A 72,089-nucleotide genomic window follows, 5' to 3' on the forward strand; every position below is an offset into this window, starting at 1 on the left:
GATGATGATGTGGTTTGGCTTTTCATCCCCACTCAAATCTCATCTCAAATTGTAATCCCCGTGTGATGAGGGAGGGACCAGGTGGGAAGTGATTGCATCACGTGGGCAGTTCCCCCCATGCTGTTCTTGGGATAAGGAGTGAGTTGTTACACAATCTGATGTTTTATGAGGGTTTGGCAGTTACTCTTTCTCTCTCCTGCCACCTTGTGAAGAAGGTCTTTGCTTCCCCTTTGCTTTCTGCCATGACTGTAAGTTTCCCGAGGCCTCCCAAGCCTTGGGAGCCAAATTCACATGTGGAACTGTGAAGCAATTAAATCTCTTTCCTTTATAAATTATCCAGTCTTGGGTAGTATCTTTACAGCAGTGTGAGAACAGACTAATACAGATGAATATAGTTATAGTTACCGGTATTAGAATTATCTCTGGGCCTCTGGGAAACACTTTACGACTCAGTCAAATGTGAGCACAAGAAACATGGACAAGTTTATTAAGGATTCAAATTCATCTGTGTGCTAAGGACTGATGTCTCAATGTGTGCAGGGGAGAACATAACACAGTTTGGAGGAAGGAAGTGCTCCTCCTCGGTGGCCAGCCTGAGCACACCTCCTGCAGCCCAGCATCCTGTATTTGGAATCTGTTTCCACGCCATCCCCTTTGACATAATGAGCCCACAGCCTTATGAAAGCATACCTGTGCTTTCTCGTTATAAACAACTTCAGAGGGAAAGAGTGGGAGCAAAATACAGACATGATTTTTGGCAAAATGGTTGTCAAGTTGATTCACTACATGGCAAAACTCTAAACAAAATCCTTTCCTAAAAATGGGTCAGGAAACAAGAGGCAATCCTTAACCAAAATAAAGAACTGTGGCAAGAGAAAATTAACAATAAAAGATACTTTCTCTTCGTTTCATCCTTTCTAACTTAGCAGGCATATTAAGTAATGTATTTGACTCTCATAATAAAAATCATGACTATTTCAGGAAAATGGAAATAAATTTCATCAAATGAGAATGTTCTGGGCCAGAGGTATGTGATTTTTTTTTTTAAAAAACCCACTAATTTTTTTTCTTTCTTTCTTTTTTTTTTTTTTTATTATACTTTAAGTTCTAGGGTACATGTGCACAATGTGCAGGTTTGTTACATATGTATACATGTGCCATGTTGGTGTGCTGCACCCATCAACTCATCATTTACATTAGGTATATCTCCTAATGCTATCCCTCCCCCCACTCACAATAGGACCTGGTGTGTGATGATCCCCTTCCTGTGTCCAAGTGATCTCATTGTTCAGTTCCCACCTATGAGTGAGAACATGCGGTGTTTGGTTTTCTGTTCTTGTGATAGTTTGCTGAGAATGATGGTTTCCAGCTGCATCCATGTCCCTACAAAGGACACGAACTCATCCTTTTTTATGGCTGCATAGTATTCCATGGTGTATATGTGCCACATTTTCTTAATCCAGTCTGTCACTGATGGACATTTGGGTTGATTCCAAGTCTTTGCTATTGTGAATAGTGCCGCAATATGTGTGCATGTGTCTTTATAGCAGCATGACTTATAATCCTTTGAAACCCACTAATTTTTAACCAGTAAAACTTCCTTTTGAAGTTATGCCTTTTCAACTTTCTGAAATAAAGGAGTTTAAACTTTTAAAGGGTAACCTACCTGGGTCACACAACCAAAACATTCTGCATTTGGTTTGGTTATCCTCAGAGATGAATTCCTTTTCTCAGCACCATCAAAAACCACAGCAATACCTTTTCCCCTGGCTGTGGTCAAGGGGTGGCAGCTATCCAGGTTTTAACTGGGGTTTTTATTGACTATTACCATTATGGAAAGAATTGCTAATAATGACATGAAATGAGATTTAAACTCATAGCTATGGAACAAGATGCACTACAGAATTTATGCAATGGTACATTCAAAAAGAAAAGGAAGGAGTAAGAAAAAAATTGAAAACCAATCCCTGTTACCCCTGTGGTTGGGGAGATGATGAGATACTGGAAAACACAGCCTCTTGGTGTGACAAAGCCCGGGGACCATGTTCCTGTTCTGTAAGAGAGTGAAATGCAGGTGCAGCTCTCTTCCTGGATCTGAAGTATTATTAGGTCGCTGCAGAGACCTGGGAGGGCTGGGCTTCTGTCTCCTGTGTGGTCCCATGAGGGCAGTCCAGTTAGAGAGCTCTGGAGCGGAACCCGTCAGTGTGGGGACCCGCTGCTGGCCCCTGATGAGCGGGTGCACCACAGCACAGAGCGATGGCTGGGAACCTCGCTTCCTGGGCCACGCTGCAGGAGGTGCACTAGCAAGGGCAGGCCATTCCCTGAAGTCTTGCTTAACCTTTCCTCTGGTCCCAATGCTGTTGCCATCTGCCACCTTCCCTCCCGTCGCTCAGCCTACATCAATGTTGCAACCCCATAAACTGAAATATGGATTTAACCAAGTGGAGCTTAACTCTCTGAGGCTACAACATTGCATTCAAATGCAAATACTACGAGAGGCACACACCTGAAGAAGACGTAGGCACTTACCCTCCAAGAGCAGGTGGCTCCTCTCTGCCATCCCATCTAGTTTGTCTGTTTCCTTACAGCACACATCATGACTTGTAATTATTTTATTTACAAATAGACTTTTTCCCCCCTCTCCTACTAGGAAATAAGCCCTATGTGGCAGGAGTCATATCAGAAATGCTGTATTGATTTGCAACATCTATAGTGCCCACAACGGGGTCTGGCACACATTTAGACACTCCATGGATATTTCTCTTTCTCTCTCTCTCTCTCTCTTTTTTTTTGTGTGACAGAATCTCACTCTGTTACCCAGGCTGGAGTGCAGTGATGCAGTCTTGGCTCACTGCAACCTCTGCCTCCCAGGCTCAAGTGATCCTCCCTCCTTGACCTCCCATATAGCTGAGACCAAAGGTGCACACCACCATGCCCGGCTAATTTTTTTTTATTTTGTAGAGACTGGGTTTCACTATGTTGCCCAGGGTGGTCTTGAACTCCTGGGCTCAAATGATCCACCTGCCTTGGCCTCCCAAAGTGCTGGGACTGCAGGCGTGAGCCACTGCACCCAGCCATGAATATTTGTTGAATGAATGAATGAGCTCACAATGTAGAGGCTGACTGTCCTCACCATCTACCTCCATTAAATGCATTACAAGCTGAAATGGCCCAAGTTTGTTTTGTAGCTGTATTTTTTTGTAGCTGTTTGTTTTGTAGCTGTATTTTTTTGTAGCTGTTTGTTTTGTAGCTGTATTTTTTTGTAGCTGTTTGTTTTGTAGCTGTATTTTTTTGTAGCTGTTTGTTTTGTAGCTGTATTTTTTTGTAGCTGTTTGTTTTGTAGCTGTATTTTTTTGTAGCTGTTTGTTTTGTAGCTGCATTTTTTTGTAGCTGTTTGTTTTGTAGCTGTATTTTTTTGTAGCTGTTTGTTTTGTAGCTGTATTTTTTTGTAGCTGTTTGTTTTGTAGCTGTATTTTTTTGTAGCTGTTTGTTTTGTAGCTGTATTTTTTTGTAGCTGTTTGTTTTGTAGCTGTATTTTTTTGTAGCTGTTTGTTTTGTAGCTGTATTTTTTTGTAGCTGTTTGTTTTGTAGCTGTATTTTTTTGTAGCGGTTTGTTTTGTAGCTGTATATAGTAGAAATTTTGGTTCCCTTTGTTTTCCACAAATCATGCCTCTTCTTTCCCTGCCCTTTAACTTTTCCTTCTCAGTCCTGTATCTGGAGGCAATTTTTAGCTTCCAGGGTGACCATGGGCTAGTGTGGACCTCAAGGGAGCTGCTCTGAAATGACTGCACGGGTCTGGGTTGAGAGAGGAAGTGCTGAGATGAAGTGAAACCATGAAGTGTGAGGGACCCCATGCTGCTGTGCTGTTCAGGACGCCGCCTGCATGCTCATATGTGGCTGGCCACGGACAAGGCTCCCCTTGACTTCTCTTCCTCCAGCAGGAAGGCCAACAGGCTTGTCCTGTGGTTAGCATGGGACTCTTGGTGAGGATGTCAGCACTGTGGCTTGGCTTTGTTCCACAATGTGCTGCCCCCTCTTTGTACCCCATAACTGCTGTTTAAGCCACAATCTTTTCTCATTATTACAATAATTTGCCTTAAAGTCACTGGCTTGTCAGTTACTTGGCTCATACCAGCTGTATTAGTCCATTTTCACACTGCTGATAAAGACATACCTGAGACTGGGTAATTTATAAAGAAAAAGAGATTTAATGGAATCACACAGTTCTATGTGGCTGGGAAGGCCACACAATCATGGTGAAAGGTGAAAGGCACGTCTTACCTGGTGGCAGGCAAGAGAATGAGAGTCAAGTCAAAGGGGAAACCCCGTATAAAACCATCAGATCTGATGAGACTTATTCACTACCATGAGAACAATACGGAAACCACCCCCATGATTCAATTATCTCCCACTGGGTCCCTCCCACAACACATGGGAATTATGGGAGCTACAATTCAAGATGAGATTTGGGTGGGGACAGAGCCAAGTCACATCACCAGCAAATCCCTGCTAGCCTTTGAATCATCCAGCAGGCAGAAAGAAAAATCTACAAGGACGTGAGAGACTCTATTCTGTCTGGGTAGATTCAGAGGGATAAAAAGAATTCCACAGAAAGAAACACAAGAGTTGATTATTTACAGGACCTAACCATTCCTAGATAGAAGGCAAAGGATTTTTGTTATTTAATCTATTTTTCTTTCCTTCAAGAGTTTAAAGGAAAGGAAATCCTGAGTCCTCAATGGTATTTGTTTGGTATCTCATGGGTATCATTTTTTGGATCATTTTTAATATTTAGACATGTTTTCCTATCTGTAAGTGATGCTCCTAATTCCTCATCAGATGTCCATCAGCTAGGGTGCTGTGTAAGGTTATCTATTGTTGCATAAGACACTATGCCTACTTCTGGTGGCTTAACGTCACCTCTTTGTATTTGTTCACGGTCTGCAGTTTGGACTGAGCTCGGCTGCTGGTTCTCCTCCTGGTCTCACCTAGGGTCACTCATGCTGCTACAGTTATCTGGGGAATTGACTGAGGCTAGATCGTTCAGGACAGCCCCACTTACATGTCCAGTGGTTATCTGGGGCTGTTGGCTGGGACACCTCAGTTCTTCATGTGGCTTCTTCTGCAGTGTGACTCCAGACTTTGTTCCATGGTAAGATCCAGGAAGGCAAGCCCTAATGAGGAAGTACTTGTCAAGCTTCCCCCCGCTTCATGTTTGATGTGCCAAGCAACTCACACAGCCAAAATCAAGAGTGAATATACAAAGGGATTATGTAAGGACACAGATACCCATAGGCATGATTCACTGGGGACCATTATTGTAACTGTCTACTTCAGGCATAAAGAGTGGTGTGTTATTCATGGGTTTGGCCTTTCATATGCTTCAACTAACTCATTACATTCTTTCATGATTTTGCTAACCCTTCTGTAATGAGGTGCTGGCCAATCCATGGGAGTATTTCTCAACCCATGCCTTCTAAACATCTATATCTTGGGGTTAGCAAACTTTTTCTGCAAAGGGCCAGATAATAAATATTTTGGGCTTCATGAACTACAGTATCTGTTGCAACTGCTCACCTTTGCTGTTGAAATGTGGAAGCAGTCATAGGTAATATGTAAGTGAATGAGCATGGCTGTGTTCCAACAAAACAATAAGCATGGCTGTGTTCCAATAAAACAAAATAGGCAATGGGTCAGATTCGGTCTGTGAACCATGGTTTGTCAATTCTTGATTATATCACAATTTTATAGACTGTCAAAAATTGTTTATTACACTAAAGTATTGTTACTTCTCAAACTTGAAAATTAAATGTTGTCTTTGTAAAATCTGATTTCATCCAGATCAATGCATAAGATTTTTCACCTAATTGTTTAAAATCATAAACAAGTCCATATAATATTTTCCAAGTATCTTTTAAAGAGTCTTAGAAAAAGCTGTGTTCATAGAATAAAATTTAATTAGTTGGTTCAGTGAGAGTTGGAGAGGCAGTATAAGTGTAGAAAGCACAAACTTTACAGCCAGACTGCCTGACTTTACCACTAACTAGTTGTGTGACCGTAAGCAAGTCACTTAACCTCTCTTTTTAGTTTGATCATTTAAAAATAGGGATGGCAATATTTCCACCTCATAGGATTATTAGGAAGATCAAATGAGTCAGTTCACACAAAATATTTAGAATGGTCCCCAGATCATAGTAAATGTTCAGTTAAAATGGTGAAACAAACATCAAAATGTCATAAAACCCTAACTCCCTTAAGTAATAATTTTTGTTAAGAATGGTTATATTACAGAGTTTCTAGGTTCATAGTGTTGTGGTCTAATCTCATGAACCATTAATTGAAAAATTACCATAAATTAGTTTCGATCTGAAGACTTTCAAGCCTAATGAAATTTGACTAGCAAATCACAAAGTAGTAGTGACGTAGTTAGATTTGGTAGCTTGCCACAGGGGATGTGTATAAACATACGGAGGATTATTAGATACAAGGAAGGGGGATATAGGTGTACAAGACACTTCCAGATTTGTAAGTAAAATCTTAGAAAAATCCTATAATCCCAGCACTTTGGGAGGCTGAGCGGGGTGGATCACCTGAGGTCAGGAGTTCGAGGCCAACCTGGCAAACATGGCAAAACCCTGTCTCTACTAAAAATACAAAAATTAGCCGGGCGTGATGGTGGGTGCCTATAATCCCAGCTACTCAGGAGTCTGAGGCAGGGAGAATCACTTGAATCCAGGAGGTGGAGGTTGCAGTGAGCCAAGATTGCGCCATGGCATACTCCAGCCTGGGTGACAAAAGCAAGCCTCTTGTCTCAAAAAAAAAAAAAAAAAAAAAAAGAAAAATACAAATTCTTTCAAAAAAACTCTAGTAGTATTCTCAAAACCAACATCTGGTGGCTAGGAATTGTCTATGTATTATTTTCCTTTGTGTGACAAGCTGCTGTTACCATGAGTGTTGCCAGACATGGGATCCACTGTTCTATCAAAACAGTGGAAATAAGGCCATCCTTGCTGCTGCAGCTGCTGAATCATAGAAGTTGCTAGAGTGGCCAGACAATGCTTTGTTTTGCTTCGTCACGTATAGCTGTGCCCGAGTATGTGTCACGATGGCTCACAGTGACCCGCACTTGACCCCATGGTCAGCATTTCCTCAGTGAATTGTTGTGACTCTGTGGCATTTGTCTTCACTTCATTGATTTGGGTTTGCAATCATTATCAGTAGTACTTATGAGGCTCCATGGTCAATATTTGGGTCCATGGACACAGGTAGCTTCGTAGCTCCTCTGATAGTCTTTTGTAGGGCAGGTTTACTGAATCAAAGCTGTTTTCACATTTTACTGTATAATGTCATCATTCAGTCATCATTTACGTCATCATTCAGAACAAACACAGTGAAACGTCTACCACGGGCCAGGTGCTATTAAAGCTGCTGTTAAATTCTCTTCTTAATCAGCAATCATATTTTAACAAGCAAAAGCCTTGGAGAAAAATATCCCACGGCTGATGTGTGATGATCTGGCTGGTATCTGGAGAAGATCATTGACCTGACACGGGACCTATTTAGTTGGATAGGATGAGTGGCCACCCAAAAAGAAAAACGGAGGGCAAAAGCCACTCCACTGTGTAGAGAAATTGGGACACACCACTCCAGGGCACCTGGCCCCAAGGCTGCTGTTCCCAAGCCAGTGGCACACCCACTGCAGCGGGGAATCCATCTTCACAGCACACTGTGATGGCAAACAGGGCATTGGGCTAAGAAAGCAGCTTTCGGCCTCCTCAGAGTGGCTCTGCCTGCCTGTCCACAGTGACCTGCATGTAAAAAGCATGAGACCGCAGTTCATGTCATAGGTCCCAAGAAATCTTTGCATGTCTCTCCCAACCCTCCACTTTTTTTTTTTTTTTTTTTTTTTCTGAGACACAGTTTCATTCTGTCGCCCAGGCTGGAGTGCAGTGGTGTGATCTCGGCTCACTGCAACCTCTGCCTTCTGGGTTCCAGCGATTCTTGTGCCTCAGCCTCCCAAGTAGCTGCGACTACAGGCATGTGCCATCACACCCAGCTAATTTTTATATTATTAGTAGAGATGGGGTTTTCCCATGTTGGCCAGGCTGGTCTCAAACTCCTGACCTCAAGTGATCTGCCCACCTTGGCCTCCCAAAGTGCTGGGATTACAGGAATGAGCCACTGTGCCCGGCTTCCACTCTCCACTTTATTTTGGAATTCAAGGAAAGGTAAGGTAAGGGTAAGGCTTGAGTCTCAGGAATCCAACTTTGGGGACATAAGGGGGAAAATCCCCTAAGAATAACTGAGGGTCATTTTCACCAGTGTTACATCTTTGGAACCATTGTTCCGTTTTCCCCTGACTTCTTTTGGCCGGAATATACCTTTGAAATTCATTTTTAAAGATTGTCCTGGGTGTCTGGAGCTTCAGCACTTGGCCAGTTTTGCTACATTTCACGTGTTAAAGGCTTCCATTTACTTTCTCTTTAGGAAGTCATTTCTGATGGCATCTATATATAGGCTGACTACTTCTTGCTCTTATGGTCTTATTCAATGGTCCTCAAACTTCAGCATGCATCAGAATCACCTAGAGGGCTTGTTACAACACAGGCTGTTGGGTCCAGCCTGAGTTTGAGTCAGTAGGTCTTGGCTAGGGTCCAAAAGTTTGCATTTTTATCAAGTTTCCAGGTTATGGCGATGCTGTTGGTGTACAGACCACATTTTGAGAATCAATGATGTTACAGAAAGAGGAAAAAAATAATCTCATGGTGGTCTGGTATACTGTGCTGCATGGAAGTCCTATGACAGCTATTCTCTAATCGCAAACTAATTCCCCTCTAAGCTCTTTCTTTCTACCAGATGTATGCCTTCCATCCATATATGCGGGTCTCTTCTTCAATCATTACATAAGGCGACTCTGTTCCCTTTAAAACGTATTTAACCAGATTTAAACTTTCTTTATAGAGCCCAATTCTTTTTTCTTCTTGAGACTGGGTCTCACTTTGTTGCCTAGACCTGAGTGCAGTGGCGCAAGCACAGCTCACTCACTGTAGCCTCAAACCTCCCAAGCTCAAAGCAATCCTCCCACCTCAGCCTCCCAAGTAGCTGGGCCTGCAGGCACTTGCCACCATACCCAGCTAATTGTTTTTTAATTTTTTGCAGAGACTCAGTTTCCCTCTGTTGCCCAGGCTGGTCTCAAACTCCTGGGCTCAAGTGATGTCCCTTGCCTCAGGCTCCCAAAGTGCTGGGATTACAGGCGTGAGCCACTGCGCCGGTCCTAGATTCCAATTCTTAAAATGAGAACTTCAAACATTTTCTGTAAACACTTCCCCCTAAAGCCACACATCGTCCCCATTTATACTTCAGTCAACAATGTGAAAGTTCTAAAACAAAGCTTTTGCTATAACTTAGTATCTGCACATATTTTTTTTCTATCATTAAAAGTAAACTGCGAATAGTCTCCTGGTGTTGACAAGATTACAACACAATCAAACTAATTTTGTATTTAATTTTGTTCAGTTTTAAGGTTCAAAGTGATCATCCTGAAAATTACACTCTAAAAAGGTGCTTGTAGTTGAGTTTGGGAAATGCAGATCTCCAAGAAATGTGGAGCAACTTAGATGAGCAATGAAAGAATCAAAGAGGTTTAATCACGACTTCATTTTCTTCAACCCCTCTGAAGATCCTGACGCTCTGGGATGTGTTGGCTATACCTTGTTCCCCATCAACCAGGAGCATTACTGAAGTTATAGTAAAACAATGTCAGGAGACTAACACAAAAGGAAATCCTTTCAAAGACTGGTAAGGTTTACTTCAATTAAATCTATATTTTATTTTCCCTCCATTTTTTTTTTCTAGAAGTGGGATACATTAATTTAGATTAACTGTTTGAGTCAATCAAGCTTCTGGTATAGTTTTAGAGATGACTACAAAACGAAATTGATAGTAACTGAGAAAAATGCTGCTGACACACTAGCTGTAGCACAATTCAAGTTTATTCCATTTGTTCTTGCAACACAAAACTTAAACACAGTATTATTTAGCATTCGGATGTACATGAACTAGGATACTTATGAGAAACCCAATTGTGTCAAAAGTATGACATTGTGGAAAAAATGAACTCAAATATATCAAAATGCACAAAGCACTAGTCTTCCTCCATTACTGCTTAGAAAGATATGATTGTTTCTCCATTTACAAAATAGAATCAGGACAATTTAAATTTTTTATATTTTGCATGCAAAACACTGCAATTGCTTATTTATGTAGGAGGGCACTCTCACCAGCTTCTTCTATACACAATTGAGTATACAATATTGCATGGAAGAAAACAGCAGCTCAACTGAAATATTAGAAAAAAAATCAAATAGATACATATAGATTTAAAATCCAGTACTTGGGAAAAGAAATCAGTGAATAAAAGGCCTACTTGTCTGCAGCTTCCACACACTGCACCTACCTACTACCTCTCTTCCATGCTTAACTGGGTTTAGAAAGGTGAGCTATGCGTAGAAGAACCACTTGGGATATTCAAGTGCTGTATTTGAACAATAAGCCTATAGATACCAGTCTGAAGCTGCAAGGGAGACTTTGTTAGTACACTACTATAAACAGGTAAACTACCTGTTTGTACTTGATATAGTGCATATGAAATGACTGATTTAATACAAAACTACAGAACATGCAAGATTTTTTCTGAGATGTTAAGTATTACTTCAGTGGAGAACAAAACTTACTTAACCTTTTGCTAATGCATGTAGTACCAGAAAGCAAACATAGTTTTAGCTTCCTTTACTCAAAATATGAACATTAAGTGTTGTGAATTTGTCTGCCAAGTGGTTCAGAAATACATTATAAATAACCTAGTTAAAAAAAGAAACTGTGAACCATCTTGGTCAGTCTATTCTATTCTATGTTTATATGTTATTTTCTCAAGCAATAGCTTCATAATTATGGGGTTTACAAAAAGGTTGAGAAAGAAGAGGGAAGGCGAAATAGCCTCTACTGCATTACAAGGAACATCAGGATAAACTGTACAAAGAATTACATGGTTTCCATACCATGAATGTAGAAAGCAGACCAGGTTTAGGAATGATAGGACAATGCACTCTCTGCAATAGCCAACTACAACAAAACACTTCGAAAGTAAAGGTGAAAATTATGTAAAGGGAAAAAATTCAAGCCTTTAAATAGCATTATGTCAAGAGGTGAAAACAAAGGTATCAAAACACCCTGTTGCACTACGTTGATAGTTACAGACTGATAGAGTGCCCTCCCTTTTCAATGAGGATGTCTCCATATTTTAGTTCAGTGATGTAATGAAGTACTGATTACTGATTTTTAACCCAACTCTTAATAGGCTGCATTAAAACAGCAAAATTAGCCAAATACAACAAAGTATTGAAACCACTACTTTGTGATTGTTTTCTTGGATATAGGAAAATTACAGGGTTAGGCTAGTTGTAAGTGAAAAAGCCACAGGATTAAAAAAAGGGCATATGGGGAAAGATACACACACACCCACACCCACACACACCTACACACCCACACGCGCACACGCCAACCAACCAATCAGCAACTGATCAGTAAAACTTGTTCTTAACCAGGGTGACTGTTCTTGGTAATAGTTTAACCCTGCTGTAGAATGCTATGTTGCCTTTAAAAATCAATTCAATTATTACCCACAATCTGAGTATCAGTCCCTAACCCACCCTCCCCTCTCTAAAAATTTGAGGTACATTCAATTATTGCATGACTTGGCTAAGAAAAAACTCTTAATATTTTTAGTAAGGTTATATGGATGGCAAGTCAAAGGAATCTTAACATTTTAAATGCAAGATATAAAATTTAAGCTTATATATTTTAATTAGCTGTACTGCTCATGAAATAAGTATTTGGAAATATGTGTAAATATTTTCTGCAGGTCATAAGAACACCATTTTAGGGCACTGTATTCTAAGAACAGAGAATACATTCTGAAGTTGTCACACTTTATGCGATGCATGATTTATAAAAGCAACAAAAATGTATTATGCAGGTGGGTTGGCATATGTTCAGCAGAAGCCTATCAACAACTCTGGGAAACCTGGTTACAAGTGTATTTTTGAAGGGATGGGGCTAAATTTGTCCAAACAGTCAATCTCACCCCAGTGATAGCTTTGGTGCAATAAGTAATCAGCATCCAAGATGGGTCTGAGAGAGGCATTCCAAAGAATGTTCCTTAATTTTCCACACATAACCAAGGTCAATCCATTCAAACAGCAAATAAAGAAAATCCATAGGTACTAAGATAACTGTTCTCTCTTTATACGATACTAACAGGCTTATGGCTATGATTCTATTTTTAAATCCCCTTTTACTACCAGCAGGAGTTTGAAAGTGTTTCAATGCTATATAAATGTATGAATCTAGAGGAGAAAAAAATATGCATACTGGAATGGTTTCTCCTTTAGACTTCCAAAACTTAAGATTTTATAAATAAAACTAGTCAGTTTTATCTAAAGAGACATGAAATCCATGTGAAAGGGGAGAGAAAATCCAAAGTTCAGTCATCCAGCAATTTAGGAGTGTGCCCCTCCTCACCTTAACTAAGCTTTCACATAAAGCTTAAAGTCACTGAGGAAAGATTTGGTCACCAACCTTATAGGCAGCGCTCTTAACTATGCCAGGAAATCCCCAGTAGAATGCATTCTTAAGGCAGAAGGCTAGAGCTAATTGCTTATCTCAGCACCCTAAGTTTACATCACAGCAGCCACTACTGCTCACACAGTTAGGGCTACCAAATATGTCGAGTTGGCCTTTGTAGAATCAGACCTTCAACACAATCAATTAATAAATTAGCTAGGGAGCTGAAAAGGTCAAATGATACTGGTGTATTTTGTCTTTGCTCTCCCTTGGGTATAAGGTGTATTAGAAAGGGAAGAGGCTTACTTGATCAGGAATCCCAGTAAAAGCCTGATCATGGTTCTTTTTGCCCCTCCTCCAAAACACTTTTTTTTTTTTTTCCGGTAGTCTGATTTGTTATGAATTTATCTCTCCCCTCACCCCTCTTAAAGTATTTAGCTGAAGAAGCTGGCAGATAGAGAGTGACAGACAGACAGGCAGCAGTGTGAGGCCACAGGAGAGTCATTCTTCCCAAGTTATCAGTCCATCCATCCATCACTGGAGAAGAGCTTTGATTGCCTGGTTGTCAGTGGCTTCAAAGGCAGTCAGTCCATCTGGGCCTTTCACCGTTTTATCAGCACCCTGGAAAAGAGAGGAAAGGGTCCTTATCATTAAATGAGCCCACGACTGGGGGAAGAAAATATAAGACTAGATTGCATGGCACAGGTTAATGTTTACATCAAGAATTAAAAATTCCTTTACTAGTGGAGACTATTCTACTGCAGAAAAACAAAAAAGCTGGCAATGTTATGGATTAATGTTGTAAAAACGCCACATTATTTTTCAGGCACTAAGAATTGTAAGCTACAAAATTAACCCAGGCAATCACTGGCTTTTATTTATACTATCATATATTTATCTAATTAGGCTTTAAAAAAAATATCCCTATGCACAGTATGAAACGGGGAAAAAGTAAATCACTTTGCTAAAGTATTTCTGTGACAAATTATTTTTTCTTATTTGAAACACTTTTTGTATATAATACTTAATGCACTCTACATCAAGAACATACACAGTATTGGTCATTTTACTTGTAAAAACTTCGCAGTAAATGAGAGGCGGACTATAAGAAGGTTCCCTGCAATACTGTAGGGAAATATTCAGTGCAGACACCAGACCGCTCTGAATGTTTAACCTGGAGAGTGTTGCCTTGGAACATTTTATCTGCAACACAGCATTCTGGTTTTGAGAGGGTGTATGTGCCCTTTTGTGCCTGTATGTTTTATCTGTCTGCCCTTTCTGGATGAAAGCTCCATGGGGGCAGTAATTCACCACTGCACTCCCAGGACCTGGAAAAGTGCCTAGGTGCATGGTAGGTTAATCTGCTCCCAAACTAGGTCTGATTCTTAACTCCCAGAGACAACATCCTGCCATCTGAGGGTTCTCTCTTCACCAGCTCTAGCTCCAGCCAGTATTTATTCACCACATAATCTCTAGAATCCTGACCCACTCCCCTTGCCAAATCTCACGCATTCTTCTGCTTGTTCCTGACGCCTACAGAATTGTTTAAACTTGGCATACATGGTCCTTTAGAGGCTAACACTGGTCAACTTCACCAGTCTCTTCTCCAGTGAACCTCTCCATGCTCTAATCCTACAGAATTTCCCACCAGTTCCTTCCTGCCATGTGTCACGCCTTTATCCATGCGGGCTCTACATGGGATGCCTTACCCTTTTCTTTGGCAAATCCACCCATTCACTCAACGAATATTTACTGAATGTTTAATGTGCACATCCTGTGTAAAGGACTGGAGAATCAAAGGAAAATAAGACAAGAGTCTGCCAGTCTGGATGGTATGAGAGTCAGACAACTCAACCAACACACCACCATGAGAAGAGAACAGTAACACGGATGAGTGGCCCATAATCAGAACAGGAGGTGGCAGGAGGGCATTTTAAGGGAGAAAGTCTTCCGAGATGAGGTAAAAAGCCTGAGCTGAGTCTTGACGAGGAGTACAGGCTAATTGGTTAGTAAACCAGGAAGGAGATGACATTCTAGGAAGTGTTAAATGATCACAAAGTCCTCCTCAGTATTATTATAAAAGTCTCTATTTCCTCATTTCTAAATGAATTTAACTGCTTCATGGAAGACATGGAATTCAGGGTCAAGTGGAAGAGACATCAGTGCATGAGAACTTCAATGCTATGAGTCCCGCCACAAGGGTTAAGGGACAACTGGGATAACTGTATTCAAAAAATTATTTCTTATTCATTTTGATGGCTGTTTTTATGACTAGCATTATAAACTGTAATTCTGCATTAGCAGTTACATATTATAGTGAACTTCTATTGCTTTTTAGCTACCGGAGTTTATTTCCCTCCATTTGATGGCAGCACCCTAATTTCATCTCGGGGAATCATTTGTCCCCTATTGTTTTTTTACATTTTAATTTTTAATTATCATGGGTACAGAACAGTTCTACATATTGATGGGGTTATGTGATGTTGTGATACAGTCATACAAATGTGTAATGATCAAATCAGGGCCCTTATCATGTCTTTGTGTTAGAACATTCTAATTCCGCTCTTTTACTTATTTTAAAATACACAGTAAATTGTTAACAATTGCAAACAATAAGTTGTTAATAACAGCAATTTACTGTAGCCCTGTTGTGCTACCAAATACTAGATCATATTCATGGTAAGTGTATTTCTGTTCCCCTTACCCATTCCCAGTGTCCTCTATAGTCCTAGGATTATAAAACAGAGATGCTTATTTTCCTCACCAAATTTCAAAGATTTATTTAACTCAAGTGGAATACTCTCTCCTAGATTTTGAATCTTGACTGAAGAGATCAAAAGAGGGAATATAAGAAGTCAGAGCTCATTTCTGGGGCATCACCTTCGATGAACCAGCTGAGAAGTTCCCGCCACCCAGAGCCCTGCAGTTGCCACAGCTCAGTCTCTTCTCAGCCTGGTTCCCAGGTTTTCCTGTTGATTCTGCAACCAGGCCAGCAGCTTTTCAAAAATTCCTTTTCTGCTTGTTGACTTATCTCTGCTATTTGCAACCAGAAGTATTTAGATAAAATATTTTTAAAATGTGCATGTCACCTTTTTCCTAATTATGATGCAAACTTAGAAAACTCGTAATTCTATAGGTTAGATACAAGTAATGTTAACATCTAGTCTTTCCTTCTACTCTTCTAAATATGTATACATATATACTTGTTTAAAAAATGATCCGACTATATTTTTATCAGACAAAAGAAGCCTTAAGATAAAAAAAATTACTAGAGACAAAGAGGACATTTCATAATGATAAAAGGTTCACAATTCAAAAATGTAATTTAAAAATTCCATTTGTAGTAGCATCAGAAAGGATAAAATACTTAAGAATAAATTTAAGGCCAGGCATAGTGGCTCACAGCTATAATCCCAGCACTTTGGGAGGCCTATGCAGGTGGATCACCTGAGGCCAGGAGTTCCAGACCAGCCTAGCCAACATGGCAAAACCCCATCTCTACTAAAAACACAAAAATTAGCCTCATGTGGTGGCACACGCCTGTGATCGTAGCTACTCCGTAGGCTAAGGCATGAAAATCACCTGAACCTAGGAGGCGGAGGTTGCAGTAAGCTGAGATGAGATCATGACGTTGCACTCCAGCCTGGGCAACTAAGCAAGACTCAGTCTAAAATAAAATAAAATAAAATAAAATAAAATAAAATAAAATAAAATAAAATAAAATAAAATAAATAAATAAAGAATGAATTTAATAAAGTAAAACCAGTTGCTCTAAAAAAATAAAAGATGAACTGGTTTTGTCAATATAGGTAAGAATATTAAAACAACTTTTTTTGGTACTTGATGCAGTAACTGAAGAATTTAAGTATATTTGGCCCTATCCCTTCCTTGAAGAAAACATTTTTAAATTGTTTTTAATTATTTGCATAACTTTAAATAATATGCTCATGCTGATATTTGAGCTATAACTTTAGATTTTATCTTTTGACTTCCTGCTACATAGATAAGCCTTTAGCTCCTCACTACCACCCTTCCCTAGACCCTCGCAATTTCTTATACTTAAAATACTTTCTTTATAAATGTAAACGATATTTATTTAAACCTGTATTTCTTGTTCCATCAGTTCTCATAAAGTAATTTTATAAGATACTTTCTCAACCTTCCCATCACTCCCTTCACCTCCTAATTTGCCAGCTTTTCTATTTTGTCAAGATTAACTTTTATATTCTGGTATGTAAAAACTATGTTTTTATCAATTCTTATAGTTAAAATAAGTGATGTTCAAATTATTTCTAGGTAAATACTGCTCATGGTGGCACCTAGCAGCCTAATATGACTAGTCATTTTCTCTCTGTTGTTCCAATACTGCAACCCTGTGCAATCCTCACAAATGACAGAATCAGAAGGTAACACTTACAGTAGCAGCCTGAGTTTTCCCCAGTCCCACAAACTTATGAATTAAAATGATTTGGCTCGGTGTCCCCGCCCAAATCTCAAGTCTAACTGTAATTCCCAATGTTGGAGGTGGGGCCTGGTGGGAGGTGACTGGATCACGGGTGCTAATGGTTTGCCACCATCCCCCACTCTCCTAGTGCTGTCCTGTGATAGAGTTCTCATGAAATCTGGTTGCTTAAAAGTGTGTAGCACCTCCCCCTTCACACTGTCTCCTGCCACCATGAGAAGATATGACTGCTTCCCCTTTGCCTCCTGCCAGGACTGTAAGTTTCCTGAGGCCTCCCCAGCCATGCCTCCTGTACAGCCTGAGGAACTGTGAGTGAATTAAACCTCTTCTCTTCATAAATTACCCAGTCTCAGGTAGTTCTTTATAGCAGTGTGAGAACAGACTAATTCATGAACCAATTTGTTACTCTTAAGGTAAACTGCTACCACAGAGAGAACCTAAAACACAATGAATTGAACTAAGTTAATTTATTTCTTGCTCATAAAACAGTCTTAGTGCTAAGCACACAGAGGTTGGCAGGGTGGCTCTGTCCTTTAAGGTCATCTAAGGACCTAAGTTCCTTCCATTCTGTTGATCTTCCATGGGTACACTCCTCATCCATATGCTGGAGCTGGCTCATCCTACATCTGCTTTTAGCCTTCTAGGTAAGAAGAAAAGTCCATAGCAAGTGGCTTCATATTTTGTAATGATTTGGAAGTGACACACATCATTTGTGCATATCCCATTAGCCTAAAAGTTAGACACACAGCCATAATTAAAACTGCAAGGAAAGCTGAGACACAAGGACTACTTAGGCTGCCATGTGGATAACTACAACCTGGGGTTTTCTTTCTAAAGCACAAGGAAAAATCAGACATGGCAGACAATTTGCAACCTGACCTATACTGCTCTGAAAACACTTTGAAATAAGTCACTAACATCCTCTAAATGCCAAGTCTAGTCAATATATATGGTATCTGAACAGTGATGATAGTCTTATTCCCAACTCATTATTGTCCTAACTCTGAAGACAGTATTATCTCCACATTCTCCTGCCTAGCCTGCCTCTCCTTCCCACACCAACTCCTTCTACTCTCCCCTGCCTCCCTTTACTTTCTCTGGCTGTCCTTTATACAAGGTTCAGGTCTTTAACATTCTTCATAACTTACTCAGCATGCTCTTCCTAATCATCTCATCCATGTCCAACCTTTATTGTCCTCATTCTGAGAACTGGCTTTGAGACTTACCTACTTTAAGTTCCATAAATACCTTGAATTCAACCTCTCCCAAAAGGAATCTGTAATAATCTTTTCCTATAAACCTTGCTCCTTTTTCAATATTCTCTAACAAGGTGAAGAACACTACCATCTTCCAGAAGATGTGGAGGACAGTATGCAGTTCTTGTTTACTTAGTCTTCAGACCATACTACTAACATTTCCCATCTGTCCTTGGTTCTCCATTGCTACCATCACTTTTTTAGTTCAGGTATAAACATTTTGATGCAATGATTTTATTTTATTTTATTTTATTTTATTTTATTTTATTTTATTTTATTTATTTTATTTTATTTTATTTTATTTTATTTTATTTTAGAGATGGAGTCTCGCTCTGTCACCCAGGCTGGAGTGCAGTGGCACAATCTTGGCTCACTGCAACCTCCGCCTCCTGGGTTCAAGCAATTCTTCTGCCTCAGCCTCCTGAGTAGCTGGGATTACAGACCTGCACCACCATGCATGGCTAATTTTTTTTTTGTATTTTTAGTAGAGATGGGGTTTCACTGTGTTAGCCAGGCTGGCCTCGATCTCCTGACCTCACGATCCACCCGCCTCGGCCTCCCAAGGTGCTGGGATTACAGGCGTGAGTCACTGTGCCCAGCCCTCTTTTTTAATTACACAACTGTAATTCAGACTCCACATGTTTGGGTGTTCTTTCTCAAATGCGAGTCTGATCATACTGTGTTCATAATACCTAAAAGCCCTTAATGGCATTCTCATGAAATAGAATAAAGATAAATGACATGACACATGAAGGCACAATCTGTTCCCTACCTACCTCTTTGGTCACAGGCCTTGCTAAATCCTTGCTACCTGACTGTGTGGCTATGCCAAACAACGTGCTGTACCCTAATACGTCATGGTTTCTTTCTTGTCCCTGTGACTTTTCTCGTTGTTGCTTCTGCTTGGGAGGGTGCCCCAATTCTCTACTGGACTCTTAGACACTAAGTTTCTAAGGTTCAGCTCAAGTGTCAACTGCTTTATGAAATTACAATTGTGGTACCTGGAGCTGTAATGACATTCTTATTCATAACACAGTATCCCCTTAACTTCCTAAGACCACAACTGCCCTCTTCTTCAGGTCTTTACATATTGCATGTAACTCTTGTCACAGCAACCACAATGCTTCAATGCACTGACTGTTCTACATATTTGTCTCCCTTTACCAGCCTATGCTGAGGGCAGGAACAAGGCTTATTAGTCTTTGCAATCCCAAGGCCTTGCACAGGCCCAATAAGAAGTAATCAATAAATGTTTATGAAATGACACAGGCCGAGCACAGTGGCTCACACCTGTAATCTCGACACTTTTGGAGGCTGAGGTGGGCAGATCACCTGAGGTCAGGAGTTCGAGACCAGCCTGGTCAACATGGCGAAACCCCTTCTCTACAAAAAATACAAAAATTAGCCAGGCATGGTGGCAGGCACCTGTAATCCCAGCTACTGGGGAGGCTGAGGCAGAAGAATCACTTGAACCCAGGAGGTGGAGGCTGCAGTGAGCCGAGATTACGCCACTGCACTCCAGCCTGGGTGACAAAGTGAGACTCCATCTCAAAACAAAACAAAACAAAAATGGATACAAATGGGAACTAAAAATATATGATAAGGAACTTGATAAAATAATTACAGTATTGAATCAGGCAGATTTAAAGACAGACTGCTGTGAATAGATCAACAAAGCATTTCCATTGTGAATAGGCCGCCTGCCTACTAGCACACTATATAACATACTCACTTATTTTCAGGTAATTTCAACATAGAAGTCCCTTTATTGCTGACATCTGATTAGAATCACAACTAGGTTCATTTATCTATATTTAGAGCATGATTCTGCTGATTTTTCTGAAGTTTTCTGGGGGAGAAAAAGGTTGCTATGGCCAAGTTAAAGTGACTCAAACAGACAGGTTGTTTGTCATTCTAGGCAGTAAATGTTTTTAAGACATTGCAAGTAATTTATTGATCTTCAGATGCCACACTTGTAGATAATCAAGTATTATTTGATAGTGTGAGTTCAAACATGGAGAATGTTTTAAAAAACTTCAAGTCATGCTATCTCCACCCATAAATAATTTACAATCTAGCTAGAAAGATAAGATATACCCACATGAAACAACAAGAACGTATCTTTACCTGCTTGTCACCATTATCTACTTCTTACTTCAGATAGCCTAATTCCACTGTACATTATCAGTTGTTAGCATGTACAAATAGGCCAAGAGAACTGGACTAGTAACATTTTAAGGATGAAACTCTTAAACTCCTACAGAGGTTATCTGATGTTCTATTGACAAAAGGCTTTTGTCAAGGTTTTTGAAGATGCTGCTTATAGTTATACTGATAAAATGACAGAATAACCAGCAGCTTTGTTTCCATGCAAAATTTATAAAATCAGGCAGAAAATTAGTGCGCACATGCACGCACACATATATACATATCCAAGTGCTAATTGGATACACACACACACACACACACACACCTCTCTCTCTGGAACCAAATATAAATACAGTCATCTATATATATAGTCATCCCTCTGTGTGTGAGGGGGATTGGTTCCTGACTCCCTCTTGGATACCCAAATCCCTTATATAAAATAGCATATAACATACACACATCCTCTTGTATATTTTAAATTATCTATACATTACTTATACTACCTAATACAATGTAAATGCTATATAAATACAGTTGAACCTTGAACAACATGGGTTTGAACTGTGCAGGTCCAATTACAAGATTTTTTTCAATAAAAGCTACATGGAGTGTGCCTGCCTCTCCTGTCCCTCCTTCCACCTCTTCCTCCCCTCTGAGACAGCAAGACTAACCCCCAATTCCTCCTCCTCAAGCTACCTGAAGCAAAGAAAATGAAGATAAAGGCAAAAGGTCTTTATGGTAACCTACTTCCACTTAATGAATAGTAAATTTTGTCTTTGTAATGATTTTCTTAATAGTCTTTTCTCCAGCTTACTTTACTGTAACAATGCAGTATATAATACATAGAAAAAATATGTGTTGACTGTTTATGTCATCCATATGCTTCCGGTCAACAGGAAGCTATTAGTTTTTTGGGAGTCAAAAATTCTATGTGGATTTTTGACTGTGCAGGGATTGGCAACCCTAAGCCCCTGCATTGTTCGAGGCTCACCTAGTCGTTACACTGTATTGCTTTTTAAATTTATATTATTTTTAATTACTGTGCTATTAATTATTTTTTCTGAATCTATTTTTGATCTGTGGTTGAATCCATGGATGCAAAACCTATGGCTATGGAGGGCAAACTGTGTGTTATCTCTATATATGCATATGGATTTACCTATCTACATAAACACACACATACCCTTCCCCCTTGGAATATAACCAATTACTTCAGAAAATTTTCTTTAGCAAGCATGGTTTTGAACGGTCAATTCACTTTGGAAAGAAAGCAATTTAGAATCAAATACAAAAAGGACTAAGACTGCAGTTGAGGATTAAAGGCAATTCAAGGAACATTTGCAATGTTTGTAGTTTAAGGTTTTATGACAGATACTTATCAGGTAAGAATTCCAGCAACCTTATGTTGATTTGAACTGATAGGACATGAATATAAAGCTTTAAAAAACCAATGAAACAGCTTTACAGAGTTTAAGCTCTTTATCATTCCATAGAAGCATGCTGGCATCCTCATGCAGAAATTTTTATTTCAAATACAGACTTTCTCAGTCAAAATAAAATCAGAAACAGAAAACAGAAAGGAGACAAGGCCTACTGAAGATGGTCACACTAACAACAATAACATCTGACAAAAGCTTGACATGACTATAGTAAGAAAGAAATCAAGATTGAGCCCGGCTAAAGCTTAGCTAGTGTAAGGACAATTAACCAAAACTTCAACAGACCCCCTCGAGGGTTGCATGCTGGTAAGGCTTCAAGGAAATCACCATGCCGTTACTCATAACTCTGCTTAAGAGAAAAGTATATAATACCCTTAATAAATTTTCTATCCAAAATAGTTATTTTTTACCCTTACAAAGGTTTCTTCCCCACCCCCCCACAGTACTTGTTACTACTTGAAATTAAGTTACATTTATTTGTATACCTGTTTACTCTGTCTTCCCTCTAGAAAACGAGGTGTCCAAGAGCAGAGGATCTGTTTACCTTGTTAACTCCTATATCCCCAGTATTTAAATGATTACAGTGTGTACTTCCTTTTGATATTAAATGTCTCATGAAGACTTCGAAAAATGTAAAGGATCAAAGACATTCTTTGTTCTTTCCCTGGAACCACCCAGTTACCTCTCATTCAATTGTTAGATTCTCTGTGAAGCCTGCTGGGATTTCCCAGGCAGCTGGTGCCCTGGAGATCACAGGTCAATACTGTAGCTCACTCAGCATCTGACACAACCCACTTCCAATCTGTTCTTCCTTGCTTTCCTCTGCTACAGAGGTTGAAAAAAAATGAAATCCTCAGACTCCCTTCAAGCTACAGGTGGCTATCTGACCTAATTTTGGCCTGTCCTATGCAGTGTGGGCTAGCAACAACATACACAGTGGAGCCAGTCACTTAGCCTTGGACTGCACAGCTTCAGACTTTCGCGTTTAGATCACTGCAGTAAGGGTTTTTGTTACTCATGGCTAAACTCCACCTCTCTTAGGGAACTTACCACAGTCTGTAATTAACTGTTAACAGGTATATCTTCCCCAAATTAGGCTGAGCTCCATGAAGGAAGGGGTCCTGTTATATTTGTCCCTGTGGCTTTAATACCTAGGATAATGCCTGGTAGCCAGCAGATGCTCAATGAATATTAAATAAATGAAAAAAATTCACATCTGGGTCATAGTAACAGAAATCTTACCCTTAGTGAACACAAGCGTCCAAATTAAAATGAAAAATTAATTTTTTAAAAATACTATCTTGTCTATGTAATACTGTATCATTAGAATACTGTCAATTATTCTGAATCAATTTATATGCATTTTAGAACAGTCTTGAGAAACTGTGCTATACTCACAAAGAACTCCATTATCTCATGATTTGGGGCAACTGTAGTTCCCTGGTACTATGAGAAAAATGTTCAGAATCTTAAAACCTTACACTGTTTAAATATATACTTAAATATTACCATTACCATAGAACTCACATGTATAATTCAATTTCGGAAACAACTAAAAATGGATTTGGTATTTAGTGACATTAAAAAATTATTCAAATACCTACAATTATACATACTTTGCAGTTTTAACTACTGGTGCAAGATGATTTCATAGTACACCTAATTTCATATTTAATTTACATATTGATACAGGAGACAGTAAAGACAATTTCTGGATACCCTATAACGTCTAATATAATACAAAACACAGTGATTGTTATATCCCTTACATTTTTTGTAGCAGTTTTGAGTTTTTAATGTCACAGTACAAATATGTAACCACATTTTTCTCACAGCAGTCCCCTGAAGTAGGCATTGTTAACTCCATTTTGTAGACAGGCTCTCAAGCTCAGTTAAGAAACTTGCCCAAGGTCAGTCAAAAAAATCTAAACAGGCAGATACTTCAAGTTTTCCAAGCAGCTGCTCAAACTTTGTCTAAATGACAAAAACTAACAAATGAGAATCACACACGTGAGCAATGAGACACATTTTATGTTTCGTTTTATTCCTTATTTGAACAGTTAATTATAGTTCATTTTCAGTTGCATATATAATGGTATTGGATTTGTTCTCATGGTACCCCTAGTAAAAATATGATTTTAACATCTCTATAGCAATCATATTTAGCATGAGTAGAAAGATCATTTCAAGGTTTCAGAGAAAAATTCATCATGGAATTAAGAGGATGGGTTAAAGCACAAATGAGCCTTCAAATTGCTCCTCTTCAAGGACATTCAGATACTGAGCTGTTACATAACCTTTTTTTTTTTTTTTTTTTTGAGGCGGAGTTTCACTCTCGTTGCTCAGACTGGGGTGCAATGGCATGATCTCCGCTCACTGCAACTCCACCTCCCTGGTTCAAGCTATTCTCCTGCCTCAGCCTCCCGAGTGGCTGGGATTACAGGCACCTGCCACCACACCTGGCTAATTTTTTTTGCATTTTTAGTAGACATGGGGTTTAACCATGTTGGCCAAGCTGGTCTCGAACTCCTGACCTCAGGTGATTCACCTGCCTCGGCCTCCCAAAGTGCTGGGATTACAGGCGTGAGCCACTGTGCCCGGCTGCAGTTATATTACTTAAGAGGTGGCACATCCTAAGTTTCAGATGAAAAAGTATGTCCACACTTGAAACAAAGTTCTTCTCATAAAGCTTATTTTCTTCAGGGAACCCTCATTCATATAGCAAGTCTTTCCTTTCCTGAGAAGCCCATCAATCCTGAACAGTCCTAATACTTGCTGAGAATTTATGATGTGCTCGGCATTTCAACAAGTGGCTTATACACATTATCTCACTTCAGTACTTAGCTATACTGAGAGGCAGTATAATGTAATGGTTACAGACACAGGCTCTAGAGCAAAATCGACTGGATTTGAATTCCAACTCCCCTTCTTGCTAGTTCTGTGATGCTGGGCAAATTTCCTAAATTGCTTTGTGCCTGTTTCCCCAATGGTAAAATGGATAAAAAAAATACTTACTCTATAAGACTACTCTGGTGATTAAATGAGTTAATATACACAAAGTCCTCAAAACTGTACTTGTACATTGGAAATGTCATCTGACTGTGAGCTATTTTATCCTCGTATCAACTCTATGTGATAAGTACAGGCCTATGTTACAGAAGAGAAAGCTTAGGCTGAGATATTAAACTTGCTCATACCCACAGAGTTATTAAGAAGCAGAATTGAGAACTAACCTTGTGTATGTGTAGGTGTGTGGCGCCCCAGCACATAGCATAGATCACTAACAGAAGCTAAAATGATGTGCTGTAGTCTAAAAAAGCTAAATAGTTAACGGCAATGAACTTACACAGTGGGCATACTTGGGTATGACATTTGTGAAACCTATCAAAACAGTCTAACAATTGGTTCTTCAGTTATTTATGGCGCAAATCTTGTAGATATATCATTCTGGTAGGCCCTTTATGACACAGTTTCTTAAAAATCAGACAATTCAGTAAGGCACTGCTGAGTTCTTTGAGGAATACCAGTCCTAAAACTTTTTTGAAACCCAACTTGACCATGTTATATGGAACAGAATTTTGGGGTTCCAAATACTCCTAAAATGTGAGCGTGAGAATATCTGAAGCTATTCAGATTTTATTGGAGGTATGGTAGTAATTCAAGTAACAAATAGTAATTCAAGTAAATATTTGTTCTGCCTGCAAGCACACCAATTTGCTTGTGCTGAAAAGGGCTGACTTTCAGCCCTTATATCTTACACAATTTGATTCCCAATTCAAGTAGCACATTCTGCACCACAGACACTTCCCTGAGGAGTCAACAATGCTGATACTTGAGAGGGGTATTCAAGTTTTACTAACTGGCTGCTTGATTAAAAAGAAAAAGCACAGAAAATATTTATCAAAAACATGAATATTGCCAGACAAGATGGTTTTTTCTATTTCCTCAGCAGACTGAATTTCAGTATTTTTAATCTCTATAGCAATTATACATAAGACATAAAACATTTTGACTTCCTTTAAGTAAGAATGCAGTTGAGTATACCTTTGTTCTCAAGCCAGGAATAGTTAACTTACAGAGTGGTCTGAAGCAGCTGAGTCACTAAAATTAGCGTTGCATAACCATCAGTGGTATATATATACACATATAGTTGTTTTTGTAAGATTAGAGTTGGCTTCCTGAGGAGATAAATTCTTTTGACACAGAAGCAGAGGAAAAAAAGGAAAACAAAAAAGCCATTCTTTTAGGCTTTCTCCTCTCAGGCATAGCTCAGTATGCTAAATATCACTAGTAACAAAATGACAGCTTATTAATAACAAATAAGTATGCTGTCAGCTTATTTTTGTAACCTAAGAATAAAACTAATTACAATGTTTTGAAACTTTCATTAAATTCTCAACTCACAAGATTTTGATTCTCTCATGCTGGGGTACAACTTTTCCTATTTATTTATAAGAATTTGTATTTCTATAGGCGATTCAGAGGTCATTTTAAATAGCAGTATATACCACATAAGGCATGGAGTGTAAACACATCAGCATAAATGACTGAAAGCTTATCTGTCTAAATTCTAAATTATAGCAAATATAACATCTTTAAATGATTGATAAAAGAAGTAAATATTTAGGATATTTCCCCATAATACCCCATAGTTGATTATTTAGAAATAGTATTCCTTAGGATTAGGAATACTGAACTTCTTAAAATTCTTTATTAAAATTATAAGGAATTATATAAATTATATGGAATTTTAATGAGTATTACAGAAAATAAAATCTTAAATATTGTATGTATTATTAGTATTAGAAATGTACAACATGAGGCCAGGCGTGGTAGCTCATGCCTGTAATCCCAGCACTTTGGGAGGCCGAGGCAGGCGGATTACCTGAGGTCAGGAGTTCGAGATCAGCCTGGCCAACATGGCGAAACCTCATCTCTACTAAAAATATAAAAATTAGCTGGGTGTGGTAATCCCAGCTACTCGGAAGGCTGAGGCAGGAGAATTGCCTGAACCTGCGAGGCAGAGGTTGCAGTGAGCCGAGGTCACGCCATTGCACTCCAGCCTGGGGGACGGAGGGAGACTCGTCTCAAAAAAACAAACAAAGAAAAAATGAAAATAAATGTGCCACATGATAGTGTATTAATGCTATAGGCAAACTACTATTATTTCTCTTAAAGAATTTTCTTAAAGTACAAAACTAGATTAAGATGTCCAATTATATGTAACTGTGAAAAATACAGTAGTCTCCTTTTATCTGCAGGAGACATATTTCAAGACCTCCAATGGATGCCTTGAAACCACAGACAGTAATGAACCCTAATATATACAGCCACATGTCACTTAACAAGGGGATTTCGTCATTGTGTGAACATCATAGAGTGTCCTTACATAAACCCAGATGATACGGCCTACTACACATGTAGCATATATGGTATAGCCTATTGCTCCTAGGCTACAAACCTACATCCAGTATGTTACTGTACTGAATATTATAGGCAGCTGTAACACAATGGCAACTATTTGTGTATCTAAACACAGAAAAGGTATGGTAAAAATACAGTATGAAAGATAAAAATGGTACACCTGTATAAGGCACTCATCATCAATGAAGCCTGCAGGACTAGAGGTTGTTCTGAGTGAGACGAGTGGTGAGTGAAGGTGAAGGCTTAAGACATTACTACACACTACTATCGACTTTACAAACACTGTATATTTAGGCTACACTAAATTTATAACAAAAATTTTGTTTTTTCAGCAATAAATTAACTTTAGCTCACTGTAATTTTTTTACTTTATAAACTTTTAAATGTTTTTAACATTTTAACTGTTTTGTAATAAAGCTTAGCTTAAAACACAAATACATTGTACAGCTGTACAAAAATATTTTCTTTCTTTATATCCTTATTCTGTAAGTTTTTTGTAATTAAAAAAATTTTTTTAAACTTTGTTGTTGAAAACTAACACACAAACACACATGAGCCTAGACCTACACAGGGTCAGGATCATCAGTATCACTTTTTCCACCTCCACATCTTGTTCCATTGGAAGGTTTTCAGGGGCAAGAGAATGGAGCTGTCAACTCCTATGATAAAAATGCCTTTTTCTAGAATACCTCCTAAAGTACATGCCTGAGGTTCTTTTACACTAACTTTTTTTTAATAAGTAGAAGAAACTCTAGTCTAAAATAGTAATAAAAAGCCTAGTATAGTAAATACATAAACATATAACATAGTCATTACCAAGTATTATGTATGACCAGCAGTGAGGTAGGTTTGTTCACACCAGCACCTCCATAAGCACACTGTTGACTGAAACGACATTATATGGCACATGACTGCACTATTTTTTTTCCTATACATACATACCCATGATAAAGTTTAATTTATGAACTAGGCACAGTAAGAAATAATAGTAAAATAGAACAATTATAACACGTTAATAAAAGTTAACTGTAATAAAATTATGGGAATGTGGTGTTTGTCTCACAAAGTATCTTAGTAACGTACTCATCACGACCATGGGTAACCGCAGAAAAGGGGGCTTGGGAAAGTCCATCAGCTAATATTATTCAAGAATATGATTTCATGTTTAGCCCCCTTCTAATGTGTTTGTGCAACCTTGCTATTATTCAAGCGTTTAAGATTTTAATCAGAAAGACCAGTTTAGTAATGAACAATGAAAATCCCAGGTAAGTGTCCTATAAACTCTTGTTTGGCTACATTAAAAAAAGTGCTAGCATAGTCTAATAAAAGCATCCAGAAGGATACACACTCACCTTGTAGCACTTAGGAAGCATCATCTTACCGCTGAGGGTCAGGGTTTTAAAACAATGTGCCTTATAAATTCTAAACTATTTATGAGCTAGAGCAGGGGTTGGCAAACTATGGCCTGGGTATTTGTTTTTGTATATAAGTTGTACTGGGATGCAGCCATGCCCATCCGTTTATGTATTGTCTGTGGCAATGTTACGTCAGTGACCATATGGTTTGCAAAGGCACGCCTTTGCGAAAAGGGTATGCCTAAGAAAAAGTGTGCCAACTTTTGAACTGAAGGACTTTTTAATACCACCTTTTAAGTACCCTTTTCATTCCAAAAACTTCTTGGTTAAGATTTTTTAGGGCAAATAAAGGGGAACCTTATTTCACTGAGATAATTATAATTCTAAATGACACATGATGATACAGGCTGCCTATTATTGCTTTGATAAAAACAGCCATTGGGCTTGGCCTCTCCACAGACTGCTGTACTGGTCAGTTGCTACTTTTCTATTATGGGTGTCTGTTTCACACACTCACATCAGCTTCTTCACACTCTCATTCCTCTGCTGCTGCTACCTCTTCTAGGACGCTTCTTGAAGCTGTATTATCTGCCTCCTTTCCCTTGTTTCTTCTTGCTAGTTTTACCATGTTTCTCAGGTACTCTGGATTCAGTGAAAATACCAGAAGCTTTGATCATCTCATATTATTTACCTTATTTGGTTCCAGCTTATTTTTTAGAAACTTCAGTGTTAAATATTTGTTTAGAGTTATCCACATACTAATTCATACGAACTTCTTGCTTATCATTCCCCTTCTTGCATCTCAGTCTTTCCTTTTGGGTTTAATTTGCTTCTTCCTGAAGTGCATCCAAGTTATCACTCCATTTGTTGTTTGGGGGTACTGGGCACCTCTGGGAGTGGCCTTGGATCAGCTCTTACCATTTGCAACAATACTCTCTTGCTCATATTTGGGAATTTCTTCTTTGGCCCTACCCTGCCTGTTTTCTGTCTTTCAAGGTTTCCTTATAATTTCTTGTTTGATGGATCCAATTCTTCTGGTCCAAAGTAGATACTGATCAACTCAGTTTAAAAACATCTTTTCTGTCATTGGGGGCAAAAAGGGAATACCACAGAACGTGCTCAGACCTAAACTTTGAAATGGAAGCCTCCCATCTGTTGATCTCTACATTTTTCTCATTTACCAGCTTGCCAATTAAAAATGAGGTCACAAGTCCTTTTACCTGCAGATATGTACACGTTCCATTTCTCATTAACTGTCCTGACAGTAATTCTGAAAGGCAATTTCAAGTAATAGTAAGAACACAGGCTGCTGAATCCTACATCTTGGAACAAATCTTGATTCCCCTGCATTGTATTTGACTTTCAAGCAGTTAGACCACCCTGAGATAAATCGTTTCCTTGTCCATAAAAGAGAGATAATAATACCCAAGTATTTGGGTTTATAATTTATAAATGATACAGCATATCATATAAAGTTTGATTTCAAATATTCTAGCAATCATGTTTGTTTTTCTGATTTCTCCCCCATTAGTTGTGGTCATACTGAGTTTCTAAATCCCTGTTTATTATTTTGCCTTTTTTCCTATGCTAAGGATAAATCAACTGGACAATGTATTGGAAATGCCAATGAATCTGGAAAGTTCTTAAACCAAGTCTTTTCAAGTGAAGTCATAATAATCCATAAGAATTCTACTTTTGATAAAAGGTAGAACAAACTAGACTTAATATAAACACTGATTATAACTTTTCAAAGATGCACTGGAACAGCTCTGTTTTAACAACTAAGAATTTTTGAAAGCGTACAATCAATTTTCAAAAAATAATCTGCCTAACAAAACTACAGGGTATCCATTAAAGAAGCTTATGCAATAATAAAATCAAAGTAATTAATTTTGAAAAAGCAGAACTAAAATGTACTATGCTGATTTCAAAAAGGTAAGAAGAAAATCTCTTTCATATAATAATACAACAGCTCTACATGGTTACAAATGGTCTGCTACCAACATAGCTATCTCCAAATGTCACTTATTTGGCTAAAAAAAGTCAAGGTTCAGACACAAAAGAACAAAATGGGCATAAGCAAAAGAAAAAACAAACTAGTTAAAAGTAAGACAACTCACAATCAATAATTTAGTAACAGTACACACATAGAGAACCTTCTGGGATGACATCTTAGGGCCTAATGTACATGCAAATCAAGCCAACTTTTCAGGAACTCATTTAATGTTTTTAACTCTTTAACAATGGAAACTTAAACCACAAGGTCTCAATGACCTGAAGCCTCATGTTTTGGGAATAAGGAATACAGAACAATGGTTTGGGTTCTCTGTAGCATAAAAATTATATCCTGTTTTGTTTTTCCTAGGACGAGAGAGAGGTCTAACACAAAGAAAAATTGTTCTGATCTACAGTTTGAGATATGGTTAGAAGGAAAGAGTACATTGAGGGCAGCTCATTGAGTAAATGACCAGGGACCTAAGCAAAAAATGATCCCATGGAGGTTTTTATTTTCAGAGAACAAAAAACCCTTGGCTGGGTGAAAAAAAGGTCAGGAAAAGAGAGGTAAAGAAGGGTAAGGAGGGAGTCCTCCATTTCTTTTGAGAGCTAGCAGATAGGCTGAAGCCATGGCAATAAAGCCAATGCTGAGGAAGAGACCTGAGAGAGGCCAAAAATAAAAATAAAAAAATCAGATCATGGTCATGTATCTTAAATACAGGGTCAAGCTGTGTCTCAACTGTACAGTTATATAAATTAATAAGATCTCTTTACTGTTTAAGCCTGAGCTGAGTTCAGTTACTTGCAAGACAGAGTCCTAACTAATACAATATTGAAATTATATAAATCTTTCATAAACAGCAAATCTGTTTTTGATACAGTAAGCAAAAATATTCCCCAGGGATGAAATTATCTAGCAGCTTTCAAGGGTACTTTGTAATCCCTTCACGGATCTTGGGGAGGGATGAAGAGTAAAGAGAAAGACAGTGACTGGAAATCTTTGTGAGCACACCCTATCACAGATGCTGGATCCACTAGTGGCAAATAATAATATTTCCATTTATTTTGGCTTTTGGACAAATGCATCATTCATATCAGTAAGGTATAAAAATTGCTCTTGATATATAACCCAAACCCAAACAACAACAAACATATTTAAAGAAATCCAGCAATTGTGGTTAACATGAAGCTATGCATAGAAAAACCCTAGTTCTCATTAGAGGACTCAAATTAACTGTGTTTAGAACCATGTCTTTACAAAGTTGTCAATAAAGTGTTGAGATAAATGTGCTATCTTCTTTCCCAATTTTCTTCGTATCTTATTGAAGCTGACACTACAAAGCATAAAATCCTCTTCAGCCTTAGTTACAATAAAAGGTACTACTTATTGAGTACTTACTATGTATCAGGCACTGTGGCAAAACGCTTTATATACATCTACTCATTTAATTTCTGTTTTTCTCTTGCTTCTTTTAGCAGGGCTTAAGATCCCAAATGAAATATTATAAACAACACTTTCCAGAGTATGGTCATAAAATGACAAGGCTGGAATTAAATACTAGTGATAATACTGTAACTGGTAATATTTTCTGAAGATTTATTGCTTTCCAACATCTGTAGGATCCATCTAATACACCTAGAATGGCTGCAACTAAATGGTTAATTTCTGAGTCTGGATTTTGAACTCCATCTAAGGGCTTATAACAGCAAAGACAAAAAAGGTAGGAAAACTCCGAATTTACCACTATCTTAAGCATATCAAGAAACCAGATAACTTGGAGAGTCCTTACTTATAACACACTACCTCTAAACCATTTTGCTTGGTATATATTCCAGAAAATGAAATGTATACATTTCAAACCAGTGCTACTCAAAGCATGGCGTATGAACCTGGTGTCAGTCCACAAAGTGTTACTGTCCAAAATGACATTCTTCTATATCATCAAGTACAATGGTTATTTCAAGCTGATTTCTGTGTGTATAAAATATTTTCTTGACAAAGGAGACTGATGATTTATATTCACCCAAGCTCCTTACCTACCACAAACTGGTAACAGTTTAGGGGCTATTCTGAGTAGCAAGCATTAGACCTCAATTTTGTATATTGCTTCCAGTTTTCTGTCCCAGCTGCCACACAAAATTCAAATAAATTAACAACCAAATACTTGGCTTAAACACAGTAATAGAAAAAGCAATACAATTAGCAATTGACCTCACCTTTGACAGAAGCAATTTCACACAGGAAACATGACCCTCATAGACAGCAGACAGAAGAGGAGTAATATGATGTTTATCTGGAGCCTACGAAATAATAAACAGAGATAACCTTATCCGTTTTTCATTTCTTCCTACTTTCTAGTTTTAACTAGAAAACTCTTACTAGATTTACCTATTGCCTTTCTACAAATAAATAAATAAATCTACAGAGTCAAGTGTCTAGTCTCTTAGAGCCATCAGAGACCCAGGCCCACGAGCAATGTCTTTCCTTAGGAGTCGAAGTAGTAGAGCATAGGGAGCAGGGCTTTGACCTCAGCTCAAATCTTGGCTCTGCCACTTACTGTGGTACTGTTATTTAGCCTCTGTAAGCCTTGATTCCCCACAACTGTAGAAATGCCAATGTGGTCCAGTAAGGGAAGACAGGGGTAAAACACAGCTAATGACGAGGTAAAAGGGCCAGATAGCATGGCATCCCTTGAAATACTGAAGCTACAAAAGGCTAAAGTTGGAAGATGACTGCACTTTTCTGACCACTTGCCCATTGACCTTTGTCCAATAATCCAGTTCAGATTTAGCCTATGACTGCAGAGTCCTATGCTCTATTACATCATAGCCACTTGTTACCCACAGATAGTGCTAACTCCCCAAGCTTTAGAACTTGAAAAGCAACAGCCATGGGGGAAACATCCTAACCTTCAATTCTTGTCAGCTTTAAAAAGTCAGTTTTTTTGGCTTATTTTTAAAAATCCCACCTCTGTATTTCTAAGTTATAGGCAATTTGGCATAATTTCAGACTGTATTCTTATTTAAAATGAAGTTTCTACAAATAACTATTTTATAATCTATAGAAAACAATTACCTATAGCATATTAACAGAAATTTTTTTCAAGAATGATCATGTCCTCTACGTACATTAATATCTGCTCCTTTCAGCAGCAGAAATTCCAGGATTTCAAGCTGCCCACAATCTGCTGCATAATGAAGAGGCTTCCTGCCACCTTCTAGTGTCCGGTTGACATCTTCTCCCTTATAAGAAAAGCAAATGAAAACAATATTTATATGAATGGAAGACTGAAGAAGTGAAATGAGGCACTTGATATTTTTACTTTCTTAAAGCCGTGTTTCATGAAACAATTAACATTTCTTGCAAAATAAAATAACCACAAACTTGAAATGAAATTCTGCACAAGAGTTAACATACAGTATGATGGAAATTCAAGCCACGATTAGTTAAGCTGAAAACAATATACAACAATGATAAATGTAATGAAATACATTACTGTCCTCCATTTCTAAGGAGTTCAATCAGCATAATGTCAATATGTGACCACAAAAGACTAGTGAGTTCAAGCACTAATGTTTTACACAGTTCATATTACATGTATTTTAATTCTTCAAAGAACGTATTCCCATTTTGATGTAGGCAGTCATCAATATCACAATGTAATTTCAGTATTAGGTATTAAGAATTTATTTCATTTAACATGCAGTAAAGTCCAATTGTGTGGCAGGCACTGTGCTAGACAGTAGGAAGACAGTGGTCAGCAAAATCAGACATGACTCCTGACTGTATGAAGCTTACCATCTGAGGTTGGGGGGCAGATACTAATAATCACATAATTAAACATATAATTTCAAAATACAAGTGCTATAAAAAAAGGACCGCGGGGCTTTCAGAAGAACATGACAATCCTGGTGATGAATGGAGGTATAGTGCCAGAAAAATGAACTTAAGTCTAAAAAAGTCATTTTCATTCACTGAAGATTAACAGAGACTAAAAATGATGACTACTTTCTCTATGAACCAGCTGCAACACATCTGGCACTGTGGTACACCCATTATTTCTAATCTTCAAACTACCCCAAGAAGAGAAAACCTCCATCTAATATATGAAAAGTCTAAAGCTGAAAGAGGTTAAATAACTTTTTACTGTGGTTCAGTTAGTAACAGAGATTTAAACCCATTCTCCTCCTGTACCAACATGCTGCTTCTATTTCAGTATTTGCCCCTTCCCTCTCAGGAGAGTTCAGATTTTACTGAGGAGCAAAACATTCTAAAGAGTTTATCCTCTCAGCCGGGTGTGGTGGCTCACACCCGTAATCTCAGCACTTTGGGAGGCCAAGACTGGTGCACCACTTGAGCCTAGGAGTTCAAGACCAGCATGGGAAACGTGGCAGCACCCCATTTCTACTAAAAACATAAAATCAGCCAGGCGTGATGGCATGCTCTTGTGATCCATCTACTTGGGAGGTGAGGTAGGAGGATCACCTGAGCCCAGGAAGTTGAGGCTGCAGTGAGCCATGACCCTGCCACTACACTCCAGCCTTGGTTATAGGAGTGAGACCCTGGCTCAAACAAACAAAGTTTATTTTCTCAACAATTTTATTACTCACTTAGCATATTTTGGTCAACTCATCAAGCCATACCCTGAATCAAGATGTTCAGAGCTCTATCATTTTACAGCCACTATAAACCATTCTTTCAAACACACACACTCCAAACTCCCCCTCCCCTTTGTCACTTACCTTCCCATTAATTTAAATACTATAGGTCCTACAAACCTCAATCAAATTTAAGATTTACACTGTCTATGAAATTTTCCATGATAATAATAGTAAGCTCTCCTCGTAAAACTCACAAGAATCAGTTAGTATTTAAATACATGGTACCCTTACAACTTTATGTACGCCTTCTTTCCCAACAGAATGCAAATTCCTTGACAGTAGAAATTATATGTTTTCTTCTTTATATTTTCCTACAGTATGATGTGGGAGTTAAGAACAGGTTCCCCATCACCATTAGACCTTGGGCAAGTTACTTTCTATGTGCAGAGATGACAGTACCTACGGCTCATGGAGTTGTTAGGGTTAAACTACATGATCCATGTAAAGCACTTAAATATCATATTAGCTAATATAGAAATACGGTTAGCTATTATCTATAAGTATTATCTATGTACACAATAGGTATACTCAAATATGAATTCACTTATTTTTAAGCATTCTGAGAGAAGGGTGATATCAACTGTCTACCATAGCAACCAATGGTGTCAGTAAGGCACAAGGAAACTACATTATAGAGTGTTTCCAAATTCTAGCCCACATGTGTATTTCAAATATATATATTTTTGGAGGATCAAGAGTTTCATCAGAAAGCATTTTCCTATTCTGAAATATTAGATAAAACAATCTAAGACTACTTCAATAATTCAAAGCAATAATTTCTAATGGATTGTTTACTTAAGTCAGTATCTGATATATGCATTACAACAGGGCCTCCTATAAATCAGGATATAGAAGGAATGCATAATGTACATACATGTAATATGTATATATATAAGGTATATATAAGGATGTACAATGTGCCTAAAATCACTGGAGACCAGGTTAGCACTCCAACTCTACCACTCAGTTGTGGGACCAGAGACCAGGTACTTTCTAAATTCCTTATCTGTAAATTGGGAATAGAAATACCTACACTTCACAGGGTTTCAGTGTTTCATTAGAAGAGATAACTCATGCAAGTGTTTAGCATAGTGCCTGACACATTGTTTAATAAATGTTTAATGAAGGCTATTATATTTAATAAAGGTTAACTACTACTTTTGTAGATTCCTGGTACTGGCTTATACTAGACATAAAAGATTATTCAAAATAGGATTAAGGCAGGTTTCTGTATAACGAAATATGAATAATTAAAGACATTATTTATTGTAACATTCTTTATATTCAAAATCAAATTTAAATAGGAAGGGCAAACTGGCACACCGCCTTAGTCTTTATTCACAACTACAAAAATGTTGTTGAGGCAAGGAATGCTTAACAATTCAGATAAAATTAGTTTTCCTCCCATTATTAACATTTCCTTTCTATTAATATTAGCTGGACAGGATTAACTGGACGAGACTTTAGAGTGAGACAAAGCAAATAAACAAGTGCAATAAATCATCAATAAGATCTTTGTCAAAGATACTTCCGTGAATCAAAAATGTTACATCCTCCAGGGCCAGGTGCAGTGGCTCACGCCTGTAATCCCAGCACTTTGGGAGGCCGAGGTGGGAGGATCACGAGGTCAGGAGATCGAGACCATCCTGGCTAACAAGGTGAAACTCCGTCTCAACTAAAAAACACAAAAAATTAGCCAGGCATGGTAGCGGGCGCCTGTAGTCTCAGCTACTTGGGAGGCTGAGGCAGAAGAATGGCGTGAACCAGGGAGGCAGAGCCTGCAGTGAGCTGAGATTGCACTACTGCACTCCTGCCTGGGCGACAGAGTGAGACTCCATCTCAAAAAATAAAAAATGTTATATCCTCCCTTGCACTTTTAATACGAGTGCAAAATGCCTATGAAATGGAGCTGTGAGTTTAAACTTTCTCCTTTATCCCTTCAGACATTTACATTACAATTCTTATTTTAGCAGACAAAAAGATGATGAGACTGAAAAGGCTTTGTGTAAGTGACAGAAAAAAATCCTTGTCAGCAGGGCCTTAGCAAAGTGGTACTTATAGAGAAATTTATAGCACTAAATGCCTGTACTGGAAAAATAGAAAGATTTCAAATGAATAATCTTTGTATTTCCATCATAAGAAACTAGAAAAAAATTAAATCCAAAATAAGCAAGAGAAAAGAATAAAGATCAGGGTAAAAATCAAAGAAACAGAAAACAGAAAAATGAGAGGAATCAAAAGCTGATTCTTCAAGATCAATACAACTGATAAGCCTCTAGCAAACGTCATCAGGAAAAGGGCGAAGAGACAAAGTACCAATATCGGTCGACAGACAGACAGATTACCTCCCCACAAAGAGACCTTCAGACTCCAGATGGCACCACCGTAAATTCTACCAGACATTTAAGGGAAGAAGTAATACCAATTCTACCTACTCTTCCTGAAAATGGAAGAGATGGGATGTTATCTCAACTCATTCTATGAGTTCAGCATTACTTTGATTCTAAAACAAGACAAAGATGTTATAAGAAAATACTGTATGCCAATGTTCCTCATGAAAAGTGATGGAAAAATTTTAGACAAAATTTTAGCAAATGTAATCCAACACTATAAAAAGGATAATATACCATGACCCAGTGGCATTTATCCCAGGAATAAGGTTGATTTAATATTCGAAAAGTCAGTGAATATAATTTACCATTTTAACAAACAGAGAAAGCCATATGATTGATCATCTCAATGGATTAAAAAAAACCCCAATATGCATTTCTCATCAGAATTTAGCAAACTGGGATAAGAAGGAAACTTCCTTGGCCTACAAAAAACCTACATTTAAGATCATACTTAATCGGTGAAAGACTGAATGCTTTCCTCCTAAGATCAGGAACAAGACAACGATGTCTGTTCTTACAACTTCAGTGTTGCACTAGCAGTTCTAATCAGTACAACCAGGCATGAAAAGAAATAAAAGGCATCCATTTGGAAAAGGAAGAATTAAAGCTGTCTTTATCTGCAGATCCCATGGTTAGGGCGTGCTGAATGACAATTTCACCAGGTTTTCAGCAGTCTTGATGGTGGCAGGTCCAACAGTAGTGATGAAATAGGAAAGGAAGATAGTGCTCTATATAGTTCCTTTCTTCCCTGCCTCCAGCCTATACTCTAGGCCTTAGTGACATCAGCAGAGATAAAGTCATCTATTCTGTAATCTTCATTCTAACTTCATAAAACGTTACCGGCTACAGAGAAAAACAAAACTCTAATTTTCTTTCCCAAATCCTGGGGATAGAGAAGAGAGATACGCAATCCGAACACGTTCCTTAGCTCACATGGAAATGTTACTATGTTTTCCTTTTCCTCTGGCTCTTCCAGTTTCCACAGAGACTATTTTAAACCTCTTCTACTTATTATAGACCTTAGACTTTTCTGTATTCTCTTTCCCCTTCATTCTCAGCAGATAAGCCCATATCCTTCTTTATACAGAAAACTGCCTTCAGACATGATCTCCCTCATGAACTTCTACCACACCTTTTTGGAACTGACCCATCCTCTCATCCTATCAAAAGCCATCCCTCACCTATGTTCTGTATATCGTCCCTTCTTTCTTTTTTTGGGGAAACTTCATGTTTATTTCTTTTCTTGATGGTGTTTTCAACCTCTCCTGTTTCATTGGCTCCTTCTCACCAGCATGTGCCATTCACAGCTCTTCCACTAAGAAAGCAAGAGCAGCAACCTCTCATTGGACTTGACATCTGCCCTTCAGTTACTGTTCTCTTTCCTCCCTTCCAGGGCTAAACTTTACAAAAGGATTGTCTATATTTGCTATCTCCAGTGTTTCACTGTCCACTCTAATTTGGCTTCCACCCTCAACACTATTACCATAACCATTTATGCCGAGGTCAAGGGTCTCCATGTTGCAAATACAAAGCTTCCCTTTACTCTTAAAACTCTTTCCTTTCATTGCAAAATGAAGTCTGTCAGTTATTAAATACACAACCTAGACTGTATTATATTAAAACATACTAAGTTGTTTTGAAGCTATTATTTTCTCTAAATATGGTATATTCCATATATGTAATCTAAGTAACATACGTAATGTATACACATAATAACATATGAAACTCTACTACTTCATAGCATATTCTGGTGAGTAGTTTAAATTAAATACATACACTCTATCTGGAACCACCATAGAAACCATAACATGCTACAGGATGGGTTGACTTCTGGTGCCTCTAAGAGTAAGATGAGGATTTAGACTATAGTGGAAAGGAGAAAGTCTATGTGAAATTCTAAACCAAATGGAACCCAAGAAAGGTCTTAAGATTACATTCTGGCAACCTGAGATTAGCTTCTCTGAGTCTTCCTCGGTCCTAACCTGAATTCCTCTTACTGTTAAAAAATTAAAAAAAAAAAAAAATTGACAATGCATGACCAGGTTACATCAATAAGTTGGTGAGTTCCATGTCAGAGGAGAAACTAATTATTGTATCATTTATTCCAATGCCAAAGCGTAGTGCTATAATTTTGATGTGTGTCCAGGAAAATCTCATGTTGAAATTTGATCCCAATATTAGAGGTGGGGGCCTAAAGAGAGGTGTTTGGGTCATGGGAGCGGGATCTCCAATGAACAGATTAATGTTCTCACTGGGTGCGGGATAAGTGAGTTCTTATCCCATTAGTTCTTGTGAGAGCTGGTGTTAATAAGAGCCTGGCACCTCCTCCCTCCCTTGCTTCCTCTCTCACCATGTGACCTCTCCACACCTGGCTCCCCTTCACTTTCTGCCATGAGTGGAGGCAGCCTGTGGCCCTTCACAGATGCAGGTGCCCAATCTTAAGCTTGGCTAGACAACTGAATCATGAACCAAATAAACCTTGTTCTTTATCAAGTATTCAGCCTCAGATATTCCTTTATAACAACCCTAAACTGACTAAGACACGTGGCATTTTAGGATTGGGCACTGGACAGGTTTTTCAACTTAAAAAAAGTTAAATATTATTGGTATTTTCCTAATATTCTTGATATATAATTGCCTTCCTTTAATCCTCATAGTTCTTGTTTATATGTCTCTCATTACATTTACCTCTATTTGATCAGGTATTTGTTATTTATATACTTTAATAGAAACTTCATTAAAGAAAGGACAATGAAAGAACAATGTCTTACTTGTTTATATACTGCCTACAATGTCTGTGGGTGACTTGTGCATAGCAGTCTTATTTTAATAATTCCTACAGACACTTACAACAACTTTGTCACAATGCAACCTGTTGCCTACCAAACAGCTATTACTTCAAAAAGTGGTATTTTTAAAACGTTATTAGGGTCTCTGAAAGTTATACAATCTCGGTGTTGGAAGGGGCTCTGAATGTCATCTCATTCAGCCACCCATTCTATGTTTCAATCCTTGCCTGTGTCTGCCCAACCTATAACTGAGTATCTCTAATGAAAGGTAATTCAGAACCTTGCTGATCAGTCCATTCCTGCTCTCAGTACTGGAAACTTCACTGTTTACTAGTTATGGTTCTATCCCTTGCAGACACACGGCATAAGCAATTCTTATTTTTACATTAGGTTATTAATTGTGTTTAGCAGTCACAACACACTGTAACTAAACTAAATATTTTCATTGATTTGCTGTTATCCTGAATTTGAGTCACTAATGGGTCAGAGAGACCTATCATGTGCTGATCCCTGATTTAGTTCATGACACTTTGAGCCAATCATCCTTCCCCATCATTTCCCCAAGGATATCTTTGAAACATTCAAATTTCAGTAAGTATTTCAGATTATCTTTATAACAGTCTAGAAACTTCAAAAAAAGAAAATCAGTATAGCATGATTTCTAACTGATCCCCTGATAAGTGTTATAAACCACTCCATTGCCACCACATACCCACTTATAAAATAAAATCTAGAAATTATAAATTATTTTAGCATGGCCTACCATCCAAAATACAACCATTGTTACCACTCTGCTATAATTGTGTTTAATCCTTTTCTATGAAAATAGTTGCTTTAAAAAGTTGTCATCACACTATGTATTCTTTCACGAGACATCATTCTCGAAAGATACATATATTCTATCAAATGGATGTACCATAGTTTACTTATTCTAATTCTAGACATGTAATATAAATATCAAATATCCTGTAACACTAAAATTCTTATTTGATACAACATAACAGTTCCATATTTAATTGATTCCAAAGCACACATTTTTCTGTATTTTAATGTCCCTAAAATAGGGTCACAGACACCACTTTGCCTTGGAGTTTGGGGGAAAAGTACTTATGGGTTGATTATGTACTTTGTGGAAACACTAACACTCATTGCCTATGCCTGGCTTTGCTACTGAAACCTATTCTTGGGTGGGTTAAGATGTTAAGAGTGTAAAGTATAGAATTAGATTAAGCTGACTCTGAAGAACATAAATGGTGAAATTCACTGATTCAACCTGATGATATTCTCATGAAAATTTGGTGAGTGTGCCATCAACTATTTTTAATCCAGAGAAGAGAAATTAAATATTAAATAGAACACGTCTTAGATCTAATTTCTGAAAGCAATGTTATTGGCTGTACAGGGAATATCCCTAGAGCTTAATATATGCCACCTGGCTATCCCCACTGAGTTATTTGCTTTTTTTTTTTTAACAGTACTACAAGCAAGGGAAGATTTTTCTACTTTGTCAGTATTATTCAAGAGGAACATCTGCTTTTTTTTTTTTTTAATGGAACATCTGTTTTTTTAAGATCAAGATAAACGAAGTGTATTGCCTCCTGCTTTACTGCAACAACAGAATGAAATGAAACTTATATGGTATACTTTCCTCTTTACAATGCCAAGTTGTTTTTTCCTTCTAGTATTTTATGCTTATTAAATGGTTTATTCTAATATTTTCCAAAGACATCAATTTGGTTACTCAATCATTCATGAAATATTTACTGATAGCTTATAAAGTTTTGGGAATTGTGGCAAGCATCTGAGATAGTGATGAAAAAGGAGTCATTCCCCACAAGGAATTTGTAGCCATAAAAGGCAAGACAACAAGTAAACCATTCATACAATGTGATTAAATTATATCAAGTGATTAAAGCTGCGGTACAGGCTATGAGTTTGTTTTGGGAATACAGAAAAGGAGATGTAGCCCAGCCTGGGAGGGGTCTAATCAAGCTACCATGAAGAGATAACAAAGCTTGGGTTAAGCCTAACACTTTTTTCTTTAAAAAAAAAAAAGATTATCTTTTTCAGTCTTCATGATTTCATGTTTTTTTTAAACAATGTAATGAAGTTATGCCTTAGGCAATAGAGAACATAAAAGAACCACCAGCACTAGGATTCTTCTAGTACATAAGCACGTCTTAAGTGTGGTCAGAGTCAATCCTCACATCCTAACTGCTAGCACACGCTAACTCTGGATAGTATTTCCCCTTTAAAGGATAGGTAACGAAGAAAACCAATATGGAGGTAGGTGTATAAAAACTAATCATAGGGCAAAAGAAATATATTGAAAATCATTTCCTCTAAAATGTAGTAGAAAAAGAAAATAAAGAAAAAAAAACTTTAAGGAAATACATACCTCTGAAATGATTTAATATAAGAAACTTAACTTCAGTGTTTGCCTCGGCAGCACATATACTAAAATTGGAACGATACACAGAAGATTAGCACAGCCTCTCTGCAAGGGAGACACGCAAATTCATGAAGCAGTCCCCATTTTTTTGGTTTTTAATTAAAAAAAAGAAAAGAAACTTAACTTTAGAAAACATCTACAGAGTAATCAAAATGGAATCCAAAAGACATGGGCTCAATAAGTAAGGGTGTCTTAAGAAGAGAACAGGCAAACACACAAAGTAAACAAACTGAGGTGCAGGCTGATAGGAAAGGGAAGCTGCAGAGAAAGTGATATATAGCAAGGAAATTAAAACTGCAATTGCAAAATTAAAATATGTACCATAGTCAGTAGAGTTGGGAAACATTATTCAAATTAAGAAAACTGAAGCAAAGACCTGAGAACAAACTTAAGAAATTTTCCCAGAATACCGAGGTAATAAAGTAGTACAAATGTTTAAAGAAAAAGATGATTGGTATTAGGAGTGTAAAGTTCTAACTTACAAATGATACAGAACCAGAACGGGAATAGAAAGTTTTAAAAAGTTTTCTGAACTCAGGAAAGGCCTGAGCCGATAGATTGTAAGAACTCACTGTGTTATAGGCAAAAATTCAGTTGATTATCCCCCTCCCAAAAATACAGTTTTAGAATTTCTTTAGATAAAGCAAAAAGACCCCCAAAATTAAAAAGTCAAAATCACATTAATGCCAAAAAAATTAAATTAGACTGGTCTCATATTTGTGGCTTCCTCAGAACACCAAATTCCAGAGGACTACAGAGAGAAACTATCTATAGCAATGATATTTGGAGAGAGTTTGAGATATATACCTCTTTTTTTCTTTCTTTCTTTTTATTTTTTGAGACAACATCTCACTGCCTTGTCCAGGCTGGATTTGAACTCCTGGGCTCAAGCAATCCTCCTGCCCCAGCCTCCCCAGTAGCTGGGATTACAGGTTCAATGTGCTAGGCTCTTAACGTCAAATTTAAAGATAAAGAAGAATCTTGAATTTTGTTAAACAACAACAAAAAGAGAAGCAAACAAATTGCCAACTAGAAGCTTAGCTGCTATTGAGAGATACCTAAAAGCAAAATATGAAAATGTGAAAAAAAAATTTTAATGGTCAAAAATATACTAGGCATGGCCGGGCGTGGTGTTCAAGCCTGTAATCCCAGCACTTTGGGAGGCTGAGACGGGTGGATCACAAGGTCAGGAGATCGAGACCATCCTGGCCAATACAGTGAAACCCCGTCTCTACTAAAAAATACAAAAACAAAACCCAAAAAAATACAACTAGCTGGGCGAGGTGGCGGGCGCCTGTAGTCCCAGCTACTCAGGAGGCTGAGGCAGGAGAATGGCGTAAACCCGGGAGGCGGAGCTTGCGGTGAGCTGAGCTGAGCTGAGATCCGGCCACTGCACTCCAGCCTGGGTGACAGAGCGAGAGACTGTCTCAAAAAAAAAAAAAAAAAAAAAAATACACACACACACACACACACGGCACATAAATCTAAAAAGCTAGGAAGAGTAATATTAGTACATGATAAAGTAGAATCAAAGCAAAAAAAGTAAATGGAAAAGGTGTTCATTTTACATTTAAAAAATGTGAAGCTAGTTATGAATTGTCTGAAGAACGGCAAGAAAACAACTGCAAAAGTAGCACTGCACAGAGAGACTATGATAATCATCTCAGTCTTTGGCAGGTAAGGACATAGCAGGCATGATTAATAATTAATGAGACTGTTAATGTATATTAACTTTGTGCTCTACGGAAATTGTACGTTATTATTTCACTGAATATTAATAAAATATAATTCTAACAGAACAAAGAAAACTTCAGTACATTCCAAAGTCTAAAACCTTATAGAACCCATTATCTAATCCTAATGCAATAAAGCAAAATTAATACCAAAAGCTTTAGCACAAAGTAAACATAAGAAAAAAAAACCAAATGAATGAAAAAAAATAACACACAAAACACACAGAACCAAAGCAATACTAAATCTTCTAAATTACTGATGGAGCAAAGAACTCAATACTAGAATTGCAGACCATTTTGAAAATAAAGGTTAAAATATTAAAGTATTCTATTAATGGCAAGAATATTACTTATGGACAGAACCAAATCTGTGAAAAACCAATCTGGAGGCGGTTAAATTAATATGAAATTACATGTTTTTTAAAAGACTGCCACTGTTCACTCGATTTTTCCCAGCTTTTTTCAATTTTTTCTCCCTTACTCTCCTAACTAGTTTTAAAATGAAACACAAACATATTAACAAATAAGTGGTATGCTTTTAACAGTTTCAGATTTTCTCTTCAACAGCAAAATCTTTTCATGCTCCTCCACAGTGTGGCTTGGTGGGGATTATTCACTAGACTAGTACTTCTTACAGGCCTCTATTATATAGCATTATGTTTATTTGAATAATAAACACAACAATGAAATAGTACTCTTTATGCTATTTCTAAGTGAAATGGCCGACTCCTACACAGAATGTTTTTTAGGCCTTTCTTCAGGTGAAAAGAAACAAATAATACTCTTCCTTTGATCTGTAAGGTATGTACACATTGCTGCATTGCTGCCACTGAGTTCCAAGGCATAGGTACATACCGTACTGTCACAAGAGATCAGTGTCCCAAAAGCTACCTAACAAACAGTAGACTAAATTAGCATATGTGTAACCACTTTGTACCACAGCATGTAAATTAAATATTAGACACTTGACAATAGAAAGCAGCAAAAGTATTAAATTTACAAAATTCTATATAGTTGAGTCGAAGTCCCCAATAATTTCAATTACAGTTAAGTATTATTCTTCCCCACTGGGAATTCAGAATTCCTTAAGACTGCAGTGTTTAATAAAAATGACAGATCCATTTGAGATGAATGTTATAATATAGTCCCTCCTTTCCTAATTCTCTTTGTCCTCCTCCCTACCCAATCCCCCAGGTTAAAAGTTCTTATTTAGGATATAACTTTGCAAAAAAGAATCACATATTACTGTACCGGGGACTGATATCAGTGTGTCAAACAATACCACAATTATAAATTACAACACAGCAATGGGTATATATGTAAAATCTACCACTGAGGGGGCAAAGCAAACAAGAAAGGTGACAACACATTAATACTTTATTTGGAACTTTACAATACAGAAAAACAGATAGATGGCACAATAGAAAGAAAGTAAGTCTGAAAGGACGAAGTTATAACATCAACCTGCTCTTACTTGACGTATTTTCTGAAATGTTAACGTCACACCAAATGAACTTTCTCTTGCTGATGTCATCCTCCCAAATGCATCAAACTTTCAATGATATAAATATGAATTCATTTTAAATAATGAGTAACAATACATTTGCTATGTATTGTTATCCCATCTATACATTTACTTGCAACCTTCAACTTAGGCATTTTTTTCTTTCAAAAATGACTACTTCAGTCATTCAAATTATAGAAATTTTAGTTTTAGTTTTCAGCTGATTTACTATTAAATACACACAATTTTTCTTCTTTGGAAGGTTCAGAAGCAATTAATTACACTTAGACATTTTCTAACTGAAAACGGTGAAGTATTTTCTAAAAGCTTACTTGTGGGAAATTAAAATTTTAATAACAAAACACACGTGTTTATATAAAGACTATCAAAATTAAGAAAATCCATTTAAAACATTATGGTAGTATGTCAATTTGGAAAAAAGACTGACAACCAAAAAGTACCTTCATTTATAAGATTCTAATTCATGGCTCCACAGTTGGATGGGAGGGAAAGAAGAGAGGAGAAAGGAACCAAATATAACTTTATCTTAACAAACTTTATAGCTGCTTTCTAAGTTTTATCCACATTTCATGTATTAAATAAGGGAAATAATGTATTTAGAATCCATACAACCATCTTATCTGCTGCTTGTTCTCTAACCCTTTTAACTAAACCTACCAAAGAAAACTCATCTGAGTGGCTAACACTGTAGGTGCTCAAATGGTATTTGCTGCATGAATTATGAATGAAGCAGTGAAAACTGCTAACTAGCCTTCTCTTTCACTTCTGGAGTTGGAAATTAAGCCAGGGATGGGATTCACACTAGGGCTAGGAAGAAAATTCTGGAACGTTTTTGGTGAAGGGTGATCTCATGCAGCTGAAAAGATTTTGCAGAATCTACTTTCAGTTTAAGACTCTAAATTAGTTCCTGTTTGTATATTACAGTAATGATTCCTCGTTTTCAGAAATCCAGGCCTCTTGCCTAAGGTTCAAATTTAGTATAAAAATTCTATGCTTTTTCTTTTAGAGAATTTCATTCAAACTCCCTCTCTCTTCTATCTATCCACAAGCAGCTTTCCATGCCTTGCTTTTCCAGTCCAACATCTTTCAATCATAAAGATTTCTGAATAATGTTTTTGGAAATGCTGACCCCCAAAATAAGTTTTATATTATACATTTTAATTTTTTTATATCTCAAAAACTTGAGAATAAAGTGAAACTTATATTAGACAAAGTAGTTTTACTAACTTCAATGTTATGTAAAGGTGTGCACCCTATGGCTCACGGGTCAAAGTCAGCATGCTGTTTCTGTAAATAAAGTTTTACTGGAACTCAGACAGACTCATTTGTTGACATATCATCTATGATTGCTTTTGCACAACACCAGAGATGAATAGTTATGATAGAGACTGTGTGACTGCCAAGGCCTAAAATATTTACTAGCTGCCCCTTTACAAAACATGTCTGCCAACTCTTGCTATTAAGCATTGGCCTCTCTAATCCTCCTCTGAGATCTATACAGACAATAATACAAACAGCAAATACATACTACAGAATTTCAGTGTATTAAGCAATGCTTTGCAAATTTTACATTTACATTATCTTTTAAAACTTGGACACAACATGAATTATTATCACAATCCCTATTTACAGATACAAAGCTGAGGTTTGATGAAATTGAATAACATGGTCAAGGTTAGTAAGTGGACAGGGCTGGGAATCAAGCCCAGGTCTACTGAAATCCAAAATGAAAGTGTAGTATCTCTTACAGAGAACTTGAAAATAATAAATAATAATAAATGTTTTCTAAGGACTTAGTTTTAGGGTCCATATGCTTTTATATTGTTCTAAGTAATGTGGTATTAAGCATAGGTTTTAACATTTGTTTCTTAATACCAAGGTAAAAAGCACGGACGATTCTTATTTTTCACAAGGAAGCATGCACAAAACTATCTTTACTTTTAGTGAGACTGTATAGTGTTAAAAATTCTTAACTGAAATTCTAAAATGATAGTCATGAGAGGTTACACGTGGAAGTTGCTGTTATACTAATACAACTGTTGTCACTACAACAGTGTGGAAAGTTGGACAAAGTTCATTGGGTTTAAAACAACAAAGAGCTTGAAAATTTAGAACTATTTCTAAGAGAGGAAATGAAAGAACATCATTTACACTAACAACATCTGTTAACATACAAAGCAGTGTATGGTAAACCAACTTTGAAAACAAAGGAAGGGATAGTTTCTGCAAATACCAATTAAATACAAATGTAACAAACTGTATCGCAGATAACAGGCAATGTGATAACTATTGAGGATACAAAGATAACTGCTATCTTCAACAAACCCACAGCATATTAGGTGAGATAAATAGGTAAAAATTAGTATAGGGTTCTTAATTTCAAGCAACAGAAACTAAATTAGACTGATTAATAGATATGTAATACATTGGCCGGGCTCGGTGGCTCAAGCCTGTAATCCCAGCACTTTGGGAGGCCGAGACGGGCGGATCATGAGGTCAGGAGATCGAGACCATCCTGGCTAACACGGTGAAACCCCGTCTCTACTAAAAAATACAAAAAAACTAGCCGGGCGAGGTGGCGGGCGCCTGTAGTCCCAGCTACTTGGGAGGCTGAGGCAGAAGAATGGCATAAACCCGGGAGGCGGAGCTTGCAGTGAGCTGAGATCCGGCCACTGCACTCCAGCCTGGGCGACAGAGCCAGACTCTGTCTCAAAAAAAAAAAAAAAAAAAAAAAATAGATATGTAATACATTAACAGATATTAAAAGTAGCTCTCAGAACTGCGAGGAGGACTGAAGAACAAAACTCAAAAATGGACAGAAAACAAGGATGCTTAAAAGCAAGAAATACAAGTGCTCCTCTACTTATGATCGGGTTACATTGAAAATGCATTTAATACACCTAAACTGCCATCAGAGCTTAGCCTAGCCTGCCTTGAATGTGCTCAGAACACTACCATTGGGCAAAAACAGCTGGCATTACAATACACAGCAGAGTACCAGTTATTTACCCTCATGATTGAGTGGCTGACTGGGAGCTGCGGCTCCCTGCACCATGAGAGTACCATAATGCATATCCCTAAGCAGTGATATGATTTTGACTTTGAAAGCTTTGATTCTGAAAGATGAAAATTCAAAATCTGAAGTACAGTTTCTACTGAATGTGTATCACTTTTGCATCACTGTAATGTCAAAAAAAAAAAAAATTAAGTCTGGGACTGTCTGTGAAATCAAAATCTGTCACAAGAACCACCTGGGCACAGAAGAGATGCTACAAGTGGCACATCACGACCTCTGCTGTTTTCGGAAAGTGGTGTTTTACTGTTGCCACTACATCTTTTATTGTGCCTGAGCATTTGTATCAGCTCTGGATAGATGCATCCCATTAGTCATGTTTGGGTTATGAGCTCTTTTCCTGTGTAGGCAAGAGAAAGCAATTTATTTGCCCTTTTTGGCTTTTGTTGTGGTGAGCACCAGACCTTGCCTTTGATCAAGATTCATACTATATAAGTAGGGAACTCCTCAAGCACAGGAAGAAGCTTCAAGTGCTGTGACTCCTGTCAATAGAAAAATGCCCCAACATAAGCACCGTAGCTTAAGGATCTGCAGACATTTTTTTAGGGGGCTGGAGGCGGCGGTGGAGAAGAGCCTCTGAATTCTCAAGTTTGTGAGGCACTATTTAAGTGACTAAATGGTAATAACTGATCCATATTTATAAATGTACCTTGGTTTTTTCTTAACCAGTCATTAAGACGAAACTCATTTTAGCAGTTTAAAAGTTAAAGACATACTGCACAGAACAAGATTTAAGTTTCTTAAGCCACTGTTTTTCAAATTCAAGTCTAATAACCTGTTAGTCAAGCCAGAAGCCCATAAGCTCTCAAATTTAAGAAACTACAACAGAACATAAACACAACAAGCAAATTCTATATTAGATGTCACCAAGAAATGATAAATTGCACAAGCAGTCAGGGAAAGTTATGCAGAACAAAAAAGACCTGAATATAAAACTTCAAGAATAAGAAGAAATTTGCCAAGCAGATGTAGTAGGACGAAAAAGAATAATTTATTAAAGGTAACATCTAGCGTAAGATAACTTCACTAGGAAACACAATGGTGTAGTGGAAAACCAACCAACCAACCAACCAACCAACCAACCAACCAACCAACCAACCCACCCTCATCCAAGTTCAGGAAAACTGCATTTAAATTTCAATCTCAATTAGCAGTATGATATTGGTCAAGGGCTTTCACACCTAATTTTTCCTTACCTATAAAATAAGGGAGCTGGACTAGTTGCTCTGTAAGTAATCTTGCTTCTAAACAAATTTATGGGGATGATGATTAGTAACAACAGCTAACATTTACTAGCACTTACCATATGTCAGGCACAATGGTACACAGTTTACACTTCTTATGTAGGCATTACAATTATTCCCATTTTCACCAATTGAAGAAACTCAAGTTCTGAGTGCTTAATTCACCCAAAGTGTCTAGTTAGTAAGAAGGCCAGACCTGGAAAATCTAATTCCAAAGCCAACACATTTAGCTTCTATGCTATGGTTTCACCAATAATGCAATTCCAAATCCCTAAAGGACAGTGCCATAATGAGCATCTATTGTACTATGTTTAGTGTTTACTACCTATAATTTTGTTGTTGTTGAGATGGAAGTCTTGCTATGTTGCCCAGGCTGGTCTTGAACTCCTGGGCTCAAATGATAGATCCTCCTGCCTTAGCCTCCCAAAATGTTGGGATTACAGACATGATTCATCATGCCTGGCCTACAATTTTTTTTTTAATATCTACATTTTTCAGTATTTTTCAGCTACTTACTTTAGGCCTAAGTATCAAAATGCTCACTATTTTTTATATGTCAAATTGAAATCTTCCTAAAATATGTTATACATGTCTCTGACTTTGTAAATAAGGGAAAGGTAACGAAGTTTAAACTTTCCGTGAAGCTCAAGGTTACACTTATACATATTAATTATTGCCTGGGGCCTCTGAAACTTTAAGGTAAATACGGCTCTTTGCCCTTCACTTTCTTGGGTCAGTTTCTTACATTTTGGTTTCTTTCCTTTCAGTAATCACAGCTCCTTTTTACAATGGTAATTTTCTGCAGACTGAAAAAAAAAAATTAAGCTTCTAAGCTTATCAGAATTATTTAGTAAAGATATAGCTGCAAAAAAATTACTTTCAGTCATTTTTCTTATTACAAGGTGGCCTTTGATGTAAAACCATAAAGTAACTTTAATTACCAACTTTGCTGTGATTTGATTATCTAAACACATTTCTTCTGTTTCAAATCTTTGACATGGCATAGTCTCACAGTGCATGACAACCTCCAATCCTAAGATGATTCATAAAGAATTAAAAGTTAAAGTATTATGTTCCACAGATCACATGATCCCAGCATTCCAGAAAAAAAAAAAATGCTTAATGCTTATTAAAAGATACAGGTTAAGTTTTAGGTAGGTTCAAATCATCCTATTTTTCTTATGATTATGGGAAAAAAAAAATTGTAACGAATCACCTGCAAAAATCCTAAAGAGAATGTGAGAGGGAGATACTAAAACATACTTTGAAACTGCACATCATTAAATCAGTTTGGTATAGATAGAAAAAGAGCAAGAAATCTGTTTATGATAAAGATGATGGTTCAGATTATTAGTAAAGAGGAACTATAAAATAAATGGTATGAGAACTGTCAAAAAAAAAAAAAAAAAACAAAAAAAACTATATACTTATTTCATGCCTTACTTCAAAATAAATAATGGAAAGGTCAAATGTCCAAAATGGAAGAAAAAATGAAGTTCCAGAAGAGCTAATTTATTTGTAATTTTACAGAGGAGAATAGGTCTTTGTAAACAGGATACAAAACCCAAGTCACAAATGAGAGAAAAAAAGCGATACATTTAACCCCACAAAAAGTAAAAGACCATTGTAGAACAAGAAAATAAATGAAGTCAAGAGACTAACTGGGAACAGTATTTGCAAAACATGATAAAAAACTGATTTCCCTAATTTATAGAGTTTATACAAACCAATAAGAAACAGTCCAACTAAAATAAAAATAAACAAAATACATAAACAATCATTTTTCACCTATCCAAATGGCAAAATCTAAAAAGTCTAATGATGCTCAGTGCTGTTGATGGTGTGAGGGGACCATCAGTCTCATGTCTGCCAATGTGTGCCTAAGCTGATGAAACTCATGAAGAGAGTCATGCAGATACAGTCTCCAGAGTTGTCAAGGTATATGTACAAAGGTGATCACTATAATCCTGTTTAATTGCAAAGATTCACTGGAAACAAAATGTTTATCACACAGGAATAGTTAAATGAACATCCAGAAAATGGAATACTACTCACCATTTAAAAAGGGAAGAATAAATACACTTTAATGTGGAAAGCAAAGTGCAGAAGTGTTTACAGAGCTTTTTAAGTGGGAAAAACAGATGAGTAAGTAAATTTTCAATGTTTTTCTGAAATTAACTACATGGACCTGTTAATAATGGCTGATTTGTTCACAGGCATTGGGGAGGGGAGACCTTTACCTTTCAGTCCTAACTGTGGCATTTTAAAATCCATATCTGAATTAATTTAATTTTACTTTTTAAAAGTTAGGAGTTATCTAAATAGTAAAATTTTGGCCAATTTTTGTCTTCTTTATTCTTTTCTGTTTTAAAAACACCTAATCAATTTTATATTTTAAAGAGAGGAACCACATAGGAATAATAGTCAACGGGATATTTTACTTTATTCAATACAGCTTTGCTTTTTAAAATAACAAGCACATATTTTCATAATTTAAATCAGCTTTAATTCATTACAATTTTAATTATCTGTGCTAATAAAAGGACAATGTTTAGAATCTCAAACCAAAACACTCTATATAGCCTCTGTACATCTGAATGAACATATATGTTCCAATGTAAAAAAAGATCTTCCTCTATTTTATATATTTTTTAAAAAGACTAAAACCATTAATAATTAGAAAAGAATCTACACTAAAGTTTCTCTGTCTACTGAGGACACTTGTGTCTTATACAAGCTGACATACGCTTTCTGAATGGGTCACCAACCCTTCTGTAGAAAGGGCAACACATAGTGATATATTTTTATAAGAAACTAATAATTTAAAGAAGAAGAAAAAAAGGAAGCTGCCTAAAACCAATAAATGCGAAGTAGATTGAATCAGGGCCTCTTTTAAATTGGCTATTTTATTAGGAAAGTGAAAAGTGATCTCAATAAGTCTTGCAATTTCTAAAGATTAGAAGTGATATCTTTCTCAGGTTCAAGAGATTCTATCCTTTCACATGGTGCACAATTGTTGCTTTTCAAGTCTATTAGAGTGTCAATGGCAGATGTAATTAGAATGGAGGCTGGAGGGAAAGGAAACCACAGAGAAAGGGAAGTTAGAGACCAGGCTTCTATTTCACAGCAAGTGAAACAGAAGTACATGTAAACAAGAGAGTACATCTATTAGACCTGCTGAAGATTATAAGGGGCTATTTATCAAGGCAACTCACAAGCACTCACCTGTAAGGGCGCTGGATCTTCAAAATCCACCACAAAGCTCACCTTTTAGTAGTCTCAATGTATAATTACCATCCTGCTGCGATTGTTTATGTTTACTATTTACTCCATATTATAGTACTCCCCTAGTTATCTGGCCTTACTGAGAAATGAAGGTCAAGGGTATGCTGAAGTAGTTAACAGCATGGGGCTTTGAAACTCCTTCAGAACCCAAGGAAGTGAGTTCAAATCTCAGCTTTACCACTTAAGAACTTTATGATCTTGAGCAAGTTATTTAATCTCTGCCTCTAAAATCTCTAAAATAGGGTTAACATTGTTAATAATGCTCATGGCTTACTGTTGATAAGTAAATGAAATACCTGTATACTGCATCACAATCCTCAAATACATAAAATTTTATAAACACACTTTTTTCAAAGTGTTACTGGTATTATTTAAAAAATTATGAATATAAATCTCAATAATTTAGTTATTTTTCTTTCTAAAAAGGCAAACAAAATTTAACCTTTTCTGGACTGTGTAGGATCACAATTAGGAACATCAATTATAAGGTAAGATTATATGTGACGATAAATACAAAAAAACATTCTGCAGGCTATCAGTCACTCTTATGGACATGTCTTGAGCGATAACAGTCTCTGATGAGAGTTTAAGTTTACAGAGATGTTTGTCTCTATGCTAATTATTTCTGAATTGTTACATTTACAATTTTTAAAATATGGTTGCCATTTTTGTCTTCATTCACAGTCAGAGCTAATTAGTTGTGCCTACTTCTTACAAGCCTGTTTCTCATTTTCTTAATTCCGAAGTGCTATTAGCTAAAAACAACCATTTTAAAGCAAACTGATCTGGTTATAAATACACACACACATAGAGCCTATAGATTCAGACAGTTCTGGGTTTAAATTCCAGTTATGCTACTTAATTTGTGACCCTGTCAAGTTACTTCAGTTCTCTAAGCCTCAGGTTCTTCATCCTTAAAATGAGATTATTACCTATACTGAAACACTGTGGTAAGAAGCAAATAAAAACTTAGCTAAAACATCTTGCAGAGTGCTTTCTAGTACCTGACAATGTAAGTCATCCAGTCAATGGTAATTATTATTCTGTAATTAAAGAAGTATGTTGAAATTATTGCTAAGTTAAGAATAAAATGAATTTCTTACTAGAAACATGCTTTTAATGGGTAAAATTCCTTGGCGCTATGCTGGAGACAGAAAGATGAAAAAGAATATATTATCTACCCTCCAGGAGTTCAGAGCCTAATGAAGACAGATGTAAACAAAATCACAGCAATCTGATGAGCAAAACAGTAAAAGCAGCAGCACTCTATGTGAAGTCAAAATGTTTTTCTGGAAGAGGTGATACTTACCCTAGGAGGGTAAACAGGAGTTTACCAGGTTGGGGGTTAGGGACTGAGGTGAGCAGACTTGGTCAAGGAGGTTGAAAGAACACATGAAAAGATCTACAAAGAAGAAACAGGATGGTAGGATCTGGAGCAGAGTGCTTACAGAGAGGCAAGTGTAGAAAAGCAAGCCCAGATGAGATAATAGTGGTCTAGTACACCAAACCAAGCAGGAGTTGGCCCTTTTAAAATAAGCAATGAGAAATCACAAGTATTAATATTTTAAGGGCAGTGAAGGAGATTGGCTGAAAAAGATTGCATGGTTACATTCATGTTATAAAGAGATCCCTCTACCTACACTGTGTAAACTGACCAGGAAGGGGTCAATTTTTCCTGCTTCTTTCCAGCCTGGACTATATTTTTCTCGACTATAAGAAAATAATCAAGAAAGAAAATATAGTCCAGGTTGGAAAGAAGCAGTAACTGATCTAAAGTAGTGAGAAGAAGAAAGGAGAGTGAGGAATGGATGAGGGAGACTAAGAAGGTAGTTTTGGTAACCCTCAGAAATCTAGGAAAATTTCCCAGTTTCCAGTTTGGGAAAATGGTTGGATCATGATGCCATTAGTCAAAATGGAGACACAATAGGAATAAAAACAGTTTTTCAGAGGAAAACAGCTCAATTTGGAATTTGTCTGAACAGAGCTTATACAGTCTGAAACTCAGGTAAGACTAGAATTAATTCCAACAGGAGAACATAAAGGCAGAAATGTAAGACAAAGTCAAAAATAATGTCACCCAAAACAAACATCCAGATCAAAAATGGGGCTATGAATATCTCTTATAGCTGCTCATGAATACCTTATTTTCTGACTTTCACTTGTTTTCCAGTTGGACAACAGAATTTTATGAAAATGAGATGTTATTTATAATTTGCATACTACTATAAAAGTCTGAATTTTTTTTCACGTAAGTCTGCTAAATATAGATGTTTACGTTTCCCAAAAATTGTGCCCAACTTCTTTACTATCATCCCGAGACTACTAAAGTGTTTAAGACCTGAAAGATGCCCAGTAAAAATGAATGAATTAACTAAATGTGGTCCTTAAGTCAGTCAAGAAGCCAAATATAGTGCTGAAAGACTTTAAAATTGCTTCAGGTATTGACTTAAAGTTATACATGAACATTTAATGTAGTAATCTAAATTTTTCTCTAAATACTGTCTTTTCCATTTCAAAACACAATTTTCAGTGGTTTGGGAACTGTGAACTGATTTTTCTAAGTTCAAGAACTCACCTAAAACTAATGATTTAGGGATACTCACACTTCAAATTTCAAGAGAAGTCAGAAGCAGGTAGAAAAATGTAATTATTGATTTTTAAAAATACTAATTTATAAAGGAAAAAGGGGCTGGGCCCAGTGATTCACACCTGTAATCCCAGTACTTCGGGAGGCAGAGGCCAGAAGATTGCTTGAGACTAGGAGTTTGAGACCAGCTTGTGCAACAAAGTAAGATCCAATCTCTACAAAAAATAAAATTTGCTGGGTGTTGTGGTGTACACCTATGGTCCCAGCTGCTCAGGAGGCTGAGGCAGGAGGACCACTTGAGCCCAGAAGCCTGAAGTTACAGTGAGCTATGATCATGACACTGCACTCTAGCCTGGGCGACAAAGCAAAGACCCTGTCTCCAAAAAAACAAAAACAAAAAAACCCTGTTTCCAAAAAAAAAAAAAAAAAAAAAATGACAGAGAGAGAAGGAGGAGGGCCATACTAAAATGCTTCTCTTACTCTTACAGGTAGATTCTTATGTTAACGATATGAGAGCTCTTCACAGGAATGTTGAGGAGAGATTTTTAAATAGACTCTCACCCCTGAGAATGATGACTACACAGGTCTAAGTGTTTCTTCAGTATTTTCTTTGTACATACCTACTCAGATAGATGCATGTTACAGAAACTCAAAAAGTGAGTGTTCACAAATTGGTAGATGAAAAAGGTGAGTCAATAAAGAAGCAGGGAAGACAGCTGTGGGGCAGAAGAAACTGTAATAAGGACCTGAAAGTATAAATGGGCACCATAAGGGAGCTGAGTCAGTACAAACTTCAGTGTTTGTTACTATTTCTCATTAATGAATTGAAAGATACTTTATGAAATCTTCAAAACTAAGAAAGGATAAAGCTCAATGCTCTGTACATCAGATTACATTACAGTTACAGTCATATCTTTTCAGAGTCCAACTTTCAATACTTCCTTTCGCTTTTTCTGAATGTCAACCCTCCCTCTTATGCACATTTTTTTATATTAATGAAGGACAGGCTATGGTAGTAATATAGAGAAAATAATCAAATTGAACATGATAACCTAACTTAATTATAAAACTAATTGGAAATAAATTAATCCACCTTTATTGGCACATATTTTCTTAAAAACTTTTTTTGTGTAGTTGACAATTCTTTGGACACAATTTACCTGCCTGAATGTGGACCTTGGGAATGTCCTACTAGAAATCTTCGTATGATATGCTTTCACAATTAGATCTTAGACTGAGAGAGAGTGCGTGGAGCAGTTAGAGAGTTTCAGTTTTGGAGTCAGCAGTTTAGTTCTTGCTTCACACTTTACCATCTCCATAACTTTTCTTAAGTATCCTGCATCTTAGTAATCTGTAAAATGGGACCAATAATAGAACTTACTTCACAATATTCACAAGGATGACATAAAATAATGTGTCAGGAAAACACTAAATACATTGTGTTATTTTGGTAGCTGTAAGTTCAGTTAGTACTTAATCAATTTTTGTATTTCAAGTATATCAAACAACCTAGGTTCCACCATGACAAGAAAACAAAAGTCTACTCACTTCCAGAGTATTGCAATGTCCCACCACTGGTAAGTGTACCAAATAATTTCTTCTTTTTAGCTTTTTATTGAAATAGCCAATAAGTCAAGTTTCAGTCGGCTACCAGATGAGAAGGCAGTATCTAGAAGATAGCCTGTCCTAAAACTCCACTGCAAATAACTAAGCAGGTAAGCAGTATCCAAAAAGTCTAAATTGTAATGGCATTAAATAAAGCAAAAACCATCAGCAGTTTGCCCTACACAATCCCGTAAGTTTAAAGAAACTGCTTCTGGTTACTTGCTTCCTAACACAGTCTCTGAAGCAAAAACCCTGAAGCAAAAACCCAGGTCAGGTCCTATTCTTTGAAGAATTAAAATCTAGACTGGGTTCTCACACTTTTAGAAGGTGAGCAAGATGCCATCCGTGGTTGTCATAAAATTATCCTTGCTTTGGAAAATTCTTTTTAGATATCACTAAATTAAAATCGCATGTTAAGCTCTCTCATAATTACAAAGGCACAGTTTCAGGATGGAAAGGCAGACTAGCTTGGAATTTCAAGTTTCCCACTCTGCTACAATGTGGATTCAGTTTTATATTTGGGGCTGAGGTTTGAGTTTGGCTTTCTTCATCATGATTTTACCCCCCAAATACACTGCCACTAAACTGCATTGCTATTTACTACATATGCAAGCATTTCAGGTGAAATCAGGGAGAAGAATGGAATAACTGAAGTTAACATGCTTGTTTAAAAACTATTCAGACATCTCAAACATTCCCAGATGCCAGTTGACAACCTTACCACTTGAAGCAAATATGCATTTGTTGTGGTGGGTGAAAGGAAAAAGGCCACACCCAAAGTTAAGACACCACAGTGAAGTGATACCCAGTTTCAGAATTTTAACTATTGCTATTTTCGGTACTCTTTTCACGGTCAATGAATTCTTTAACTTCACACCAGGCCCAGCGTTAAAAAAAATGTTCCACTGTTCCTAATTACTTAGGTTACTTCATTTAGTAATAGGTAAGTCCAAGATGGAGAATTACCTCATTCAAAGAAAGGTTCAAACTTTGGTGTAGAAGAGGGCCAAACTCAAATGATCAGTGCGCAGAAGAAACTCTGGATGAGCCAGACACCACTCCTCCCCTCCCCCAAGAGGCCAAGAAGTCAGGTAGAGCCTTACTGTATTAACACAGCACTTACCTGACACAGAACGCTACCAAGTTACCTGGACCCTTCTTTCAGTTTAGCTCCTCCCTAGACGCCCCTCTCTTCTTGGTGCCGCCTCCACCCAGGAAGTCTCTCCCCCCCGCCCACCCCCATCCCCGCAGTCCAGCTCCCATGAGCTTCTTCAGCCACATCTCCAGCCCACCTCCGTGTTCTCGCCTACTCTTCTCATCCCCGCTTACCTTCGCCACATAGTCTTTCACCTCATCCAAGTCTCCGTTTTTCAGGGCCCACATGAACTCCTTGTCGCACATCACTGCAGCGGGGCAGGCCGGTTGGCCGGGCAGATGAGGAGGCGGTGGCAGCAGCAAGCGGATGCCGCCGGGCGAGAGGGAGGCAGGGCCGCGCGAAGCCGGAGAGGAGAAGAAGAGAAGGCAGGTTAGGCTGCCAGGCGGGCGAGGCAGATGGCCGCGGCGACCGTTCGGGCGGGAGGAAGAAAGTTCTTTTGCGGCCACCGGGCCCAGCAGAGCAGGTTCCGCCTGGCCGAGGAGAGGCAGGAACCTTTACACTTCCGGTTCACTCCCCGCTAGGACCCTCCCCCAACTTCCTCTTCCTCTTCTCCTCCGCGGAACGCCCCTTTCTGGGTCCGCGGCGCGAGCGCCACTAGTGCGCATGCGTAGTATACAGGCTGCCGGGAGTCCAGAGTGGAGGAGTGGGCGGGACTGGGAGGCTGAGTGAAGGGGACCCAGGGGAGGTCAAGACAGTGGAGTAGTGCGGGAAGAGTGAGAGTAGTTTCGATGGGGTTATGTCGCTTCTGCACCACCATTAATGGAAAAAACTTTACTTTTTAAAAAACATAATCTTGGAGGGCATCTTGCTCAGCTTCTAAAAATGTACAGTAAGAGTGTTTGATTTGAATTCCTTCCTTCTTGCCTTCCTTTCCCATTCCCTCCCTCCCTTTCATCCTCCCTCTCTCCATTATCCAGTATTACTGGGCTGAAAACGGTGGAATAACGCTATTCCTGCCCTCCAGGAAATCTTAAACACTTAAAACTACAATGTAAATTGAGCGTGTTAACACTGTGTATAATGTTCTCTGGAGCAAAAAACTTTAGTGTGTGGCAGGGAAAAAAAAAATTAACTCATCTTCCTGACCAGCAAATGACGTCCAGGAAGGACTAGGAATTCTGTTTGATGCCATAAAGCGGAACAAATCAAACTGTCTAGTACAATTTGCGTTTTTAAAATTTACTGTTTTTAATGGTTTGAAACTTCAGGACTGTTCTGGTGAAGTCAGTTCTGTTCTCCTAGTGTTTAGTTGTAATGCCATACTGCACAGCTACCACCTGAATTGTTCCTCACAACCCTAATGATCCAGGCATGCGCACATGAACATAGATCCAATAAAAGCTCTTATTGGAACTAGAAATATATATACATATATAACTTACTGTTTATATAACTCATATAAAATCTATTATTTGTAACCCACAAAAACACATTAACCAAGCTACTTTATCACCATTGCCATGCAGTATAGGGGTTCCAAACAGACTTTGGAGTCAAATTGCTTAGTTTGTGATACAGGCCCCACTTCTTGCTAATTTTGTGTCATCTTGGACAAGTTACTGAACTCCCTTCTGCTTCATTTTTCCACATGTGTAAAATGGGGATGTCAATGGTGTTTGGAAATTTTTTTTTTTCTTTGCTATCAGAATAGCAAATAGGTTTCAAATCAAAAGAAATCCCTCCAGATTTTAACAGCTATCTAGATTGTTCTTTGTTAATTTTACTCCCTGACAATTAGAAACAAGTCCACATACCCAATAGTGATACATTTCCAGAAACAAATCTCAAAGGGGAGTTTGTTAGGCAAGTCCTAGAATCTCTATCCCTTCTCCAACACACTCCCACCTGTGTGATTTCTGAGTTACATCATGCTGAGAGCTCTTGATTTATATCTTTGGCCGGGTGCAGTGGCTCATACCTGTAATTCTAGCACTTTGGGAGGACAAGGCTGGAAGATCACTTGAAGCCAGGAGTTGGAGACCAGCCATGGCAACAAAATGAGACACCGTCTCTACAAAACACAAAGATTAAAAAAATTAGCTGGGTACAGTGGCAGACATCTGCCTTCCCAGCTACTTGGGAAGCTGAGGCGGGAAGATTACTTGAGCCCTGGAGTTTGAGGCTGCAGTGAGCTATGATGGCACCACTGCACTCCAGCCTGGGTGACAGAGCAAGATCATCTAAAAAAAATAAAAACAAATAAAGAATAAACCGTTAACCAGACTTTTCCTATGCAATCTATTCTTATATATAACTTCTTACTCATTTGGATTTCTCAAACTTAACATGTCCAGAATAGGATCTGGTCTCCTGTAGATGTTAAACCTAGTTGTCCCCCACCCATCACTGTAAATGGCGCTGCCAACCACCCTATCACTAAAACCAGAAACAGGGGAGTCATAATTGCTCTTCCCATTCTCAACTTTTCTCTTATTCAATCCATCAGTAAATCTTTCAAAAATACATCTTAAATGTGTTCATTTCTTGCCATCTTCACTATTACTACTCCCTGCACCCTCACATATCCCCCACCCCTGCCACTGTCATCTGTGTCTACACTGCTATGATGCTATGTGCTGTGATAGCCTCCCAGTTGGTGTCCTATTTTCACTCATCCTTTTCTAGAGAATTCCCCACATTGGGAGTTACTCTTTTAAAACTTAAACATGCACTTGTTGTCCTAAGATCTTTCAAAGACTTCCTATTGCAGGTAGGTTAAAATCCTAACTACTTGATATGGCCTTCAGGGCCTTCTATGCACTGACTGCTGATGGTAGTTGATAGTATCTCCTATCTCATGACACTCCCTTGCCACCCCCATTGTTTCTTTGATTTTGAAATACCTTGTCTTCTGTCAGTTTCAAGCTAAACCAAGCTCATTCCACCCTAAGGCCTTTATGCTTCTTGTTTCTTCTCTGGAATGTCCTTCGTCTAAGTCTTGTTCATTCCGTCTGACTTTTGAGGTTTCAATGCAAACCTTCAGAGAGACCTCCCAGACCACCTACTTTAAATAGGTCCCTCAATTATATAGCCCAGCTTTTCCCCCATTTACAGCACATATCACAAGTATTTTAGTTATCTTTTTTGTTTACCTATTTTGGTAAGTATTCATGGTGTTAAACAAATAATTCCTTTGTCTGCCATTCTGGGCTCAAGAGAGAATTGCTCTTCCTGGCTTGCAGTTGAATAATATCATGTAACTAATTTTGGCCTATTAGTTATGAGCAGACGTGAAATGAGTCACTTCCAGGCTTGTCATTGTAAGACCCTTCAGAACTCTTTCCTTCTACTACAGCAACTAGCAACATGCGAGATACTGGCTACACAGTTAGTTTGGGTTCCTCTGTAGCTACAATGAGCAGAGCTCCCTCACCATCCCATAATGGATATATACGATGAATATGAATTTAACTTTTATTGTTTTCTGCCATATAAATTGTGGTGTTTATTACTAGAGGAACACTGAACCAATCTTGACTAACACAGAAATTAGTGTCAGAGTGGGGATGTTACTAGAACAAAACCTTTAAATAAATGGCATTGGCTCAGTGTCTGGGGAGTACACAGCAAAGGAAGTGATAGGAGAAACTGTAAAGATGGTGATTCATATTCACAGGAGTGAAACCTTTGGCAAAACTCCTGTGATAATATGGGGAAGCTCTAGTAGTTCTAGAGGAAAAGGCCAGAAAATGGAAAGCTGGTGGCATGTATCAGTAACTATTGACTATATAAAATACAGTTACTGGTGGAGGGTGTCCAGGTTCTTGGCACTGTGAACGAAGAATTGGACAAAATGCATAAAGCAAGGAAAGAATGAAGCAACAAAAGCAGAGATTTATTGAAAATGAAAGCACACTATGTAGGGTACCAATGGGCTGGAGAAAGCGGCTCAAGGACCCCATTACAGAATTTCCTGGGGTTTAAATACCCTCTAGAGGTTTCCCATTGGTTACTTGGTGTACACCCTATGCAAATGAAGTATTGGCCTACAATCAGTCTGATTGGTTGCAGGAGGGGACCAATCAGAGACTGAAGCGAAGTTACAGTTACACCCTATGCAAATGTCTAATTGGTTGCAGAAAATGACGAATCAGAGGCTGAAGTGAAGTTACAAAGTTATACTGCTATGCCAAGGAAGACTTGGCCCGTGACCAGCCTGATTGGTTGCAGGAGGGGATCAATCAGAGGTGCTTACAATTTTTTTATCAGCCACCGGGAAAAGATGGAGGTTGCAAAGGGAGTAGCCTTGAGTCCTTTTGTTACTTGGGCATGGGAAGTTGGGGTTTTCCTTTTGATTTAGTTTTACGAAGTCAGTGTGAATCAGCCTTAGATAATTAAAAAAGATTTAATTAACCTCCCTGCCTCCAGACCCTATTTTCCTGCCTCAATACTACGGGAAACGATGAGTTCAGAAAATAATTGTCCAGCTTGCAGTTAGGAATGAAAGTGATTATAGGGCGCTATAAACTTGGAGACATGCACGTTTAGAAGATGCAAGTGATTCTCATTATTATTCGTTAAAAAACAAAACTGAGATGAGCAACAAAGGCTGATTAGAACTCAACCTCTTGGCAAGGATCAAATTACAGGTGTGATAGTCACACATGTGACTAAAACCTCCATACAGGTTAAAGTGGTACCCCATGAATCTTTTCAGTTGAACAACATGGCACAGGTCTTCCCATGACAGAGCTTGATAGATTCAAGGTACCTACAAGAATGAAGTAAAAGAGAAAGTTGTGGCTTAGTACAATGGAGACACACAATCAAGGTATGTAGAGCTAGCTTGAATCAAATATGGAAGAAGCTGGCTAAATTTTTGAGAGACATGCCAAAATAGCTATCAGTCAAGACTAAAGGAAATTGTAAATAGACTCCAAGTGGGAGTGGGTATTCAACCTTCTGTGGACAGGGAGTTGTCCGAGAAAGCTGCTCAGACTCTAAGGAGAACACATTTTCCAGTGCTCACTTAAGATAAGGACAAGGAGGCCTAGTACTGAAGATAAGGACAAGGAGGCCTAGTATAGTGGCTCACACCTGTAATCCCAGCATTTTGGGAGGTCGAGGCAGGTAAATCACGAGGTCAGGAGTTTGAGACCAGCCTGGCCAACATAGTGAAACCCCGTCTTTACTAAAAATACAAAAAATTAGCCAGGCGTGGTGGCAGGTGCCTGTAAAATCTCAACTACTGGGGAGGCTGAGGCAAGAGAATTGCTTGAACCTGGGAGGCGGAAGTTGCAGTAAGGTGACGTCGTGCCACCACACTCCAGCCCAGGTGACAGTGCAAGAATCCGTCTCCAAAAAAAAAAGATAAGGACAGGGATAATGTGGTGTAAACCCAAAAGTATCTGAGACAGGTCCTCAATCAATTTAGGAGTTTAGAGAGAAAGAAAACAACAAACAAACAAAAAGTGAAAACAGTTTTGGAAAACTGACATAGGCCATATTACTCTGAAGTCCACACATCAGTAGGCAGGTTAAGGACATACGTGGAACAAATGAACATGGAATTGCAGAAACAGTCTGTGGTCTGTGCCTTTCTTCAAAGATGATTTTGAGGGTTTCATTATTTAAAGGGGAAAGGTGGGCTGGAGGAGAGAAAGGGAGGGTATGACAAGAAACATGTTCCAAGAGAAAAGGAGCAGATAGAGAAATAGTCAATTGTGTATTTGTCTCATACTCAGTAAACCAGCATATTTTACATAAGGTGAACATAGAGAAGCTACCTGTGGAGATATAACCTTTTATCTGTTGCTATCTTCTTAGGAACAAAAAGGAAAGTCAGCTTTTTGCATGACTCAGCTTTCAGCTTAATTTTTTTTCTTTTAGTATAGTGAATTGGAGTTGTTTTTATTTTCCTTTCACATTTCGCTGCCCTTTTCTTTTTAAAATCTTTTGGAGAAAGCATTTTAGAAGAAAATGAATCTCTGGTTTTGTCTAGGACAGTTTATTCCTAGACAGACAGTTCCCACATTGTTAGGAAAGCTCATTTTTAGCAGGTTGTAAGGTCTCACATCCCACAAAGAAAAAAAAATGGGAGAGGAAGAGAGAAAGAAAACAGCAAACAAACAAAAAGTGAAAACAGTTTTGGAAAACTGACATGGGCCATATTACTCTGACGTCCACACATCAGTAGGCAGGTATAAAAGTGGTTTATGTAAATAAATAGGTTGCTGTTATTTTCTTGCAAAATTTAAGTTGTCCAGCTTTAGTTTGCACGGCTTTAAGAAGAGCACAGCTTAATTCCTAGTGATTTCAATCAGGAAAAATGGACGAAAAAGGAAAAAAAGGAGGGGAAAAAATTGAAAAGATTATTTTGGAGACTTGTAGTCAGGAAAAATTTTAGAATTCAGGCTAAACTGTGGAAAATAATAAAAATCAGAAACATTAGGCAAGACTAGAATCTAATAACAGGTGTACTATAGTTTAGTTTGAAATGTATTTTTTCTGTCTCCAAAAGTTCAAATTTTATTAAAGACAAACTCATAGTAGGACCAATTTATGTTTAAAATAAGTTTTAGTTCTACTATATTTGGCTTGATTATTTGCATAAAGTGCAGCAAGAATAATCCTTTGCCGTGTAGGTTCGCTCTTTCTCTTTATAAAATTGGCTTTGTTGGAAGCTTTTCACAAGGAATCTAAGATTTGAGCTTTTTAAAAGCCTTGAGCCCAGCTAAGGATTTATGTGCCTGCAGACACCTGTGTGAATTGGGTGAATTCCTCTTTTTTCAAGGTCCCAAGAAAACCTGAGTTTCCTAGGCCTGTCAGAAAGTGACACTTTACTTACCACAGGTCAGGACTCTGCAAATAACAATGTATGATCCCAAATTTTCCAAGGGGCTTTTATTGGCTTTATAGGTCAGCCTCATTTTCTCAAGGCAGTCTGAAAATGTCATTACAGTCAAAGTCTTGATAAAATCACCAGTGTCTCCAATTATGTCCTGTTATAAAAGAAAACAGATTCTTATTGAATTTATGCAAAGAACTACGTTGTCGCAAACTAAGGATATTCACCAAATAGTTTCCAAGTTCTGAAGCAATTGCAATGGAATTGTTTTGAATTTTTCTTATTGGAGTATACTTTACTCAATTGTTAAAAGCTGTAAGCAGCTAAAAGAAGAGAAAACTTTCTTGACTCTAGAAAACAAAACTGAAAGAATCAGCAAGTGTTTTAGACAAAAAGCCATAAAAGAGTATTTCAGTCTTCTGTTAGTTTAGTTCATGCACTTAATTCCTGTTCTTCTTGATATTGGATCAGCAATCCTCCTGAATACATCAGCTCTCCATGAGAGTCCTGGGAGTTTTCTTTCTCTTTATTCCAATGCTATATTTTCTAAAGATATTACAAACCTATATTTAAGAGTACTCCTCAGAGTTCTATAGTTGATTATAAATCACCCTGTAAAAGGATGAAGTAAAACAATCATGGATGACAAAAGTCTTAGAACAGCCATGGGTAAAGATACAAATGACAAGGAAATTTGGTTACTTCTGTGGCATACAACAGTTTTACATAGCAATTATAATTATCACTGATAACATATACTAAAACATATCAGAACCTCAGCAATCTCATACAATTTTGGAACACATGCTAATAACACATTTATATAAATATAATCAAGCCAGGTGCAGTGGCTCACGCCTGTGATCCCAGTACTTTGGGAGGCCAAGGCAGGTGGATCACTTGAGGTCAGGAGTTTGTGACCAGCCTGGCCAACATGGTGAAACCCCTCTCTGCTATAAATACAAAAATTAGCCAGGCATGGTGGCGGACACCTGTAGTCCCGGCTACTCAGGAGGATGAGGCCGGAGAATTGCTTGAACCCAGGAGGCAGAGGTTGCAGTGAGCTGAGATCGTGCCACTGCACTCTAACCTGGGCAACAGAGTGAGTGAGACTGTATCTCAAAAATAAGTCAATAAATAATTATTATCCAAAGAAGTTTAAACACCATTTTATATTCGACAGTGCCTCCTATATGATTTTATTGTACCAAATCAGCTGAATATGTTTCTTTTGGACTGCAGGGGACCTAATATCAAAAAATTAATGATACCCAAAGGATTGAATTTATCATTTGATTTTGGAAAGTCTGTCAGATATTAAAAGTTTAAAACTCTTGGTTTTTTTTTGTTTGTTTGTTTGTTTTTTAAAATTTATTTATTATTATTAAACTTCAAGTTGTAGGGTACATGTGCACAACGTGCAGGTTTGTTACATATGTATACTTGTGCCATGTTGGTGTGCTGCACCCATCAACTCGTCATTTACATCAGGTATAACTCCCAATGCAATCCCTCCCCCCTTCCCCCCCTCCCCATGATAGGCCCCGGTGTGTGATGTTCCCCTTCCCGCAAAATGGAATCGCAAGTCTTGTGAAATAAGTCATTTATTTAGCCAAAGTGATAACTCAAAAGATTTCAAAAAAAAAAAAAAAAGGCAAAAAATTTTATTCTTTGAGAAAGGAAACTTACTTTCCCAAACAATAAGCCCTAATAAAGACAGCATGAGGCAATTAAATCTGTCTCTCAAATTTCATAAACAAATCTATTAAATTTTATTTTTCTTGCTTTTTTTTTTTGTTTGTTTTTGTTTTTTGTGAGACAAGGTCTTTCTCTGTTGTCCAGGCTGGAATGCAGTGGATGATCTCAGCTCACTGCAACCTCTACTTTCCAGGTTCAAGTGATCCTCCCACCTTAGCCTCCCGAGTAGCTTAGTCCTGAATAGCTATAACTATGGGTGTGTGCCACTCCACCAGGCTAATCTATTACATTTTAATCATCTTGACCATAAGATACAATTTCTATAAATCTTTTAATAACCTTTTTTTTTTTTTTAAATTAAAGAGTGGGTTAATGCTCCAAGAAAACCTTGTTAATCTGACACAGGGGCTCAGATGCTCATCTTGCCTGGCTACCATTGATATTCATTTTTAATTTACAGAGAAACTTTGAACTAATTTTCTCTCCAAAAATCAGCCCTATAATCTCACAATAGTTCCTGCACTTTCACAATAGTTCCTGGGCCTAGAGGGGTTGAATAGTTTTAACTTCTGACCCTGTGTCTCATGAATGCAGTTTACTTTGATTGTTATATTCTCTCAGGTCTGAAGATAACACTTTAGCTGATGTCAGTGTTTAAGAATTAGCAAGACTTGGTGTCCATTTTAGACCCAGGAGTCAAAGCCCTGTAACTTAACAGCACAAAGACTTTCAAAAGAATACGGCAAAGTACATGGATGTAATAACCTTAATTTTTTAAAATCTCAGTTTTCTAGGACTTGAATAATTAGAAAGAGTGTGACCTAGGTCATAAGTGAAAGTTTTTTTTTTATTTAATAGAAGCGTTTAAAGTCAAGAGCACAGAATGTTATGTTGGAAGAAAACATTTTCATTAGACCTTTTGGATTTTAAAACATTTTTAACATCATGCCACAACTACAGTTAGAACCTGAGGAAAAAAATTACAGGAGCTCATGAAAAAGTTGAAGGAAGGAGTTATTATCTCAGGCCTTCTCAAAGGGGAGAGAAAGCTGAAAACAGCGAGACACAATAGAAGTTGCGCTTTTGGGTTAAAAATGTTAAAATCTCTTATAATTTTATTAAGAATAAATTAATACTTTAAGAAAATCTTGTTTTTCTAAATAATTCTTTAGTTTATTAATATATATTTTTAATACTAAAGGCCAATCGCTAGAAAGACTACTATAAATAATTTCCTTTTAATTATAGCCAACTTGATCACATAAAGTTTTTTTCACAATTTCTTTATACAAACCTTATTATGACTTACACAAACCATTTATAAAATGGTTGGACTTCTGATTTCATCCCACTTTCTTTAATAACCAGTCATTTTATTTTGGCACAAAAAAATTCATCACACAAGATTCTTTCTCATACAGAATTTTTTTCCTTTTAACTTTTCTTACCAAAAAATCCCCTTTATATTCATAATTTTCTTTACATTTCTCTTATTTACTGGTTCTGTTTACCTTGTTTTATAAATAACTTTTAAGTAATGTTTGACTTAGACAAAAATTATTTTTTTAATAAGAACACTTCTTTTTTTTTCTGAGATGGAGTCTTGCTCTGTGACCCAGGCTAGAGTGTAGTAGCATGATCTCGGCTCACTGCAACCTCCACCTCCTGGGTTCAAGCAATTCTCCTGCCTCAGTCTCCCAAGTAGCTGGACTTATAGGTCCCCACCACCACACCTGGCTAATTTTTTTTTGTATTTTTAGTAGAGATGGAGTTTCACCGTGTTGGCCAGGCTGGTCTCGAACTCCTGATCTCATAATCTGCCCACCTTGGCCTCCAAAGTGTTGGGATTATAGGTGTGAGCCACTGCGCCCAGCCAATAAGAACACTTCTTTTAGAAAAATGGTTTCCTATAATGTAATGTTTTAAAAAATCAGAAATGACCCAGACATTTAATACGTATTTATTATTTAATTTCAGATTCTAAGGTATACTACAAGCTTATTTATAAGCATTTATTCCATTACATTTGCCTAATTAATTTTTTAGTAGTTTACCTAGATTTCTTATAAAAATTGTGATAGTCATCATTTAAAGTTATTTCCCTGTTAACCATTTTTCTAACCTGTGAGTTTCAGGTGTTTATACCAAAGTAAGAACCTTAAAGTTAAATAAATGTGTGTGTGTGTGTGTTTTGCGAACAACTCAGGATTTAGCTGTTTTCATTAATCCAACAATATTAAATGCCTTATTTACCAAAAAATTGCACAAAGATAATTCCCTTTTGGGCTGCATTTATGGCTTTATAAGCATCATGCAAAATCTTGACATCTTATAATATTTAGCAGAGATAAATACACAACCACTCGACCAAAACATCTGAAGAAGAATGCAAGGGTGTCCAATTTTTTGACTTTCCTGAGTCACACTGGAAGAAGAAAAATTATCTTGGGCCACACATAAAATGCGCTAACTGTAGTGATAGCTGATGAGCTTAAAAAAAAGAAAACACACACACACAAAATAATCTCATAATGTTTTATGAAAGTTTACGAATTTGTGTTGGGCCATATTCAAAGCCATCATGAGTCACATGCAGCCCAGGGGCTGTGAGTTGGAGAAGCTTGAAATAATGTATGTTGACAATTCTGAAGACATTTCTAATTTTATTTTGCTAATAATTTTAAAGCCTGCCTATTTATTAAAGATTTACTTAAGTTATATAAACTTGAGAATCCTTTGGGCTTATTTACTTAATGAATACTCATTTATTTTTAAGCCAGTTTGGTACCTTATGGCCACAACACATAACAAAACACATGTATGTACATGTAAACACACCTAAGCACACACACACCCCCATACAAATAAAGATCCGATAGCCTTTACTTCGGAACGCTAACCATGAAATATCAACACAAACTTACCAGTTTACAAAAAAAAAAAAAAAATGGTTGGATGTGAACAGTGGTTTTTATCTCCACACCAGTAGCAATGCAATCAAGGACCTCCATTTTTCTAAGAAAAAGAGAATGAATTATTATCGTATTATAGTGTTTTAGTTTTTTCTCTTCTTTTATCTTTTCTCCATTTTCCCCACCCTCTATTTTGTGCTTAGCCCTTTAGAAATGCAATTATAACCTTTCACCTTCCTTTCACCAGACACTCCCTACAGGGAAAGTTCATCTAACTATGTGCTTAGAAGCTTCAGGGTGGAACTCTCACCCATGAGGAGGTTGCCTGAGAGACAATGGTCAATCTACAACCCAAAGTATACCTGCTCTGAAAATCTCCCTCACTTGGAGAGTTTTGGGCACCTTTACAACCTAGTTCTCTCCAGGAAGGTGCTGGCAGTTGTCAGCTCAACCACTCAGCACTGAAGCGAGTTATACAGACCTCCGCCTGCTCACTTTCTTCCCTGTGTGCCATTCATGTCAAACTCTCTTTAAAAAGTGTCTGCATTCTGCCTCCAAAAGCAAAGTGGTACTCTTAAGGCAGGAAGCCTGTACTTATTTCCCTAAGCTGGCTTTGGAATAAAAAGTCACTTCCTTTATACCACACCATGCTCTTGTTAATTGGACTCTGTAAGCAGTGAACAACTGAAGTGGTGTTTTGGTTATAGAAAGGTCCTCTACACTAGAAAAAATTACATTTTCTTAAGCAAAAGCCACATATTCATGTTTTTTGTAAACTTCATGAAAAACATCCTACTCTCCTGCTATCCTCTTTTTTTTTTTAGACACAGCTGTGCTCTGTTGTCAGGCTGGAGTGCAGTGGCATGATCTTGGCTCACTGCAACCTCCACCTCCCAGTTTCGAGCAATTCCCAATTCCCCTGCCTCAGCCTCCCGAGTAGCTGGGACTACAGGTGTGTGCCACCAAGCCTGGCTAATTTTTTTTTGTATTTTAGTAGAGATGGGGTTTCACCATGTTGGCCAGGCTGGTCTTGATCTCCTGACCTTGTGATCTGCCCGCCTCAGTATCCCAAAGTGCTGGGATTACAGGTGTGACCGCCACGCCTGGTCTATTCTAACTCTTAGTAACCCTACTCTCAGTAAAAAACCTAGGATTACTCAATTTAACATGACATAACTTTCAGATTTTAAATTATTGGAGGGAATTTTGAGACTATATTTACCAAATTAATCTTACCAAAGATTACTAAAGTCATGTGAACTGAAAAGCCTCTGAATTAGTTTCAATTAGTCTGATAAATGCTTAATTTTCTTTATGCCAATTAATTAGAGCTCTTTTATATAATTGGTAGTGAAATATAATTTCCACATGATATATATGAACATATAGGCATATCAGACTCAGACGGACAGATCTTATGGATTATAAGTTTTTCATTTGCCTGTTTTCAAAAATTTTCTCTTCCCTACTTTAGACTATTAATTTATT

General features: G+C 37.6%; 1 protein-coding gene, 1 long non-coding RNA gene and 1 other non-coding gene across 3 annotated transcripts; 2 read left to right on the plus strand and 1 right to left on the minus strand.

The window, feature by feature from the left end:
• The first annotated feature begins 9,679 nt into the window (after positions 1-9,679).
• On the plus strand, positions 9,680-15,700 carry LOC140709701 (uncharacterized). The gene is made up of 2 exons (XR_012090433.1): positions 9,680-9,798; positions 15,432-15,700. It is a non-coding gene; the product is annotated as an uncharacterized lncRNA (long non-coding RNA).
• Positions 9,975-59,736, minus strand: MTPN (myotrophin). The gene is made up of 4 exons (XM_007983030.3): positions 59,378-59,736; positions 33,830-33,943; positions 32,918-33,001; positions 9,975-13,242 (listed from the first exon to the last, which is right to left on the minus strand). The coding sequence occupies exons 1-4, from the start codon at positions 59,447-59,449 to the stop codon at positions 13,156-13,158; spliced, it is 357 nt and encodes a 118-aa protein (XP_007981221.1). The 5' UTR covers positions 59,450-59,736; the 3' UTR covers positions 9,975-13,155.
• Positions 42,978-43,084, plus strand: LOC119621626 (U6 spliceosomal RNA). Its single transcript, XR_005238173.1, has one exon. It is a non-coding gene; the product is annotated as a U6 spliceosomal RNA (small nuclear RNA).
• Positions 59,737-72,089: the final 12,353 nt, after the last annotated feature.

This window comes from Chlorocebus sabaeus, chromosome 21 (genome assembly GCF_047675955.1).
Source record: "Chlorocebus sabaeus isolate Y175 chromosome 21, mChlSab1.0.hap1, whole genome shotgun sequence".
Classification (NCBI taxonomy): Eukaryota; Metazoa; Chordata; class Mammalia; order Primates; family Cercopithecidae; genus Chlorocebus; species Chlorocebus sabaeus.

Coding starts and splice junctions, on each gene's coding strand:
- MTPN (XM_007983030.3), bottom strand. CDS start 59,449: ATGTGCGACAAGGAGTTCATGTGGGCCCTGAAAAACGGAGACTTGGAT. Junction 33,944..59,377: donor TGAAAGACTATGTGGCGAAG/GTAAGCGGGGAT, acceptor TTTTCTTATAAG/GGAGAAGATGTCAACCGGAC. Junction 33,002..33,829: donor TGAAAGGAGCAGATATTAAT/GTACGTAGAGGA, acceptor ATTATTTCGTAG/GCTCCAGATAAACATCATAT.